The following is a 62,500-nucleotide window of genomic DNA, read 5'->3' on the forward strand; positions in this document are numbered from 1 at the left end:
GGGGTTGACTACAGTCAGGGCCTTGGTCGTGAATGGTATGGGGTTGACTACAGTCAGGGCCTTGGTGTGAATGGTATGGGGTTGACTACAGTCAGGGCCTTGGTGTGAATGGTATGGGGTTGACTACAGTCAGGGCCTTGGTGTGAATGGTATGGGGTTGACTACAGTCAGGGCCTTGGTGTGAATGGTATGGGGTTGACTACAGTCAGGGCCTTGGTGTGAATGGTATGGGGTTGACTACAGTCAGGGCCTTGGTGTGAATGGTATGGGGTTGACTACAGTCAGGGCCTTGGTGTGAATGGTATGGGGTTGACTACAGTCAGGGCCTTGGTGTGAATGGTATGGGGTTGACTACAGTCAGGGCCTTGGTGTGAATGGTATGGGGTTGACTACAGTCAGGGCCTTGGTGTGAATGGTATGGGGTTGACTACAGTCAGGGCCTTGGTGTGAATGGTATGGGGTTGACTACAGTCAGGGCCTTGGTGTGAATGGTATGGGGTTGACTACAGTCAGGGCCTTGGTGTGAATGGTATGGGGTTGACTACAGTCAGGGCCTTGGTGTGAATGGTATGGGGTTGACTACAGTCAGGGCCTTGGTGTGAATGGTATGGGGTTGACTACAGTCAGGGCCTTGGTGTGAATGGTATGGGGTTGACTACAGTCAGGGCCTTGGTGTGAATGGTATGGGGTTGACTACAGTCAGGGCCTTGGTGTGAATGGTATGGGGTTGACTACAGTCAGGGCCTTGGTGTGAATGGTATGGGGTTGACTACAGTCAGGGCCTTGGTGTGAATGGTATGGGGTTGACTACAGTCAGGGCCTTGGTGTGAATGGTATGGGGTTGACTACAGTCAGGGCCTTGGTGTGAATGGTATGGGGTTGACTACAGTCAGGGCCTTGGTGTGAATGGTATGGGGTTGACTACAGTCAGGGCCTTGGTGTGAATGGTATGGGGTTGACTACAGTCAGGGCCTTGGTGTGAATGGTATGGGGTTGACTACAGTCAGGGCCTTGGTGTGAATGGTATGGGGTTGACTACAGTCAGGGCCTTGGTGTGAATGGTATGGGGTTGACTACAGTCAGGGCCTTGGTGTGAATGGTATGGGGTTGACTACAGTCAGGGCCTTGGTGTGAGGGGTTGACTACAAGTCAGGGTTGGTGTGAATGGATATCCGGGGGTTGACTACGTCAGGGCCTTGGTGGTGAATGGTATGGGGTTGACTACAGTCAGGGCCTTGGTGTGAATGGTATGGGGTTGACTACAGTCAGGGCCTTGGTGTGAATGGTATGGGGTTGACTACAGTCAGGGCCTTGGTGTGAATGGTATGGGGTTGACTACAGTCAGGGCCTTGGTGTGAATGGTATGGGGTTGACTACAGTCAGGGCCTTGGTGTGAATGGTATGGGGTTGACTACAGTCAGGGCCTTGGTGTGAATGGTATGGGGTTGACTACAGTCAGGGCCTTGGTGTGAATGGTATGGGGTTGACTACAGTCAGGGCCTTGGTGTGAATGGTATGGGGTTGACTACAGTCAGGGCCTTGGTGTGAATGGTATGGGGTTGACTACAGTCAGGGCCTTGGTGTGAATGGTATGGGGTTGACTACAGTCAGGGCCTTGGTGTGAATGGTATGGGGTTGACTACAGTCAGGGCCTTGGTGTGAATGGTATGGGGTTGACTACAGTCAGGGCCTTGGTGTGAATGGTATGGGGTTGACTACAGTCAGGGCCTTGGTGTGAATGGTATGGGGTTGACTACAGTCAGGGCCTTGGTGTGAATGGTATGGGGTTGACTACAGTCAGGGCCTTGGTGTGAATGGTATGGGGTTGACTACAGTCAGGGCTTGGTGTGAATGGTATGGGGTTGACTACAGTCAGGGCCTTGGTGTGAATGGTATGGGGTTGACTACAGTCAGGGCCTTGGTGTGAATGGTATGGGGTTGACTACAGTCAGGGCTTGGTGTGAATGGTATGGGGTTGACTACAGTCAGGGCCTTGGTGTGAATGGTATGGGGTTGACTACAGTCAGGGTTTGGTGTGAATGGTATGGGGTTGACTACAGTCAGGGCCTTGGTGTGAATGGTATGGGGTTGACTACAGTCAGGGCCTTGGTGTGAATGGTATGGGGTTGACTACAGTCAGGGCCTTGGTGTGAATGGTATGGGGTTGACTACAGTCAGGGCCTTGGTGTGAATGGTATGGGGTTGACTACAGTCAGGGCCTTGGTGTGAATGGTATGGGGTTGACTACAGTCAGGGCCTTGGTGTGAATGGTATGGGGTTGACTACAGTCAGGGCCTTGGTGTGAATGGTATGGGGTTGACTACAGTCAGGGCCTTGGTGTGAATGGTATGGGGTTGACTACAGTCAGGGCTTTGGTGTGAATGGTATGGGGTTGACTACAGTCAGGGCCTTGGTGTGAATGGTATGGGGTTGACTACAGTCAGGGCCTTGGTGTGAATGGTATGGGGTTGACTACAGTCAGGGCCTTGGTGTGAATGGTATGGGGTTGACTACAGTCAGGGCTTTGGTGTGAATGGTATGGGGTTGACTACAGTCAGGGCCTTGGTGTGAATGGTATGGGGTTGACTACAGTCAGGGCCTTGGTGTGAATGGTATGGGGTTGACTACAGTCAGGGTTTGGTGTGAATGGTATGGGGTTGACTACAGTCAGGGTTTGGTGTGAATGGTATGGGGTTGACTACAGTCAGGGCCTTGGTGTGAATGGTATGGGGTTGACTACAGTCAGGGTTTGGTGTGAATGGTATGGGGTTGACTACAGTCAGGGTTTGGTGTGAATGGTATGGGGTTGACTACAGTCAGGGCCTTGGTGTGAATGGTATGGGGTTGACTACAGTCAGGGTTTGGTGTGAATGGTATGGGGTTGACTACAGTCAGGGCCTTGGTGTGAATGGTATGGGGTTGACTACAGTCAGGGCCTTGGTGTGAATGGTATGGGGTTGACTACAGTCAGGGCCTTGGTGTGAATGGTATGGGGTTGACTACAGTCAGGGCCTTGGTGTGAATGGTATGGGGTTGACTACAGTCAGGGCCTTGGTGTGAATGGTATGGGGTTGACTACAGTCAGGGCCTTGGTGTGAATGGTATGGGGTTGACTACAGTCAGGGCCTTGGTGTGAATGGTATGGGGTTGACTACAGTCAGGGCCTTGGTGTGAATGGTATGGGGTTGACTACAGTCAGGGCCTTGGTGTGAATGGTATGGGGTTGACTACAGTCAGGGCCTTGGTGTGAATGGTATGGGGTTGACTACAGTCAGGGCCTTGGTGTGAATGGTATGGGGTTGACTACAGTCAGGGCCTTGGTGTGAATGGTATGGGGTTGACTACAGTCAGGGCCTTGGTGTGAATGGTATGGGGTTGACTACAGTCAGGGCCTTGGGGTGAATGGTATGGGGTTGACTACAGTCAGGGCCTTGGTGTGAATGGTATGGGGTTGACTACAGTCAGGGTTTGGTGTGAATGGTATGGGGTTGACTACAGTCAGGGTTTGGTGTGAATGGTATGGGGTTGACTACAGTCAGGGTTTGGCTTTTGAGAATACAATACACGATGTAGCAGAGGAATCACAACACAAAAGTTGTCTGAGGACATTTCCAGCTAGTCTGACGGCTTGGTCTGTAGTTTGATCTGTAACGTTCTATTTAACAAAGCAAATGGCCTGCAAAAGGCAGGAAACACTCAGCAAAGCTTCCACACCACTTAGCGAGAACCCCAGTTTAAGAGACTCATTTTGAAACTAAATCAAAAGGTCTTCAGATAAGGAATCTAGTATCTGTCTAGGTTTTTTCTCATGACGCATTTCATTTTCTTCCACTACATTCTTGGCTTGTCTCCCAAATAGACCTCGTTTTACTCACTGGGCACACAACATCACGTGGTATCTGAGGGTTAATTGAGTTTTACAGTTGTGAGTGAGTGGACCTGCGCACAGCATCAGCGAAGAATGGTGTTGGGAGGGAAATTTACTTTTATAAAGCAGCCGAGGTTTCCGATATCTCAAAATGTTGAATCAATCTTATTGGTGACAACTTTTCGACCACTCAGGTCTTCATCACCTTTAATACCTCCACACAGAGATCTGTTTGATTCACACTTGATTCATGTTTGATTCACATATGATTCATCTGTCCTATCTCCACACAGGGACCTGGTGACGAGCCAGCATAACCCCGCCCTCACCACCACCCCTTCGAGGAACTTCTTCGCTACATTCCTGCCCCAGACCAGACGGGTACCTGGCAAGACGCCTCGAGGACTTCCTGGATCCTCACCAACACAGGCCTCTCTGGGATGCAAGGACCCCGCAGCCAATCAAGTGAGACCATATGTTCCTCCGGAAATTAGGACATTTCTGTTGAGACTGAGACGCTGGATTTATAGACCCTTAGGGATGTGTTTTAAGGGGGCTAGATAAAGTTTCAGTGGAAAATCCCTTCCACTCACTGTGTGTGCAGTACTGTGTTAGATACCTCCCGAGTGGCGCAGTGGTCTAAGGCACTGCATCGCAGTGCTAGCTGTGCCACTAGAGATCCTGGTTCGAATCCAGGCTCTGCTGTAGCCGGCTGCAACCGGGAGACCAATGGGGCGGCGCACAATTGGCCCAGCGTCGTCCAGGGTAGGGGAGGGAATGGCCGGCAGGGAGGTAGCTCAGTTGGTAGAGCATGGCGTTTGCAACGCCAGGGTTGTGGGTTCGTTTCCCACGGGGGGCCAGTATGAAAAAGAAAAAGAATAATGTATGCACTAACTGTAAGTCGCTCTGGATAAGAGCGTCTGCTAAATAATGTAAATGTAAATGTAGATAACTGTTACTCGAGTGGCTTTAAACTTATACCAGTATTTAGCAGTTTTCACCATTTATTTCATGATTAGCAGTAAGCATTTTTCTAGAAAACCTATTGACAACATAAGTATTTACAGTGGGTATCATACTGTAAGTATTCACCCCCCTTGGATTTTTTTCACATTGTGTTGCGTTACAAATTGGGATTGAAATATATTTAATTGTGATTTTTTTTTGTTGGGTCATTGATCTACACAAAATACAAATTAATAAGAAAATGTATAACTAAAATATAGTCGTTGCGTAAGTATTCAACCCCCTTTGTTTAGGCAAGACTAAATTAGTTCAGGAGTAACATTTGGCTTAACAAATCACATAATAAGTTACATGGACTCTGTATGAAATAATAGGGGTTTGCATGGTTGTTGAATCACTAACCCTTCCTCTATCCCCCATACATACATCTCTAAGGCCCCTTAGTCAAGTATTGAATTTCAAGCACAGATTCAACTACTAAGACCAGCGAGCTTTTCGAAAGCCTCATAAAGAAGGGCAGTGATTGGTAGATGGGTAACAATAACAAATCAGACATTGAATATCTTTTTAAGCATGTTCAAGTTAATAATGATGCTGTGGATTATATATTAAAGAACCCAGACACAACCCCCACCTGTGGACGTCGGGCCCTCATACCACCCTCATGGAGTCTGTTTCTGACCGTTTGAGCAGACACATGCACATTTGTGGCCTGCTGGAGGTCATTTTGCAGGGCTCTGGCAGTGCTCCTCCTGCTCCTCCTTGCACAAAGGCGGAGGTAGCGGTCCTGCTGCTGGGTTGTTGCCCTCCTACGGCCTCCTCCACGTCTCCTGATGTACTGGCCTGTCTCCTGGTAGCGCCTCCATGCTCTGGACACTACGCCTGACAGACACAGCAAACCTTCTTGCCATAGCTCGCATTGATGTGCCATCCTGGATGAGCTGCACTACCTGAGCCACTTGTGTGGGTTGTAGACTCTGTCTCATGCTACCACTAGAGTGAAAGCACCGCCAGCATTCAAAAGTGACCAAAACATCAGCCAGGAAGCATAGGAACTGAGAAGTGGTCTGTGGTCACCACCTGCAGAACCACTTCTTTATTGGGGGTGTCTTGCTAATTGCCTATAATTTCCACCTGTTGTCTATTCCATTTGCACAACAGCATGTGAAATGTATTGTCAATCAGTGTTGCTTCCTAAGTGGGCCAACTTTTTTTTTTTTTTTTCATACTTCCCACGGGAAACGAACCCACAACCCTGGCATTGCAAACGCCATGCTCTACCAACTGAGCTACATCCCTGCCGGCCATTACCTCCCCTACCCTGGACGAATTGTGCGCCGCCCCATGGGTCTCCCGGTCGCGACCGGCTACGACAGAGCCTGGATTCGAACCAGGATCTCTAGACCACTGTGCCACTCGGGAGTACTGCTTCAGTCTGCTTTCCACCAGACACTGGGAGAGGAATTCACCCTTCAGCAGGGCAATAACCTAAAACACAAGGCCAAATCTACACTGGAGTTACTTACCTAGAAGACAGTGAATGTTCCTGAGTGGCCGAGTTACAGTTTTGACTTAAATTGTCTTGAAAATCTATGGCAAGACTTGAAAATTGCTGTCTTGCCATGATCCCCATCACCTTGACAGAGCTTGAAGAGTAATGGGAAAATATTGGGACAATCAAGGTGTGAAAAGCTCTTAGAGACTTGCCCAAGAAGACTCACAGCTGTAATCACTGCCAAAGGCGCTTCTATGTATTGACTCAGGGGGGTGAATACATATATCATACTTATCTAATCAAGGTACAGTATACAGTATTAGTGTTTCTTTTTCATTAATCATTACAGAGTATTTTGTGTAGATCGTTGACCCAAAAAAAGCCATTTTAATCCCACTTTGTAACACAATAACATGTTTTGGAAAACAAACCGCTTTCATGTATCTTATTCTGTGAAGGCCAAGGACCCATTACCGGTCTCCAAGGAGCCCAGGCCGGTGAATAGCGCTGGGGGAACCAGCGAGCAGCAGGCCGGGCCCAACTCCCACCCCAGACAGAGACGACACCAGGACCACGAGAAGGAGAGGAAGGAGTTGTTCTCCAAGCCACAAATTCAGGTTTCAACTCCTGTATTACTAAGGAAAGGATGTTGCCTAGTGGGCATGTTTTGGATTTAATTAGCAAATTCCACTTTCTGTAACAAAGTTCCTGGCTTTACATTTACATGCATTCCCTCCTTGAATACCCCGTAGAAGTATAATGAAGTTCTATTTACATATTACATTCTAAAGAGATCAATTGGTAAAGAGATCAATCGACCAAAACAATGGAAATGCCATGGCAACGCCATTCAAGCATCAAGTTTTAATGTCACATTCACAGTACAGTGAAATGCCTTTCTTGCAAGCTCTAAACCCAACAGCAGTAATCAATAACAATGTATTACTAAAAATAACAAGGTAGAACAAAAACACAAGACAAATAAAAATAAGAAATAAGAACAGGAGAAAGTAGGTAAGCATACTATACTGAACAAAAATATGAACGCAACAGTTTCAAAGATTTTACTGAGTTACAGTTCATGTAAGGAAATCAATCAATTGAAATCAATTCATTAGGCTCTAGTCGATGGGATTTCAAATGACTGGGAATCAGAGCATGTGAGCGGAGTTGATCGGTTCGACATCCCGCTCATCGCTCTTGGAGAGGCTGTCCTTTCCTGCCGCTCTGCTAAAAGCTCACAAAAAAAATATATTTAAAAAATCATTAAAATCACAATTTAACCAACACCCATCTATTTTTGTGTATACGTTACCTGGACCTACCAATTGGTTTTAAGTATTGAAACCAAACCATATGGATTTGAATGAAAAGTATTTGAATAAACATGAAAAGGTGAATGTAAGAAGCGAACATCTGGAACTTGGACGTAGACGCAGGGAGTCAGGAAGCAGGTGCAGATGGTCAGTTTAATAATAACGAACATGGAGAGTTACAAAACAAGAGAAGCGTCTGGACGTGAAAACTGAACCAATACTGCCTGAGTACTGAGGCTACTGAGGGCTATATGAAGGGAGCGTAACCAGGGTGGTGATGGAGTCCAGGTGTGTTTAACGATGGGGAGCAGGTGTGCTTAATGGTGGTTGCCAGGTGTGCGTAATGATGGTTGCCAGGTGTGCGTAATGATGGTTGCCAGGTGTGCGTAATGATGGTTGCCAGGTGTGCGTAAGGATGGTTGCCAGGTGTGCGTAATGATGGTTGCCAGGTGTGCGTAATGATGGTTGCCAGGTGTGCGTAATGATGGTTGCCAGGTGTGCGTAATGATGGTTGCCAGGTGTGCGTAATGATGGTTGCCAGGTGTGCGTAATGATGGTTGCCAGGTGTGCGTAATGATGGTTGCCAGGTGTGCGTAATGATGGTTGCCAGGTGTGCGTAATGATGGTTGCCAGGTGTGCGTAATGATGGTTGCCAGGTGTGTGCAATGTGGGTTGCCAGGACCGGTGGTTAGTAGACCGGCGGCGTCGAGAGCCGGAGGGAGGGAGCAGGAGTAGTGTAGCGTGACACATTAAAATCACAATTGAACCAACGCCCATCTATTTTTGTGACTACCTGGACCTACCGTTCGGTTTTGAAGTATCTGAAAAGTATTTGAATAAACATGAAAAGGTGAATGTAAGAAGCGCTCATCATTTCAAATAGGCTACATGTCGTATTAAACAGCATATAAACACTCTAAATAGGTCAGGAGACAGACAGGGAGTCTAAGAAGGAAAGACAATTAATTATTTAGGCTATATTATTTATATTATTTCAAGGCTAAAGCCTACACAGAAATACATTGTGAAACATTAGCGAGTGCAACACAATAGGCTGGTAGGAACATAAAGCACTCAGTATTTAAACAACATTTTGTTGTATTAAATCATTATAGTCTATAAATTGCCCATATACACTACCGTTGTAGTTTTTTGGTCCATTAAAATAACATCAAATTGATCAGAAATACAGTGTAGACATTGTTAATGTTGCAAATGGCTATTGTAGCTGGAAACTGCTGATTTTTAATGGAATATCTACATAGGCGTACAGAGGCCCATTATCAGCAACCATCAGTCCTGTGTTCCAATGGCACGTTGTGTTTGCTAATCCAAGTTTATCATTTTAAAAGGCTAATTTATCATTAGAAAAGCCTTTTGCAATTATGTTAGCACAGCTGAAAACTGTTGTGCTGATTTAAAGAAGCAATAAAAGTATCTGGAGCATCAGCAATTGTGGGTTCGATTACAGGCTCAAAATGTCCAGAAACAAATAACCTTCTTCTGAAACTCGTCAGTCTATTCCTGTTCTGAGAAATGAAGGCTATTCCATGCGAGAAATTGCCAAGAAACTGAAGATCTCGTACAACGCTGTGTACTACTCCCTTCACAGAACAGCGCAAACTGGCTCTAACCAGAATAGAAAGAGGAGTGGGAGGCACCGGTGCACAACTGAGCAAGAGGACAAATACATTAGAGTGTCTAGTTTGAGAAACAGATGCCTCACAGTTCCTCAACTGGCAGCTTCATTTAATAGTACCCGCAAAACACCAGTCTCAACGTCAACAGTGAAGAGGCGACTCCGGGATGCTGACCTTCTAGGCAGAATTGCAAAGAAAAAGCCATATCTCAGACTGGCCAATAAAAATAAAAGATTAAGATGGGCAGGCAGTCTGAGATATGGCTTTTTCTTTGCAACTCTCAGATATGCTCTAGCCTTTGGGAATCTCTCTCCAGTCAAATTGGGCACGCTCCTTGCTCCAGCTCCGCTCACATACTATGCCGGGAATACAGATATGCATCTGGTCACAGATGCCTTAAAAAAGAGGTAGCGGCATGGGTCAGAAAACCAGTCATTGACCACCATTTTGCCTCATGCAGTGTGACACATATCCTTCACATAGAGTTGGTCAGGCTGTTGATTGCGGCCTGTGGAATGTTTTCCCACTCCTCTTCAATGGCTGTCTGTGCGAAGTTGCTGGATATTGGCGGGAACTGGAACACGCTGTCGTATACGTCAATCCAGAGCATCCCAAACATGCTTAATGGGTGACATGTCTGGTGAGTATGCAGACCATGGAAGAACTGGGACATTTTCAGCTTCCAGGAATTGTGTACAGATCCTTTTACATTTTAGTCATTTAGCAGACGCTCTTATCCAGAGCGACTTTACAGTTAGTGAGTGCATACATTATTAATTTCTTCATACTGGCCCCCCGTGGGAATCGAACACACAACCCTGGCGTTTCAAGCGCCAATTATCTACCAACTGAGCTACACGGGGCCATTATCATGCTGAAACACGAGGTGATGGTGGCAGATGAATGGCACGACAATGGGCCTCAGGATCTCATCACGGGATCTCTATGCATTCAAATTGCCATTGATAAAATGCAGTTGTGTTGGTTGTCTGTAGCTTATGCCTGCCCATACCAGAACCCCACCGCCACCAGGGGGCGCTCTGTTCACAACGTTGACATCAGCAAACCCACGTGATGCCATGCACGTGGTCTGCGGTTGTGAAGCCGGTTGGACGAACTGCCAAATTCTCTAAAACAACGTTGGAGGCGGCTTATGGTAGAGAAATGAACATTACATTCTCTGGCAACAGCTCTGGTGGACATTCCTGCAGTCAGCATGCCAATTGCACGCTCCCTCAAAACTTGAGACATCTGTGGCATTGTGTTGTTGTGACAAAACTGCACATTTTAGAGTGGTCTTTTATTGGCTTTAATCAGCTTCTTGATATGCCACACCTGTCAGGTGGATGGAATATCTCGGCAAATGAGAAATGCTCTTTAACAGACACATAAACACAATTGTGCACAACATTTGAGAGAAATAAGCTTTTTGTGCTTATGGAACATTTCTGGGATATTTTATTTCAGCTCATGAAACATCGGACCAACACTTTACATGTTGCTTCTATATTTTTGTTCAGTGTATATACAGGGTCAGTTCCAGTACCATATTTACAGTGTGCAGGGATACTGGAGTGATGGAGGTAGATATGAATAAAGGTGACTAGGCATCAGGATATATGATAAACAGAGTAGCAGCAGCGTATATGATGATTGTATGTGAATAGGTGTGTGTGTATTGTCAGGAATACAGTGCATTCGGAAAGTATTCAGACCCCTTCACTTATTCCGCATTTTGTTAAGTTACAGCCTTATTCTAAAATGTATTAAATAAAATGTTTCCCTCATCAATCTACACACAATACCCCATAATGACAAAGCGAAAACAGGTTTTTAGACATTTTAGAAAATGTATTACAAATATAAAACAGAAATACCTTATTTACATAAGTATTCAGACCCTTTGCTATGAAACTCGAAATTGAGCTCAGGTGCATCCTGTTTCCATTGATCACCCTTGAGAGGTTTCTACAACTTGATTGGAGTCCACCTGTGGTAAATTCAATTGATTGGACATGATTTGGAAAGGCACACACCTGTCTATATAAGGTCCCACAGTTGACAGTGCATGTCAGAGCAAAAACCAAGCGAGTTGAGGTCGAAGGAATTGTCCGTTGAGTTCCGAGACAGGATTGTGTCGAGGCATTTCTGCAGCATTGAAGGTCCCCAAGAACACAGTGGCCTCCATCATTCTTAAATGCAAGAAGTTTGGATCCACCAAGACTCTTCCTAGAGCTGGCCGCCCGGCCAAACTGATCAATCGGGGGAGAAGGGCCTTGGTCAGGGAGGTGACCAAGAACCCGATGGTCACTCTGACAGAGCTCCAGAGTTCCTCTGTGGAGATGGGAGAACCTTCCAGAAGGACAACCATCTCTGCAGCACTCCACCAATCAGGCTTTTATGGTAGAGTGGCCAGGCGGAAGCCACTCCTCAGTAAAAGGCACATGACAGAAAGCTTGGAGTTTGCCAAAAGGCACCTAAAGTGCTCTTAGACCATGAGAAACAAGATTCTCTGGTCTGATGAAACCAAGATTGAACTCTTTGGCCTGAATGCCAAGCGTCACATCTGGAGGAAACCTGGTACCATCCCTACGGTGAAGCATGGTGGTGGCAGCATCATGCTGTGGGGATGTTTTTCAGTGGCAGGGACTGGGAGACTAGTCAGGATCGAGGGAAAGATGAACGGAGCAGAGTACAGAGAGATCCTTAATGAAAACCTGCTCCAGAGCGCTCAGGACTTCAGACTGGGGAGAAAGTTCACCTTCCAACAGGACAATGACCCTAAGCACAATGCAGGAGTGGCTTCTGGACAAGTCTCTGAATGTCCTTGAGTGGCCCAGCCAGAACCTGGACTTGAACCCGATCTAACATCTCTGGAGAGACCTGAAAATAGCTGTGCAGCGACGCTCCCCATCCAACCTGACAGAGCTTGAGAAGATCTGCAGAGAAGAATGGGAGAAACTCCCCAAATACAGGTGTGCCAAGCTTGTAGCGTCATACCCAAGAAGAATCAAGGCTGTATTCGCTGCCAAAAGTGCTTCAACAAGGTACTGAGTAAAGGGTGTGAATACTTATTTAATTTGCTTACATTTCTAAAAACCTGTTTTTGTTTTGTCATTATGGGGTATTGTGTGTAGATTGATGAGGGGAAAAAAACTAATTTCATCAATTTTAGAATAAGGCTGTAACGTAACAGAAATGTGGAAAAAGTGGAGGGGTCTGAATACTTTCCCAATGAACTGTAATAAAACAATTGATCTAAAAAAACAGATTTTCCCTAACGAAAAATACCCCCTACATTTATTATAATCCACATAAGAATTCACACGAGACGCGCTGTAACCTGCACTTAGCCTGCATAGGCTATTTGAACTGACGCCCAGTGGACCTGCAGTCTAAGTTATTGTAGCCTACAGTCACCGCTTCCAGCTGCCCCCTGGCGCCGATTTCTAAATATTATATAGACATTCAAATCCGCCTGCTGCAGGATTAGTTTCCTCCTGTGACGAAATGGGTCATATTAAGATCTGACATCTGCATGGAGCATGATGGGCAGTATGGGGGAGGTATTATCAACGAGGCTAAATGAGGCTTGTCTCTTCTTTCAGATGCCTGAAAAGAGAGGGGAGAGTGGGGACCCAGAACCCCACCCTGAGGGGGGGACCACCAGCAGTGACCTGACAGACACTCCTCCCCCCAGCCAGACACTGGTCAGCGGGGAGGGACCGAGGGGCACAGGGGGGCTGGGGGAGGGACAACCCTTCATCAAGCTCAGTCAGGAAGAGTACGGCGAGCATCACTCGTCAATCATGCACTGCAGGTAGGACAGCGCCTTTTAACGTTACATTGAACACCTGTTACAGTCAGCATCTAGTGGAGTGGAACTCCTGATGAACACGGGTTTGTTATTGATCTGCTACAGTAGCTCTTAGGTAATCAGACATGCTAATCACCGTCACATACTGTATAAGCAGACACTTTCCAGTGTCTTATACCCTGGTGTCCTTACTGCTCTGACCTGGTGACGCGTCAACCATAGTAGCAGAGCTACCTACTGCCCTGACCGTGGAACCATGCTGGAAATAAAATATCCGAGCTGGAAGTGTGTGTTGGAGGGCCAGTAGGAGGCACTGCCCCAGCCAGGGCAGTTATTGGGGACATTGCCCTGTGTAGGGGGCGCCGTCTTTCGGATGGGACGGGTGTAAGCGGGTGTCCTGACTCTCTGTGGTCACTAAAGATCCCATGACACTTATCGTGAGAGTAGGGGTGTTAACCCCCGGTGCCCTGGCTAAAGTTCCCAATCTGGCCCTCATACCATCATGGCCACCTAATCATCCCCAGCTTCCAGTTGGCTCATTCATCCCTGTAACTGTTCCCCAGGTCGTTGCTGTAAATGAGAATGTGTTGTCAGTCAACTGACCTGGTCAAATAAAAGACACGACACAGTATGGTTCAATAGTGTGAAAGGGGTATTAATGAGGTCCAGGTCCGTCATGTATATTCACTGTCCCCCTGTTCAATAGTGTGAAAAGGGTATTAATGAGGTCCAGCTCCGTCATGTGTATTCACTGTGTCCCCCTGTTCAATAGTGTGAAAGGGGTATTAATGAGGTCCAGGTCCGTCATGTATATTCACTGTGTCCCCCTGTTCAATAGTGTGAAAAGTATATTAATGAGGTCCAGGTCCGTCATGTATATTCACTGTGTCCCCCTGTTCAATAGTGTGAAAAGGGTATTAATGAGGTCCAGGTCCGTCATGTGTCTTCACTGTGTCCCCCTGTCTCCGGTCCCAGGGTGGACTGCTCAGGGAGGAGAGTAGCCAGTTTGGACGTGGACGGGGTCATCAAGGTGTGGTCCTTCAACCCCATCATGCAGACCAAGGCCACCATCATGTCCAAGTCCCCTCTGCTGTCCCTGGAGTGGGCCACCAAGCCTGACAGACTGGTATGACCTTTGACCTCAACCAGGCCTGGAATTATGTGATTTTTAGGGGCAAGGCCACTTGGCCCTTCAAGAGGTGCCCAATCTGCCAGGGCACCAAGTCCATAACCAAAATAGCACATTAAATTGATTTGAAAACCAAAAACAGTTATTATGTAAAGAGAAACATAAGTGTATGTAAACGTACATAAATAATGACCCTACATGTTGAAGTGCAGGTGATAGCCAATGGTATTGGCTGTAGTCGGTCATGTCCAGACCGCTGCTGACAGGAGGGAGGCGCCAGAAAATATAGCCACACTTTAATGAGACTTTTTAATTACATGTATTTATAGGCTAAACGGCAGTCATGTTTAACAAAAATATAATGTAGGTCGGATAATATTAACGTCTTAAGGCTTGATTCTGTCATACTTGAGGTGTGCTGTTAGTTCATATAGGTGAGAAAGGCCAGTGCCTGTGATGCACTGCAACATTGCCATCTGAACGGAGGCAGTCAACATTTTGAAACTTTTTAACCAGAAACGTAATTGTTTAAAACCTGGATGTTTTATTTTTTTATTATGAGGAATATCGTACCGTCTTCCGAAAACATAGGAATATTAAGGGGATTCTTTTATAAACACTTCCTCATATGCCATTGAAACCAGTATTGCTCTCATGTTCTCAACTTTCTTTCGTTGTCCGGCTGCCAAAGACACACAATCTTAACAACCCATGCGGAGCGCTTTAGAGAACTGTGTTTTCCCGCATTTTGGAAGATTTGCGCTTATAATGTGAAGAAATAGCCTAATAGTTTATCAACACCTGTCCCAGAGTCTTTTTGGAATATTTATTTATCGCACAGAAAGACAAGGACTGGCGCCGTTGCATCCCCGATGTGTCTGTCTTCACCAGTAGCCTACTTCGGAGCCGCAATGCCTGTGAGAAGGACCCGATCACGTGACGGGCTATGGCTAATAAGAATTGAGATATCTGAGAAAGCCGTGTGAGTGAGAGGTGCTTCGGAGCAGGGCGATTGGCAGACGGGATAAAATAATGTATAATTACTATGTTCAGCCACTTTGGCCGCAAGGCACAGATATTTATAGGGGGCATTACGGCCGTACGTGGCCGTCGATGCCACCGGGGAATTCGAGCCATGACCTCAACACAGCTTCTCTAACCCTAAACCTCTGCTGTCTCTGGCGTGGGCCACCAAGCCTGACAGACTGGTATGACCTCTGACCTCTAACCTCAACACGGCACATCGGGGCTATGTTCATTAGGGTACATCATCATAGCAAAAACAAACGTTTCTTATTGGACAAGTCCCAGTTGTCCCCTACCCTGTTTCAGTCTGTTTTCTTCAGTTGTGTGCCCTAATGAACACTGTCCGGCCAGGTCTATATTTCCATGTGGTAGTAATGGCATCCTCAGTCCTCAGCACCCTGTTCTCTGCCTGTTTGCAGAGTGATGTGGGGAAGCGGAAACCCCATCAGTAATACTGTCTTTGCTCCTGCGTCCTTATAGCTGTTGCTGGGCAGTGGTGCGGGTACAGTGAGGCTGTACGACACTGACGCTAAGAAGAACCTGTACGAGATGGCCATAGATGACACTCATCCACGGTAAGCTGAGATGCCTCTTATTCAGAGTGATTTGACAAAGCGTCGTGGTTGGAATAATGGATATCTATAGCAAAAGTCTTCATGTCTCATTAGAGTGGGTTGGATTCCCAGACACAGATTTAAACCCTAGTCCTGGACAAAAACAACAATTCTATGGAGATTCACCATCTTCATCTGTATCTGGTAAACCACCCCCGAAGAGGTTTGATAACGGAAGGCACTACTCAGGTGATCTGTCTGGTGTCTCCTGTCCTGTTGCCGAGGAGGTTTGATAATGGAAGGCACTACTCAGTGATCTGTCTGGTGTCTCCTGTCCTGTTGCCGAAGAGGTTTGATAACGGAAGGCACTACTCAGTGATCTGTCTGGTGTCTCCTGTCCTGTTGCCGAAGAGGTTTGATAACGGAAGGCACTACTCAGTGATCTGTCTCCTGTCCTGTTGCCGAAGAGGTTTGATAATGGAAGGCACTACTCAGTGATCTGTCTGGTGTCTCCTGTCCTGTTGCCGAAGAGGTTTGATAACGGAAGGCACTACTCAGTGATCTGTCTCCTGTCCTGTTGCCGAAGAGGTTTGATAATGGAAGGCACTACTCAGTGATCTGTCTCCTGTCCTGTTGCCGAAGAGGTTTGATAATGGAAGGCACTACTCAGTGATCTGTCTGGTGTCTCCTGTCCTGTTCCTGAAGAGGTTTGATAACGGAAGGCACTACTCAGTGATCTGTCTGGTGTCTCCTGTCCTGTTGCTGAAGAGGTTTGATAATGGAAGGCACTACTCAGTGATCTGTCTGGTGTCTCCTGTCCTGTCCCCGAAGAGGTTTGATAACGGAAGGCACTACTCAGGTGATCTGTCTCCTGTCCTGTTGCCGAAGAGGTTTGATAATGGAAGGCACTACTCAGTGATCTGTCTCCTGTCCTGTTCACGAAGAGGTTTGATAATGGAAGGCACTACTCAGTGATCTGTCTGGTGTCTCCTGTCCTGTTGCTGAAGAGGTTTGATAATGGAAGGTACTACTCAGGTGATCTGTCTGGTGTCTCCTGTCCTGTTGCCGAAGAGGTTTGATAATGGAAGGCACTACTCAGGTGATCTGTCTGGTGTCTCCTGTCCTGTTGCCGAAGAGGTTTGATAACGGAAGGCACTACTCAGTGATCTGTCTGGTGTCTCCTGTCCTGTTGCTGAAGAGGTTTGATAACGGAAGGCACTACTCAGTGATCTGTCTCGTGTCTCCTGTCCTGTTGCTGTGTGGTGTTGTGTAGGATCCTGTCCCTGGCCTGTAGCCCCAGTGGGACGTCCTTTGTGTGTTCTGCAGCAGCCCACGCTGGACCCGGGCGCTCTGGCAGTGTAACAGAGACGGTACCACGCTGTCCCAATCCCCTCCCTGTCTCTGGACAGCTGCTGCTGTGGGACACCAAGACTGTCAAACAGCAGGTACTGCTGTAGGAAACACGTCACACAAACACGTGTACTGTGTCACCCAAACACGTGTACTGTGTCACCCTAACACCCAAGTCCTTGTAGAGGAGGGACACATCTATTTTTCTCATTTACCAGTGTTGCTTGCTGTTATAGTTTAAAGTTGAATGGGGCAACTTGCTGGTATTTCTTAGAACAGTAACTTCATTTTGCTAAAACATTGAGAAATGCATCACAGTTATATATGCGTAAATATCTAGACATTATAGATACAATTACAGATATGTACTAGATATATATATAAATATTTTACATGTATACCCTAGCCGTCTGAAGTTATAGCCCTGTAGCCTCATTCATGTCTTTCCAGTCACTGAACCATGTGACATCGCCATTTCCTGTTTCTGTCCTCAGCTTCAGTTCTCTCTGGAGCCAGGTCCTGTAGCCATCAACTGTACAGCCTTCAACCACAACGGAAACCTACTGGTGACTGGAGCTGCTGACGGAGTCATTCGACTGTTCGGTAAGTCACTTTATTCATTTACTCTCACTCATTTGTTGACTGTGCTTAACGAAGACCGGCACTATGATGTGAGATGAAATAGATGATTAGATGATATAGCCTCTTCATAATGCATTATAATGCTTGACACACTGTAGGCACTAATAACTAGATCTCGGAGTTGACATAGCTGACTGCAATGAGGTCTCTGAATGAAGAGGAGGCTGTGAACATAGAATAACTAGAATGAAAAAGGCCACTCATTGACTTCAATGGGGATTGCTGTTCTAATAATACTATTTATATGGCTGTTAACATGTGCCTCTATTTTCTCTCTATCCTCCAGACATGTAGAGCTATGGCCGTGCTATGAGCGGTTATAATGTCTGTATTTTCCAGACATGCAGCGTTATGACTGTGCTATGAGCTGTTATGTCTCTCTATTCTCCATAGACATGCAGCGTTATGACTGTGCTATGAGCTGGAGGGCCCATGACGGGGAGGTGTACAGTGTTGAGTTCAGCTATGATGAGAATACAGTGTTCAGTATCGGAGAGGACGGCAAGGTGAGTTAACTGAACTCAGGTAGTAAGACGGTACTAACATGGTAGTAACACGGTAGTAAGATGGTATAAACATGCTACTAACACGGTAGTAACACAGTAGTAACATGCTACTAACACGGTAGTAACACAGTAGTAACATGCTACTAACACGGTAGTAAGATGGTAGTAACATGCTACTAACACTGTAGTAACATGGTAGTAACATGCTACTAACACGGTAGTAAGACGGTACTAACACGGTAGTAACACAGTAGTAACATGCTACTAACACGGTAGTAACACAGTAGTAACATGCTACTAACACGGTAGTAACACAGTAGTAACATGCTACTAACACGGTAGTAAGATGGTAGTAACATGCTACTAACACAGTAGTAAGATGGTAGTAACATGCTACTAACACTGTAGTAACATGGTAGTAACATGCTACTAACACGGTAGTAACACAGTAGTAACATGCTACTAACACGGTAGTAAGATGGTAGTAACATGCTACTAACACAGTAGTAAGATGGTAGTAACATGCTACTAACACTGTAGTAACATGGTAGTAACATGCTACTAACACGGTAGTAAGACGGTACTAACACGTAGGACCACAGTAGTAACATGCTACTAACACGGTAGTAACACAGTAGTAACATGCTACTAACACGGTAGTAAGATGGTAGTAACATGCTACTAACACTGTAGTAACATGGTAGTAACATGCTACTAACACGGTAGTAAGACGGTACTAACACGGTAGTAACACAGTAGTAACATGCTACTAACACGGTAGTAAGATGGTAGTAACATGCTACTAACACGGTAGTAAGATGGTAGTAACATGCTACTAACATGGTAGTAACATGGTAGTAACACTAGTAAGTAACATGATGGGGAGGTGTACAGTGTTGAGTTCAGCTATGATGAGAATACAGTGTTCAGTATTGGAGAGGACGGCAAGGTGAGTTAACTGAACTCAGGTAGTAACATGGTAACATGCTACTAACTAAGGTGAGTTACCTCAACTCCATATCAGGTGAGTTTAGTCTCTGTTTATCAAAAAGCAAATTATAATTTGTGACAATAGTAACATGTTAGTAACATGGTAGTGAGACTGTAGTAACATGTTAGTGAGACTGTAGTAACATGTTAGTGATACTGTAGTAACATGTTAGTGAGACTGTAGTAACATGTTAGTAACATGGTAGTGAGACTGTAGTAACATGTTAGTGAGACTGTAGTAACATGGTAGTGATACTGTAGTAACATGATAGTAACATGGTAGTGAGACTGTAGTAACATGGTAGTAACATGTTAGTGATACTGTAGTAACATGTTAGTAACATGGTAGTGAGACTGTAGTAACATGGTAGTAACATGGTAGTGAGACTGTAGTAACATGTTAGTGAGACTGTAGTAACATGTTAGTAACATGGTAGTGAGACTGTAGTAACATGTTAGTGATACTGTAGTAACATGTTAGTGATACTGTAGTAACATGTTAGTGATACTGTAGTAACATGATAGTAACATGGTAGTGAGACTGTAGTAACATGGTAGTGAGACTGTAGTAACATGTTAGTGATACTGTAGTAACATGTTAGTGATACTGTAGTAACATGATAGTAACATGGTAGTGAGACTGTAGTAACATGGTAGTAACATGGTAGTGAGACTGTAGTAACATGTTAGTGAGACTGTAGTAACATGTTAGTAACATGGTAGTGAGACTGTAGTAACATGTTAGTGATACTGTAGTAACATGTTAGTGAGACTGTAGTAACATGTTAGTGAGACTGTAGTAACATGGTAGTAACATGGTAGTGAGACTAGTAACATGTTAGTGAGACTAGTAACATGGTAGTAACATGGTAGTGAGACTGTAGTAACATGGTAGTAACATGGTAGTGAGACTGTAGTAACATGGTAGTAACATGTTAGTGAGACTGTAGTAACATGTTAGTGAGACTGTAGTAACATGTTAGTGATACTGTAGTAACATGGTAGTAACATGGTAGTGAGACTGTAGTAACATGGTAGGGAGACTGTAGTAACATGTTAGTAACATGGTAGTGAGACTGTAGTAACATGTTAGTGAGACTGTAGTAACATGTTAGTAACATGGTAGTGAGACTGTAGTAACATGTTAGTGATACTGTAGTAACATGATAGTAACATGGTAGTGAGACTGTAGTAACATGGTAGTAACATGTTAGTGATACTGTAGTAACATGATAGTAACATGGTAGTGAGACTGTAGTAACATGGTAGTAACATGGTAGTGAGACTGTAGTAACATGTTAGTGAGACTGTAGTAACATGTTAGTGATACTGTAGTAACATGATAGTAACATGGTAGTGAGACTGTAGTAACATGGTAGTAACATGTTAGTGATACTGTAGTAACATGTTAGTAACATGGTAGTGAGACTGTAGTAACATGGTAGTAACATGGTAGTGAGACTGTAGTAACATGTTAGTAACATGGTAGTGAGACTGTAGTAACATGTTAGTGAGACTGTAGTAACATGTTAGTAACATGGTAGTGAGACTGTAGTAACATGTTAGTGATACTGTAGTAACATGGTAGTAACATGGTAGTGAGACTGTAGTAACATGTTAGTGAGACTGTAGTAACATGTTAGTAACATGGTAGTGAGACTGTAGTAACATGGTAGTAACATGGTAGTGAGACTGTAGTAACATGTTAGTAACATGGTAGTGAGACTGTAGTAACATGGTAGTAACATGGTAGTGAGACTGTAGTAACATGGTAGTAACATGGTAGTGAGACTAGTAACATGTTAGTGAGACTAGTAACATGGTAGTAACATGGTAGTGAGACTGTAGTAACATGGTAGTAACATGGTAGTGAGACTGTAGTAACATGGTAGTAACATGTTAGTGAGACTGTAGTAACATGTTAGTGAGACTGTAGTAACATGTTAGTGATACTGTAGTAACATGGTAGTAACATGGTAGTGAGACTGTAGTAACATGGTAGGGAGACTGTAGTAACATGTTAGTAACATGGTAGTGAGACTGTAGTAACATGTTAGTGAGACTGTAGTAACATGTTAGTAACATGTTAGTGAGACTGTAGTAACATGTTAGTGATACTGTAGTAACATGGTAGTAACATGGTAGTGAGACTGTAGTAACATGTTAGTGATACTGTAGTAACATGTTAGTGAGACTGTAGTAACATGGTAGTGAGACTGTAGTAACATGGTAGTGAGACTGTAGTAACATGGTAGTGAGACTGTAGTAACATGGTAGTGAGACTGTAGTAACATGGTAGTGAGACTGTAGTAACATGGTAGTGAGACTGTAGTAACATGGTAGTGAGACTGTAGTAACATGGTAGTGAGACTGTAGTAACATGTTAGTGAGACTGTAGTAACATGGTAGTAACATGGTATTGAGACTGTAGTAACATGGTAGTGAGACTGTAGTAACATGGTAGTGAGACTGTAGTAACATGGTAGTAACATGGTAGTGAGACTGTAGTAACATGGTAGTGTCACACTAGTAACCAAGTTGTAACATAATAGTGTCTGATTGGCTCTAGATTAGATAAGTGTCTGCTAAATGACTAAAATGTCAACGTTACAGTCACTTACTGACCTGGTAGCCAAATAGTAACACAGACAGAAAGAGAAAGGGGGATACCAAGTCAGTTGTACAACTGAATGCATTCAACTGAAATGTGTCTTCTGCATTTAACCCAACCCCTCTGAATCAGTAACATAGTAGTTAAATGGTAATTACACGGTAATAACCATCTGTAATTGTGTGTTTTCCAGTTTATCCAGTGGAACATCCACCGATGTGGGGAGAAGCAGTTCGAGCACTCCCTGCCCCAGGATGCCACGGGGCCCTTTGTGCTGTCTGGGTACAGTGGTTACAAGCAGGTCCAGGTGCCACGCGGACGGCTCTTCGCCTTCGACTCGGAGGGACAACACGTCCTCACCTGCTCCAACAACGGAGGAATCATCTACAGGGTAAGGCTGCTTAATAGTTTTTTTTTTTTTGATTAACCATTTCCTATTTTTTTGGTTGTGTCCCAAATGGCACCCTATTTCCTTTATGGAGCACTACTTTTGACCAGGGCCCATAGGGGTAGTAGTGTACTATATGTAGGGAATAGGGTGTCATTTGGGACGCACACTAAAATACGAACGGTTCAATAAAACCTAAGGTAGTAAGGCTGCTCAGAGCAGTGGCTCTCGAACCTCTCCTCAAGGACCCCCCCCAGATGTTTCACGATTTGTGTTGTAGCCCTGAGCTATTTCACCTGATTCAAGGAGTCAAGGGCTTGATGATGAGTTGACCAGTTGAATCAGGTGTGCCAGCTATGGAGTAGATCAAACACGTGGAACGGCTGAGGGTCCCCAAGGAAAGGTTTGAGAACCACTGGCTTAAAGTTTTTTTTGAAACCTTTTCGTATTTTTTATGTAGATACAAAAACAGAGAGGGAGATGTGGAGGAGAGAAGGTGCTTTACAAGGGTGGACCCTGCTCTCATGTGGTGTATTCACTAGGAACCAGTCTAGTCCCCCAGTCTAGTCCCGTGTAGCTCAGTTGGTAGAGCATGGCGTTTGCAACGCCAGGGTTGTGGGTTCGTTTCCCACGGGGGACCAGTATGAAACAATTTTTTTTTTTAAATATGTATGCACTCACTAACTTTAAGTCGCTCTGGATAAGAGCGTCTGCTAAATGACTAAAATGTTAAAAATTAACCAAACGGAAGCAAACGGGGAGGAAACGTTTTCCGTAGCAAAAAACTAATGAATACACCCCTTGGCAGTAGCGTAGAGCCAGGAGTGTCCCCACTCGCTTGACCATGACTCAGTACTACAGTTTTAGTAATGCCAGCCTGTGTGTGTGGCTCAATCCCAATAGCCCTCCCCTCAGTAGGGGAGTGTCCCTCAGTGGGGGAGTGTCCCTCAGTGGGGGAGTGTCCCTCAGTGGGGGAGTGTCCCTCAGTGGGGGAGTGTCTCTCAGTAGGGGAGTGTCCCTCAGTAGGGGAGTGTCCCTCAGTAGGGGAGTGTCCCTCAGTAGGGGAGTGTCCATCAGTGGGGGAGTGTCCCTCAGTAGGGGAGTGTCCCTCAGTGGGGGAGTGTCCCTCAGTGGGGGAGTATCCCTCAGTAGGGGAGTGTCTCTCAGTGGGGGAGTGTCCCTCAGTGGGGGAGTGTCCCTCAGTAGGGGAGTGTCCCTCAGTGGGGGAGTGTCCCTCAGTGGGGGAGTGGCACTGGAAAACGGAGCAACTATTGGTAGGGAGAGATAAATAACCCTCGGGAATGGGACATCATTACATCACCCTAGGGTATGGGACATCACTACATCACCCTAGGGAATGGGACATCACTACATCACTCTAGGGAATGGGACATCACTACATCACCCTAGGGAATGGAACATCACTACATCACCCTAGGGTATGGGACATCACTACATCACTCGCGCATATCAGAAGTCGCCAATGGATAGCCTACCACGCAATTCATTGAGGACGAGCCTTGTGTTTTTCACAATGCCTGTACTTATATTTCTCATGCAACAAATACACTACTGGTAAAACGTTTTAGAACACCTACTCATTCAAGGGTTTTTCTTTATTTTTACTATTTTCTACGTTGTAGAATAATAGTGAAGACATCAAAACTATGAAATAACACATATGGAATCATGTAGTAACCAAAAAAGTGTTAAACAAATCAAAATATATTTTATATTTGAGATTATTCAAATAGCCACCCTTTGCCTTGATGACAGCTTTGCACACTCTTGGCATTCTCTCAAACAGCTTCATGAGGTAGTCACCTGGAATGCATTTCAATTAACAGGTGTGCCTTCTTAAAAGTTAGTTTGTGGAATTTATTTCCTTCTTAATGCGTTTGAGCGATGGGATTAATGGAATGCTTGTAATTATACTTCAGTATACCATAGTAAAATCTGACAAAAATATCTAAAAACACTGAAGCAGCAAACTTTGTGAAACTTTTGACCACGACTGTATGTGTGTATGTGCCTGTGTTTGTGTTTCTTCCCGATCCCCGCTGTTCCATAAGGTGTATTTGTATCAGTTTTTTAAATCTGATTCTACTGCTTGCATCAGTTACCTGATGTGGAATAGAGTTCCATGTAGTCATGGCTCTATGTAATACTGTGCACCTCCCATAGTCTGTTCTTGACTTGGGGATTGTGAAGAGACTGGTGGCATGTCTTGTGGGGTATGCATCGGTGTCCAAGCTTTGTGCTAGTAGTTTAAACAGACACCTTGGTCCATTCAGCATGTCAACACTTCTTACAAAAACAACTTTGAGCCCAGAGAGATTGACATACATATCATTCATGTTAGCTCTCCTTGTACATTTAAGGGCCAGCCGTGCTGCCCTTTTCTGAGCCAATTGTAATTTTCCGAGGTCCCTCTTTGTGGCACCTGGCCACACGACTGAACAGTAGTCCAGGTGCGACAAAACTAGAGCCTGTAGGACCTGCCTTGTTGATAGTGCTGTTAAGAAGGCAGAGCAGCGCTTTATTATGGACAGACTTCTCCCCATCTGAGCTACTGTTGTATCAACATGTTTTGACCATGAGTCTACAATCCAGGGTTACTCCAAGCAGTTTAGTCTCCTCAACTTTCTCAATTTCCACAGTTATGTAATACAATATTTAGTTGAGGTTTAGTGAATGATTTGTCCCAAATACAATGCTTTTATTTTTAGAAATATTTAGGACTAACTTATTCCTTGCCACCAACTCTAAAACTAACTGCAACTCTTTGTTAAGTGTTGCAGTGATTTCACTCGCTGTAGTAGCTGATGTGTATAGTGTTGAGTCATCCACATACATAGACACACTGGCTTTACTCAAGGCCAGTGGCATGTCATTAGTAAAGATTGAAAAAAGTAAGGGGCCTAGATAGCTGCCCTGGGGAATTCCTGATTCTACCTGGATTATGTTGGAGAGACTTCCATTAAAGAACACCCTCTGTGTTCTGTTAGACAGGTAACTCTTTATCCACAATATAGCAGGGGGTGTAAAGCCATAACACATACGTTTTTTCAGCAGCAGACTATGATCGATAATGTCAAAAGCCGCATTGAAGTCTAATAAAACAGCTCCCACAATCTTTTCATCATCAATTTCTCTCAGCCAATCATCAGTCATGTGTGTCAGTGTGCTGAAAGTCTGTTGTCAATTTGCTTACAGTAAAATAGCATTGTATCTGGTCAATTATTTCCAAATGTTTACTAAGGATTGGTAACAGGCTGATTGGTAAGCTATTTGAGACAGTAAAGGGGGCTTTACTATTTTTTTACTTTTGCTTCCCTCCAGGCCTGAGGCCACACACTTTCTAGTAGGCTTAGATTGAAGATATGGCAAATAGGAGTGGCAATATTGTCCGCTATTATCCTCAGTAATTTTCCATCCAAGTTGTCAGACCCCGGTGGCTTGTCATTGTTGATTGACAACAATAGAAAAAAATAACTTTACGGAATTCAAAAATTGCTTGTCTTTCATAATTTGATCAGTTATACTTGGATGTGTAGTGGCAGCGTTTATATAAGTTTGCTAATCTTGCCAATGAAAAAATCATTAAAGTATTTTGCCATATCAGTGGGTTTTGTGATGAATGAGCCATCTGATTCAATGAATGATGGAGCTGAGTTTGCCTTTTTGCCCAAAATTTCATTTAAGGTGCTCCACAGATTTTTACTATCATTCTTTAGACGCAGGACTTCTCAATTTGCAGTACGTTTGCCAATCGGTTGTGCAGCCAGACCATATTTGCCATTATTTTTGCCTCATCCCTCTAAACATAACATTTTTCAATTCCTCATTAACCCACAGGGATTTAACAGTTTCTACATTCATTTTCTTAATGGGTGCATGCTTATTAGTAACTGGAATAAGCCATTTCATAAATGTGTCAAGTGTAGCTTCTGGTTACACACCACAGACCAACAAATATTCTTTACATCAACAACATAGGAATCACTACAAAACCTCTTGTAGGACCTCATACACTATATTAGGCCCAGCCTTTGGAACTTTGGTTTTCCTAGATATGGCTTCTATATTGTGATCACTACATCCAATGGATTTGGATACTGCTTTAAAGCACATTTCAGCAGCATTAGTAAAGATGTGATCAATACATGTTGATGATTTTATTCCTGTGCTGTTTGTAACTACCCTGGTAGGTTGACTGATAACCTGAACCAGGTTGCAGGCACCAGTTACAGTTTGAAGCATTTTCATCAGCTTGATGAATGCCAGTCAATATTTAAATTACCCAGAAAATACACCTCTCTGTTGATATCACATACATTATCAAGCATTTCACACGTTATTCAGATACTGACAGTTAGCACTTGGTGGTTTATAGCAGCTTCCCACAAGAATGGGCTTTAGGTGAGGCAGATGAACCTGTAGCCATATTACTTCAACAGTATTTAACATGAGATCCTCTCTAAGCTTTACAGGAATGTGGTTCTGAATTTAAACAGCAACACCTCCACCATTGGCATTTCTATATTTTCTTTAAATGAAGCTCTGCGACCTGTTGACATCACCAGGTGGTAAATTAGTTCATAGACCAATAAGAAAGAGAGTTCCAAACCTCTCTGCCAATAACAGCTAGTTTTCAGTTTCCCCCTCCCCACTCAGACCCCTCCTAAACGGTCCTAGCAAATTTCTTGCTTGAGAAATTGCTCTTTGATAAGAAGCATTTTTTAAACCATTTTAATTGACAGTAAGGTACTTAATTGTTCCCTAGAAATGATCTGATATTGAGATAAAAGCGTCTGCAATTGGACGTTTAAAGATTGCAGGCGAGCTTACCGTTACTCTTTAACATCCAAGGACCTTATATGTTATTGTTTAGAGGGAGACTGGCTCTGGCAGCCAAAACAGCCAGATACTCCATCTAAACGTGAAGCGATACGGTTCTAGAAACATAAAGGCCTTTACTTCCATATCACATCAAAATAATTTCACAAATGCAAAATATACACTGTACACTGTTTTAACCAGGTTTATTTTTCTGTTACATTTTTCTAGCGTCCTTCCTTATGTTACACACAGGAGTTCGGAACATGCTAGATCAGTGGTATACAATTTTCTAGCCTTGGGTCGCAGAGCTTCATGGGAATTTTGAGTACCACTCAGTAGGAAGCCAGCAACTCGATTCGCTTAGTTTGGAATCACTAGGCCCAACTAGAGGGCTGAAAAGGCACTACACCTCGCTCAAAGTTGAATTAGGACAACACTCCCACTTCAAACGGCTCGCAGGATCGCTCAAAACAGAGGCTAAGGGGGCTATTGGGAGTGTGTGTGTGTGTGTGTGTGTGTGTGTGTCTGTTTGTCTGTGTGTCTGTGTCTGTGTCTGTGTCTGTGTGTGTGTGTGTGTGTGTGTGTCTGTGTGTGTGTGTGTCTGTGTGTCTGTCTGTGTGTGTCTGTGTGTGTGTGTGTCTGTGTCTGGGTGTGTGTCTGTGTCTGTGTCTGTGTGTGTGTGTGTGTCTGTGTGTCTGTGTGTCTGTGTGTGTCTGTGTGTGTGTGTCTGTGTCTGGGTGTGTGTCTGTGTCTGTGTGTGTGTGTGTGTGTCTGTGTGTGGCTAGGAGGCTCCGTTTGAACAGCACTAATACAAAACCTCCTGCATGAGAGTGAAACCTATTATTTGTCGACTACCACATTAATTTAATACCAATGGATCTGTACATCAGCTGCTGCTGCTGCCCCGCTGCCTGTGAACCGTTATATATTATACAGTCTCTGCTGTGAAGTGAACAGATCTCTTTAAGACTGGATGTCATGCAGGAGATGTGTATTAGTGATGGGGCCAGTGGAGCCTCTCCCAGCTACAATAAGCAGACTATCGGTGTGTAGTAGTAAGTACGGCACCAACATTACATTTTCATTTGTCATTTAGCAGACACTCTTATCCAGAGCGACTTACAGTTAGTCCATCTTTAAAGCTGGAATCCGTAGCGGTGAAACTGCCACGTCTGTTTGCGAGATTACAACAACAAAGACGATACTTCAAACAAAAACAAAAAAATTCCCCTCTCTGACATCATTGCACATCATTGTATGCGGGATACAACAGCAGAGTATGTACTACACGTTTTGTTTTACGTAGATGCTCCTCCTCCTTTCATAAACAAAACAATAACAAATGTCCCTGGGTGTTATCAGTGGCTTCGCTTAATGGGCATTCCATCTTTAAGGCATAGCCATAGGAAGTCAATTCTTCCCTCGATAGAAGTAGCTATTGGCAAAATCAGTGTTGACAAGAAAAGACAAGTGTGAGAGTTAGTGCGAACAAGGCAAGGGTGTTTTTTTGTTTGTTGCCCTGACTGTCTGTGTGTGTCTCCTCTTCTCCTTTCCAGCTGAACAGCTCCAGTGAGAGTGGTCTGGAGAGGGTTCTGCCCCTGGGGGGCCACAAGGCCCCCGTGGTCACAGTGGACTGGTGCTCTGCCATGGACTGTGGCACCTGCCTCACCGCATCCATGGACGGAAAGATCAAACTCAGCACGCTACTGGCACAGAAGTCCTGATTGGTTGATCGATTTTAAAGTCGTGAGGGAGGGGGCCTCATTGGAGCGGAGCATTTTATTGGAGCGTCACACTTTTGAAGCCGATGTATTGTACAGTAGCACACGTCTTATAAAATGTAATACTTTGTACTGACCTAAGGCAGTCCTATACAGTAGCTCTGGACGGTCCACAACATATCATGGATGAAATGGGGCATTAGAAAGTCATTAATTAGAGCAACATCAACTCATTCCTTACCTGCAAGTGGTGTTCAGTCCATGTGAGAGACAATGTTATATTTGATGCAGTACAGAAGTTGTGCCTACAAATCTGAACTGGTTATGAGATGCCATGCACCGGTCCTAGGCTGCACTGTGCACCGGTCCTAGGCTGCACCGTGCACCGGTCCTAGGCTGCACCGTGCACCGGTCCTAGGCTGCACCGTGCACCGGTCCTAGGCTGCACCGTGCACCGGTCCTAGGCTGCACCAGGCACCGGTCCTAGGCTGCACCAGGCACCGGTCCTAGGCTGCACCGTGCACCGGTCCTAGGCTGCACCGTGCACCGGTCCTAGGCTGCACCATGCACCGGTCCTAGGCTGCACCGTGCAGACGTGGGACCATTTCTTGCTTCTCTGTTTGACGCAGTACTCCTGATCAGGGGTTGTTTGTTTCATCAATAAACATTTGTAGATAGCCCTGTATTAGCAAGTGTTTTTTTTTTCTTCTTTTTTTCTGTCGTTATGGACCCTTTTGGTGTCGGGGGGGGGGGGGGGGGGGTGGAAAGCATCTGGATTCAAATACAACAACCAATGGAATTATGGTTATATGATGATATATTATAATGGTTATACTTCACTAGACCCAAATATGGGTATTATATTATATCTCAGAACATTGGAATCATCCAAACGGAAACAGAAGGAACAGAAGTGAGAGACGTTAGCTATATACAGTGAGGGGGAAAAAAGTATTTGATCCCCTGCTGATTTTGTACGTTTGCCCACTGACAAAGAAATGATCAGTCTAAATTTTTAATGGTAGGTTTATTTGAACAGTGAGAGACAGAATAACAACAAAAAAATCCAGAAAAACGCATGTAAAAAATGTTATAAATTGATTTGCATTTTAATGAGGGAAATAAGTATTTGACCCCCCTCTCAATCAGAAAGACTTCTGGCTCCCAGGTGTCTTTTATACAGGTAACGAGCTGAGATTAGGAGCACACTCTTAAAGGGAGTGCTCCTAATCTCAGTTTGTTACCTGTATAAAAGACACCTGTCCACAGAAGCAATCAATCAATCAGATTCCAAACTCTCCACCATGGCCAAGACCAAAGAGCTCTCCAAGGATGTCAGGGACAAGATTGTAGACCTACACAAGGCTGGAATGGGCTACAAGACCATCGCCAAGCAGCTTGGTGAGAAGGTGACAACAGTTAGTGCGATTATTCGCAAATGGAAGAAACACAAAATAACTGTCAATCTCCCTCGGCCTGGGGCTCCATGCAAGATCTCACCTCGTGGAGTGTTTTTTTTTTTTTGGGGGGGGGGTAGATCAGCTTAATATTGCAGATTGTAACTTCCATCAATGTAATTGTCTGCATCACTTCCAATCCCCCATGTTTTTATATATATATACAGTGGGGAAAAAAAGTATTTAGTCAGCCACCAATTGTGCAAGTTCTCCCACTTAAAAAGATGAGAGAGGCCTGTAATTTTCATCATAGGTACACGTCAACTTTGACAGACAAAATGAGTGAAAAGAAATTCCAGAAAATCACATTGTAGGATTTTTAATGAATTTATTTGCAAATTATGGTGTAAAATAAGTATTTGGTCAATAACAAAAGTTTCTCAATACTTTATTTATTTATTTTTTTTTAATTTTTTTTGGGGGGGGATGGATCAGCTTAATATTGCAGATAGATTGTATCTTCTATCAATGTAATTGTCTGCATCACTTCCAATCCCCCATGTTTTTTTTATTTTTTATATATATATTCCCCTTTATTACTTTTCAACCCCACCATCCTTTCCCTACTTGGAGTAAATTAGTGAACAACAACGCCCAGGCCTCTACTTCCGGTCTATACTTACTATCTACACCTTATGGACAGAGTTAATTTTACAATAATTCTATATCCATATATATATATATTTATTTATTTATTTTTTTGCTCCTGAACTTCTTCTACTCTCAACCTCTCCGATCATTTTCATGATGTCCATCCGGTTTGCTTCTAAATGCCATATATTTCTAACTGTGCTCTTTCCCAAAAGCTCCCAACATACAACCTATATACTTATTATGGACACAGTATGCTTACATTATTAGTTATCTTGTTATTGTTTGTTGTTAGTTGTTATTAGTCCCATCCTTCAATTCCATTCAACACCTCCCATCTATCTTTTAACACCATCCATATAGGATTTCTATTTGCCATATATATTTCAACTGTACTGTGATGTCTTACAAAAGTTCTGAACCTTTCTATTCTCATTGTTTCTACAGATTGTGAATTGAAAATAAACATTTTTGCTAATAGTATTATTATGTTATTGATCGATTGACTATGACTTTTCAGATCACCCAGTAATGCTATCTGCAGGGTTAGCTACAGGTAAATATTGCAATCCTTCAGCCATTCCTGGACCTGTGTCCAAAAACAAGCTACAAATGGACAGTACCAAAACAAATGATCTAATGATTCTGTCTCTTCGCAGCAAAATCTGCAGAGCTGAGAAGATTGTATCCCCCATATAAATAACATTCTATTGGTAGCAAGAATTTTATATAATAATTTAAGTTGAAAGATTCTAAGTTTTGAATCTGGTGTCATTTTGCGTATCAGTTCATAAACACTATACAGACATTTCCATATGTTTTTGTTAGCTGCATGTGCGACATAACTCCACCAGTCCTACCGATGATATCATTTACAAAGATTAAACCTTTTTGAAACATTTTGTCAAAAAAAAAAGTTTTTGGGTCAATTAGTATATTTGAGTTTAACCACAATATTTGTTGCATTATTTGTTCTGTCGTTTCTGGAGGATTACATTGAAATTGCAACCAACTTTCTATGGCTTGTTTTAGAAATAGTGATATCTGGGAGATGATTTCCTTTTCAAATAACTGAAAGTGAGTGGTTGTAATCTGAATAAAGGGAAAAAGGCCATTCTTGAACATTGGGTGAGACAATCTTACTAATTTGCAAGAGAACCAGTTTGGATTTAAGTATAACTTTTGTATGACTGAAGCTTTTAGTGATAGGTCTAATGCTTTAATATTTAATAATTTCTGTCCTCCGAATTCATATTCATTATATAAATAGGCCCGTTTAATTTGGTCAGGCTTGCCGTTCCAAATAAAATTGAATATTTTTTTCTCATATAATTTTTAAAACGGTTCATTTTTTACATGCGTTTTTCTGGATTTTTTTGTTGTTATTCTGTCTCTCACTGTTCAAATAAACCTACCATTAAAATTATAGACTGATAATTACTTTGTCAGTGGGCAAACGTACAAAATCAGCAGGGGATCAAATACTTTTTTCCCCCCACTGTAGGTAAAGCAAAAAACAGCCCCGTCTGTGGCAGCCTGGGATGAGTAACGACGTGTCATAATGACATGTCAGAGTATCCTGGTGTGATCTTAATGCACTTCCTTAGCCACTGGAAAAGTCTGAACAGTGTCCACAAAGCCTCTACGAGTAGGAGTGCTAATCTATAATCATAATTAATAAGATGATATGGAAAGGTTGGGACCTGATCCTAAAATCAGCAATTTTACTCCGATGTTTTGTGGGTACTGGCCCTGATCCTTAACTTACTTTAATGAGTTACCTGGACATCAAGTCTGGCAAACGCAATGCATTGCAAATAATGTTCTCCTCTACATGAAACTTGTTTGTCTTTAGAACTAACTTCACTCAATGCAAATGAACGGCTCATCGACTTACAATCAGTTTCCTACCATTGGATTCTCTGAAATTCACTATATAAAAACAGACAACAAAAAAAAAGGATGGCATTGTGACGTACAATTTATTAAAACCAGGTTCTGTGAGATCTTCCTGTTTATAAAGGCACAAGGCTTTACTGAATATTGAATTTACTAGATGTTATGTGCACTTGAGATATCATAAAATAGAAACTTATAAACAAACAATACAAACCGGCTATTAGTGTAGTTACTGTGGACTAGTTTTGTTCTTTAATACTCGAGGCACTGAAATTCCCCTGTCAATGAGATTTACTTGTTTGACCCTCATGTTCAATGTCCAAGTCAAGACCTAGACATTATGCTTTTTCAGACCATTTTCACATAACCAACCCTATCCAATAAAGATATGGCTGTTCTTCTACAACTCGGTCCCTTTCTGAGATTTGGCCTTTCCACCAGGTGAGTCTTCAACAAGCCTCTTCAATCTCCCAAGGTGATGCAGGGCCCTAAAACAAAAGATAAGATAGTTATTTAACAATTTTATGTGACAGAGAATCAGGGTCTTTAGAAAAAAGGACATATCTGAAATAAGACAGTAGACTAAATGTATCTATTTGTATAAGTACTGTACCTCTGTAATGATTGTCCACCGAGCGCAGTGTCATAGTCATCTGACATCTGTAATTCAGACAACGGTATCACTGCTCAGGTTCACATCAGTTATGTCATCTAGTTATGTGTCAGGCAAAATAGATTCATAACTAGAAACCAGATAACTTGAAGTCTACACGTCAACCATCTCATTTTCAGTACCTTTATCATCAGTGGTTTTGTGCCGTTCTCCAACGTTGGCGTTTGGTACGGTGTTGAAGGATTCTCCAAGGTGACTTCCTTTTGTGTTGAGTCATTCTCCAGACTGACCTGTTGCTCCACGGCCTGCAGGCTAAACAGCATCTGTTTGAGGGCCTCCACCGGACCAGGGTGTTTCCTGCTGCTGTAGCCCGACGAACATGAGCCCGAGGCAGCCTGCACAGGCACGCCACAACATGGAAGATGGGGGGGGGGGGGGTTGAGTTAGGATTCAAGTACATGGCTCTGGGCTACAATAAACCCAACTCTCAATCAGAATTCTTAGTTAAAACTTTACATGGACTAAAGGAATCATCTTATCAAGAAACATTTTGTACAGACCTCGTCTTTCCTGTCTCTCAGAGGCTCTGTGGTGATGAGTGTGTCTTCTGCTCCCCCTACTGGCACTGGTGATTTACTGCAGGGAGAGAAGCAAAACGTTTAGCAAAGCCTTCTGTGAAATTATAGCTCAATAATAGTTGAGTTTACTAAGTAGATTCTGCAAAACATATCCTACTTAATATTGGTAATGTATCATGCTCGTTTGTATTTTGAGAGTATTAATACATGTTGCATCCTGAGATGCTGGGTTCTTTCACTGATGACTCTGAAGCATACTTATAATAACCAGAACTGATTTATTTCATGTTCACCTTAACACATTCCAATCAACTACTACAGTGTCTTCAGCCCAACTCTCCTTTACGTCATTTAACTTTTTCACCGCCCTTGCATCTCGTAATCCAAATCACTTCAATGCAAGAACGGAAACCCCATTGTCATTTGTTAATTCAAATAACTCAACTCCTGCACACAAATCCCATTGGCTATTTGCAACCATTTTAAATCTAAACATTCTCATTAACACATAATACATTTCTCAATACACCACAGTACATGTCACCACTTTGACACTAGGAGGATCATGGACTAGCACTCACAATGTGATGGCAGGGTTGTCCCAAGAGCGATCAGCCTCTAGGGCATCCTCTGAGCCCCCAGGGCTCTGTCCCATGTCCTTCTGCAGCTGGCTGGTCGGGCCTAGCGAAGGAGAGTTCTGCAGCTGGCGGTTAGCGTTTAGGCCTAGCGAAGGAGAGTTAAGGGCCTCTGCCTTCAAGATCAAACTCTCCATCTTATCATCTGTGGAGAAACACGGTGGACAGCTCTTAATGCAAGTTTTACAATACACGAAAGTAGCAGTGTACTGCACTGTAAACGGAGGACTAAGTCTGGACAAGTGGTGTTGTTTAGACATGCAGAATGTTTTGTTATACCGCTGAAGAGCTCGTCGAAACCAGCGCTCCGTTCTCCCTCTGCAGCTAAAGCTAGCCGCTCTGCAAACTGTCGTCTCAACTCCCTCAGTGTCCTGTGATCAGCCTCTCCTCTGAGAAGTTGTTGCCCGTCATCATCAGAACCAGAGACGCCCTCAAGATGGCCGCCGTTACCGTCCTCCTTGTTTCCTTTTAGCTCCTCGTAGGAAGCCTCCAGCTCACCCAGCCAGGAGGGAGGTCTAGGGGAGGGGGGCAAGGTCTGGGTCGGGCCCCAATGCTGCGTCTTCTGATGAGACTCTGAGAGGTCTACGGTAGTGGTGGGAAAGTCTTTGGGAACATTGTCACACTCCTGGAGCCAGGCAGGGTACTTCAGGTCAGGAATGCTGGTGACCCCAGAGAAATCCATCTCAGACTTTTGGCTGGTCAGCCAGCGAGGGTAGTCATGGTGGGGGGAGAAAGGGCCATGGGAGTCTGGGGGTGGTAGGTCCCTCTGGTTCACCTCTGGACCTGGGGTCTGGTGGTAGAGACCATGATGGGGCTGGGGCGGCAGGCTCCCCTTCACTCTGGGGCCTGAGGATCTAAGGCCTGTGAAGGGCTCTGTCTTTTGCGTTTTCCCTGCTCGAGTTCCCACTCTGGACTGGTACAGCTTGTGAGGAGTGTTGTGAGGGGCAGAGTAGTGCAGGCAGCGTTTAATATGAGAGCTGCTGTTAGGCCTAGGCCTCCCAGAGGACCAGGAGTTAGAGTGGGAGCTCTGCCCCAGAGGGTAGTCCCCAGACTGGGTGAGGAAGGCAGAGGTGCGGGTCACGGGTAGGGAGCCATCACAGGGGAGCACCAGCAGGTCGTCGGTGGTCAGGCTGATGCAGTCTGAGTCTCCACGGCGACCAGAACCCACAGGAAGATTCAGGAAGTCCAGCTCCCTGTCCGTTAGTCTTTCTCTAAGAACTGGGAACCAAGGACATGATACACCATTACAGTACACAATCAAGGTGGCTAATTATTGTACATTAATTAAGTTCCAAGCACCACTAGATAAAACATAATACTTTTATATCCATCTTCAAACAACTTGGACAGATAAAAGTTAAGCATTTCATTATTGAAAACAAAAACCTAAATCTTCACCATCTTTATTCCTGAACTCAGTTCTGGGCAGAGTAGAACTGATCTGGAGTTTCTGGAGCTGCAGTCTCCCGGTAGAAGTTTCAGAAGTGTGCAGGCTTCTGTCAAAGTCTGCGATGTAGGCTTCCAGGGCCTCAGTAGCCGATTCGTAGTCCCGATCCCGGTATCTGATGCCGGTGAGAGACAGGTCGGGGTCATTTAGGCTTTGGGTGCCTCTCAGGTGTCCGGAACTAGCCAACAAGGAGGTGACGGTTGACTCCGGAGAAAAGATAACGTCACCTTGGCCGGAAGTCATACTGTCAAACAAACTGACATGTTGTAAAGTTAGATAGTTTCTTATTTAAGCTTGTCATATATATCCAAGTTACCATAAACTGATGGTAAAGAAAGCATGCGTTTATCTGGCTAGTAGCAAGCTGAATATCTGGGGGTGGGTAGCTCCAGCTGACTTGTAACGGATAAATAAAAAAACCACCCGCCAAAAGTTTGTGCTTGCTGACTGTAAAACAAAACGTTAACTTAAACGTCAGCTTTTGTCGTACTCTTGCGGGTTTTACCTGCTTGTAACCTATTAAGCAAAAGCATTTAAACGATGGGAAACGTGTTATAAACTTACCGGTAAACATTAGTAAGCTAGCTCCTATAGTTGAGTTGGTTCGTAGCAAACAAGCGCCAGCACAGTCGCTACCACAGCCACAAAGTCATAACCCCCGCCTATTTATTCAATTTCTCATCTTAAAATGGGATTTTAAACCTAATCATTTCTTAAATCACACTGCTAATGATATGCCTAACCCTAACATTAAATAAGAAATAAATAAAAATTACGATACAGACATTTGACTTTGTGGCTATAGTAACTAGTGGAAACTCTCCAGCACAGCAAACGTGTTGGCCAACAGGAAATATTCCATGCGTTCTTACGTCACAGCGGCTACAAGCGCTGAGGTATAAAACAAGGCGACAAGACCCTGCAGTCTTCCACTGTGATGATGAAGTTGTTCATCCACGTCATCATGGATACAAGATAGCCTACCCCTCCTCTACACTGTTCAATCAAATGGAATGAATGTTCAAAATTACAGCGGTACAGTTTGGAATATATTGCAATGAATTGCCAATACAATTTGATATAATGGTGATCATCATTAGGTTATTTATCACAATGATTGAATTTTCCATTGATTGATTGATTTTATTTGCCAGTTAAAAAAACACATATACACACAGTATATACATTTCAAAAGAGACTTATTTCCATTGTGGTCCCTAAATTCCATGGTGCAAAAACATTACAAAATGACATAGATACAGATACATTACATAAATACAGACATGCAAAAGTGTTATATTGCTTGATCATTAGCTTTATCAAATTATTTTTACATGAAGTTATGGTCGGTATGGCTTTGAGTTGCTGTGGTAGTTTGTTCCACTCAACAGCGGCAGTATGTAAAAAGTGTTCTTACCAGATACATTCTTAAATTTAAAACAGACAATATCAGAGTCTCTGGCTCTGGTGTTGTATTGGTGGACATCTCTAATATAAGTACAAGAATGTGATTATTACCTGGTGGCTGAGTCAGAAATAATTATGTGGACCAGCCCAGGTTGAATTAATATTACCCAGAAAGTCTGCCTAGCTGATTAAAATGCTTGGCCCCCCAGATGAGTACGAGGGGGTAGTTTAAGTACAATTCCAACCAGCTTGTTTTTGGCTGGTCTGTAGCTTATTCTGTAGATGTTTGGGGCTGCCGGTGAACCAATAATCAAAGTGATACTGAACTAGCGCACCGGACAGAGTCTTTAGTGTGACACTATCAAGATATTTTGAGGTCCGGACATTTATGTTTTGCTTTATCTTAGTTAAAACCTTCAGGGTCATAGTGTCACCGGTCAGGTATCTATCCAATTCACACCCAAGGACTGAGGTGTTTGGTGTGACCTCTGAGTTGACCACTTTGACACTAAAACCAGGGGTCCTTGCAAGCTTTACTCTGGAACCAAATAAGATGGATTCTGTTTTTCCAAGACGCTTGGATCTACTGATATCGGATAACTCTGCACTAAGGATCTATTCTACTGAGGCTTTGTTCTTATGGGAGACCAGTAGAGCAGAGTCATTCGCGTACAAAACAATTCACGAGAGCAGGCTGATTTCATATCATGAATGTACAGTAGGAAGTGACTTGGGCCAAGGATGCTCCCCTGCGGGACCCCACAGCTAATTGTCTTTGCACTAGAAAGTGTTCCATTAACATCCACCATTTGGTATCATCCTGTTAAATAGGATTTAACCCAGTCAATGACCCTGCTGTTAAAACCAAGGGCTTATCTTGTAGAGCATAATATCATGATCAACAGTCAAATGCCTTCTGCAGATCAAGCATTACTATTCCACAGAACTTTCCCAAGTCACCTTCTTTCCTGATAAAGTCAGTTAAAAACAACAGATGTGTCAGTGGAGTGGGATTTTCTAAATCCAGATTGTAGGTCATAAAAAATATTTTTCATGCTAGCATATTCCTCTATCTGTTCGTAAATTACTTTAGACCACACACTCAAAATATATATACAGTTGAAGTCAGATGTTTACATACACCTTAGCCAAATACATTTTGGAGCTCCCGAGTGGCGCAGCGGTCTATGGCACAGCATTTCAGTGCTAGAGGCGTCAATACGGACCCTGGTTCGATTCCTGGCTGTATCACAATCCAGCCATGATTGGGAGTCCCAAAGGGCGGCACATCATTTGCCGGGGTAGGTTGTCATTGTAAATAAGAATTTGTTCTTAACAGACTTGCCTAGTTAAATAAAAATAAATAAAATAAACATTTAAACTAAGTTTTTCACAATTCCTGACATTTAATCCTAGTAAAAATTCCCTGTCTTAGGTTAGTTAGGATCACCACTTTATTTTAAGAATGTGAAATGTCAGAATAATAGTAGAGAGAATGATTTATTTCAGCTTTTATTTATTTCATCACATTCCCAGTGGGTCAGAAGTTTACATATACTCAATTAGTATTAGGTAGCATTGCCTTTAAATTGTTTAACTTGGGTCAAACTTTTTGGGTAGCCTTCCACAAGCTTCTCACAATAAGTTGGGTGAATTTTGGCCCATTCCTCCTGACAGAGATGGTGTAACTGAGTCAGGTTTGTAGGCCTCCTTGCTCGCACACGCTTTTTCAGTTCTGTCCACACATTTTCTATAGGATTGAGGTCAGGGCTTTGTGATGACCACTCCAATACCTAGACTTTGTTGTCCTTAAGCTATTTTGCCACAACTTTGGAAGTATGCTTGGGGTCATTGTCCATTTGAAAGACCCATTTGCGACCAAGCTTTAACTTCCTGACTGATGTCTTGAGATGTTGCTTCAATATATCCACATAATTTCCTTCCTCATGAAGCCATCTATTTTGTGAAGTGCACCAGTCCCTCCTGCAGCAAAGCACCCCCACAGCATGATGCTGTCACCCCCGTGCTTCACGGTTGAGATGGTGTTCTTCGGCATGCAAGCCTACCCCTTTTTCCTCCAAACATAACGATGGTCATTATGACCAAACAGTACTATTTTTGTTTCATCAGACCAGAGGACATTTCTCCAAAAAGTAAGATCTTTGTCCCCATGTGCAGTTGCAAACCTTAGTCTGGCTTTTTTTATGGCGGTTTTGGAGCAGTGGCTTCTTCCTTGCTGAGCGGCCTTTCAGGTTATGTCGATATAGGACTTGTTTTACTGTGGATATAGATACTTTTGTACCTGTTTCCTCCAGCATCTTCACAAGGTCCTTTGCTGTTGTTCTGGGATTGATTTGCACTTTTCGCACCAAAGTACATTCATCTCTAGGAGACAAAACGTGTCTCCTTCCTGAGCGGTATGACGGATGCGTGGTCCCATGGTGTTTATACTTGCGTACTATTGTTTGTACAGATGAACGTGGTACCTTCAGGCATTTGGAAATTGCTCCGAAGGATGAACCAGACTTGTGGAGGTCTACAATTTTTTTTCTGAGGTCTTGGCTGATTTCTTTTGATTTTCCCATGATGTCAAGCAAAGAGGCACTGAGTTTGAAGGTAGGCCTTGAAATACATCCACAGGTACACCTCCAATTGTCTCAAATGATGTCAATTAGCCTATCAGAAGCTTCTAAAGCCATGACATCATTTTCTTGAATTTTCCAAGCTGTTTAAAGGCACAGTCAACTTAGTGTATGTAAACTTCTGACCCACTGGAATTGTGATACAGTGAATTATAAATGAATAATCTGTCTGTAAACAATTGTTGGAAAAATTGCTTGTGTCATGCACAAAGTAGATGTCCTAACCGACTTTCCAAAACTATAGTTTGTTAACAAGAAATTTGTGGAGTGGTTGAAAAACGAGTTTTAATGACTCCAACCTAAGTGTATGTAAACTTCCGACTTCAGTTGCCCTTGTCTGTCTTGCGGAGAGGGATCCCTCTAGCATGTTTCGTATCTGTGGGAACTATTTCCCTACTCAACAGAGATGTTGATTAAATGGGTGACACAGGGGACAATAAGTTCAGCACCATCTCTTAAAAACCTGGCAGGACCTGTGGCTTTAGAGCAGTTAAGTTCAGACAGTCTCTTGACAACTTCAGCCCGAAAACACTGCAGTAAAAGAAAAGGCTTGGAGCACACCCAGCTTGGAGCACACCCAGCTTGGAGCACACCCAGCTTGGAGCACACCCAGCTTGGAGCACACATTTTCAAACACGGTGAGAAACTTGAAATACTAGTGCTTCACTCTGACACATTAATGCTTCACTATTATGAAGATAGATGAATGATTTTAGGCTTCCACAAGTAGAATATGGGCTAGGGATAGGCTACTAAAAGATGTCCGATAAAAAAATGATCAGGGGGTCCAGAGAGTGTTCTGCCTGGTTCTGTGGTGTTTTATTCCCTCAGCAGGATGAACAGTGCAGGGCGAGGGGGCTCCCTGTTGTCTCTTCGCTAGGCTGAACCCAGCCATTGTCAGGCCTTTTCATGTGGCTGCTCAGAATAAAGCAACGGTCATTTGGGCTGCCCTTGCTCGTATGAAGGGCTGGAAGGGAGGGGAAGACAGGGGGCTATGAGGATGTCTACTGATTATGTTACATTCATTTAGACAGCATTTAAAAAAAAAAAATTTGAACACAACGAATATGGTTTATTCTGTAGATTTTGTTTACATCAGAATAACTTCATATCAACTACCATCACACATCTCCTCTTGTTAGTCAGACTCAGACAGAGACAGTCCAGACTGGCCCGACATCATGCTCTACATTGGGGTTTAACGAAACCACAAGGGCCTTCAGGGATCAGGGGTGGGTGTGTGAGAGAGAGAGAGAGAGAGAGAGAGAGAGAGAGAGAGAGAGAGAGAGAGAGAGAGAGAGAGAGAGAGAGAGAGAGAGAGAGAGAGAGAGAGAGAGAGAGAGAGAGAGAGAGAGAGAGAGAGAGAGAGAGAGAGAGAGAGAGAGAGAGAGAGAGAGAGAGAGAGAGAAAGACCTCGCTAACAGTGGCTCTGAATATGATGAATCATATAATATCTCTACACTCTTAGAAAAAAAAGGTGCTATCTAGAACCTAAAAGCTATTTAAAGACAAGATGGTGACATGATCTGAAAATGCAGAAACAGTACAGTTAAAAATATATGGCAAATAGAAATCAAACTGGATGGAAATAGATGGAAGAGGTTGAGGGTAGACGAAGGACAGGACTAAAAACAAACAAATTGTAACTATTGTATTTTATATAACTACTATATATCAAATAGATTGTGTCCGTAAAATGTATATAGGATGTATAAGCTGGAAGTAGAAGCCTAAGTTTTGTTATCAATTAGTTTACTCCAATTAGGGGAGGGGTGGTAGGGTTAGGGGAAAATAATAAAGGAAAATATATTTTTAAAAGATGTGTATATATACACTACCGTTCCAAAGTTTGGGGTCACTTAGAAATATCCTTGTTTTCGAAAGAAAAGCAAATTTGATCAGAAATACAGTGTAGACATTGTTAATGTTGTAAATGGCTATTGTAGCTGGAAACGGCTGATTTTTAATGGAATATCTACATAGTCGTACAGAGGCCCATTATCAGCAACCGTCAGTCCTGTGTTCCAATGGCACGTTGTGTTTGCTAATCCAAGTTTATCATTTTAAAAGGCTAATTGATCATTAGAAAACCCTTTTGCAATTATGTTAGCACAGCTGAAAACTGTTGTGCTGATTAAAGAAGCAATAAAACTGGCCTTCTTGAGACTAGTTGAGTATCTGGAGCATCAGCTGTCACGGTTCAGACAGACGACCAGAGGACCACAATTGCGTCACACCAGAAAGTTTATTAAACTTAAGGGAAAAGGGAAGTAGGGAGTGAATGAAGGCTCCAGGGGTAACAGGGATCCCGTCCAATGCGCTGGGTCTGTGCCCCCCCCAGTGGCAGCGATGCGTCCTATGAAGCCGGTGGTGGGTGGTCCAGAAGTCCGGGATTGAAGAGTAGTCAGGAGTCGTAATGGCAGAAGCAGGTCTGGATCTCCTGAGGCAGAAGAGTATCCAAAAAACAGGCAGGTCCGGGGTCACAAAACCAGGGTGAGCCAGAAGCGCGAGCAAACAGGTTCCGGGTGTGAGCTTTGCAGACGATCTGACACCGGAGAGCTGAAAGACAGGGCCTTAAATACTGGGAGAGGTAGTGGGTAATGCAGCGCAGCTGGCAGAGTAATTAGAGCAGAGCAGAGCAGGGACAGGTGGAGCTAGTTAGGCTGAGTAGAGAGAGTGGTGAGCAGAGTGGAAGAAAATTAAGGTGGTAACCCGGTGGAGTGAGAGGCCCATGACAGAACCCCCCCCCCAAGGGACGGCCCCAGAAGTCCCAAGAGCAACACCACGCCGGGCGGGAGGAGGGGAGCCGGAGGAGGGCTAGAACTCCTCCGAACGGTCCGAGTGAACGTCCTCATCCTCGGAGGAAGCCGGAGGGCCGTGGTCGGGAGATGGGACAGGTCCCGAGACAGGATCAGGCACAGGACAGGAAGCCGAGCGGGCCGGACGGTTAGGGACCCCTCTGGGGCGGCCCCTACGGATTGCAGGTTGATCAGGATGCCGTTGGTGGAAAGCGGTGATGAGAGTCCTATCCACAATCCGACTAGCTGGCACCCAGGTCCTTTCCTCAGGTCCATAGCCCTCCCAGTCAATGAGGTACTGGAGACCCCTACCCCTCCGTCTGGACCGAAGCAGGCGGCGGACGGTGTAAACCAGACCACCATCGACGAGCCGTGGAGGAGGAGGACCAGGCGCAGCAGGGACCAGCGGACTCTCATGGATGGGCTTAATCTTAGACACATGGAAAGTGGGGTGCACCCTCAGGGAATTAGGCAGTTGGAGCCGGACAGCAGTTGGGCTAATCACTCTTATGATAGGGAATGGGCCAATGAACCGAGGTGCCAGCTTCTGCGACTCCACCCTGAGTGGCAGGTTCTTCGATGACAACCACACCCTTTGACCAACATGGTAGGTGGGAGCAGGAATTCTCCGACGGTTGGCCCCGGTAGTGTAGCTGGCAACGGATCTGAGGAGTGTGGCTCGGGCTTGTGACCAGGTGCGGCGACATCGACGGGCAAAAGCAAGTGCAGATGGGCAAGTAACCTCCTCTTCCTGGCTGGCAAATAGAGGAGGCTGGTATCCATAAACACATTGGAAAGGGGACATACCGATGGCAGAGCAGGTCAGAGAATTGTGTGCGTACTCCACCCATGTCAATTGCTGCGACCAGGAGTGGGGGTTGCGTGAAGTCATGCATCGCAGTGCCTTCTCGAGCTCCTGATTAGCCCGCTCTGACTGCCCATTGGATTGGGGATGGAATCCGGAAGTCAGACTGACTGTGGCTCCCAGCAGGTGACAGAACTCCTTCCAAAAAGCGGAGGAGAATTGTGGACCACGGTCAGAAACTACATCCTTTGGCAGTCCGTGGATCCGGAAGACGTGTTCCAGGACCACCTGGGCGGTCTCCTTGGCGGTTGGGAGCTTGGGGAGGGGAATGAAGTGTGCCATCTTGCTGAAACGGTCAACGATGGTGAGAATGACGGTCATGCCACTTGAAGGGGGCAGCCCCGTGACAAAGTCAAGGGCGATGTGAGACCAGGGACGTCTGGGCACAGGCAGGGGCTGCAGCAATCCGGCTGGGGGCTGGCAGGACGACTTGTGTTGGTTGCAGATGGGGCAGGCTTGGACGAATTCCCGTACATCCTTCCTCAGAGAGGGCCACCAGAACCTCTGGGCGAGCAGGTTGTAAGTGCGGGTGGAGCCAGGGTGACAAGCTAGGCGGGAGTCATGTCCCCACTGAACGACCTGGGACCTCAGGTCTTCGGGGACAAAAAGGCGGTCAGCTGGGCAAGTGCTGGGACCTGGCTGGTTACGGAGAGCCTCCAGCACCTGTTCCTCAACAGCCCAGGTCAGAGCTGCAACGATGCAGGGACTTGGCAGAATCGACACAGGGTCCTTGGAGGGGGTGTCATCCTTCTGGAATTGACGGGAGAGGGCGTCTGGCTTGGTGTTGCGTGATCCAGGCCGGTATGACAGAGTGAAATTAAACCTGGTGAAGAACAGGGCCCAGCGGGACTGCCTGGAGTTCAACCGTTTGGCCGTGCGGATGTACTCCAAGTTCTTATGATCGGTCCAAACGAGAAATGGAATGGTGGACCCCTCCAGCCAGTGACGCCACTCCTCCAAGGCAAGCTTCACAGCCAGCAGCTCACGGTTCCCTATGTCGTAATTGCACTCAGAGGGGGACAACCGACGTGAGAAAAAGGCACAGGGATGGAGCTTCCTATCCTCCGCAGCCCACTGAGAAATCACAGCACCAACTCCCACATCCGAGGCGTCCACCTCCACAATGAATTGCCGGTCCACATCAGGCATCTGGAGGATGGGAGCGGAGGTGAACCTCACCTTGAGGGTACTGAAGGCTTTGTCGGCTGCTGGGGTCCAGGTGAAGGGTTGCTTGGTGCTGGTTAGAGCAGTGAGAGGGGCAGCAACGGTACTGTAGTTCCGGATAAACTTCCTATAGAAGTTAGCAAACCCCAGAAACTGTTGCAGCTTCTTTCTGTTCTCCGGAACTGGCCATGAAGTGACTGCTGATACTTTGGCAGGATCCATTTGGATACTTCCCTCTGCCACTATGTACCCCAGGAAGGCCACTGTCTTGACGTGAAACTCACATTTCTCTGCCTTGGCGTAGAGGGAATTCTCCAGAAGACGATGAAGGACTTGCTGGACATGGCGGGTGTGTTCAGACAGGTTTCTGGAGTAGATTAAGATGTCATCCAGGTAAACGAAGACAAACTTGTTTAACATGTCCCGCAGTACATCATTCACTAGAGCCTGGAACACAGCAGGAGCATTGGTGAGGCCAAAAGGCATAACCAGATACTCGTAGTGGCCTGTTGGTGTATTGAATGCGGTCTTCCATTCATCTCCCTCCCGGATCCGCACTAGGTGGTAAGCGTTTCTGAGATCCAACTTGGTAAAAATAGTGGCTCCCTGGAGCAACTCAAAAGCAGAGGTGAGCAGAGGCAGAGGGTAACGGTTCTTCACTGTGATGTCGTTGAGTCCCCTGTAGTCGATGCAGGGGCGAAGAGATCCGTCCTTCTTCCCCACAAAGAAGAAGCCAGCACCAGCAGGAGATGAAGATGAACGGATTAATCCTGCGGACAGAGAGCCATTGATGTAGTCCTCCATGGACTTTCTTTCAGGAGCAGACAACGAATAAAGACGACCCTTTGGAGGAGCTGTTCCAGGGAGGAGGTCGATGGCACAGTCGTACGGTCGGTGAGGGGGCAGAGATGTGGCTCTTGCTTTGTTAAACACCTCTCTGAGACCATGGTAGCATTCTGGGACATTGGAGAGGTCAGGAGCGGAGTTAGTAGGTACTGGCCGAGGGGGTAGTGCGGCAGCAAGCAGGCAGGTTCGGTGGCAGTCCTCTCCCCACTCCCTGATCACCCCGGTCACCCAGTCGAGCTGAGGGTTGTGCCGGCGGAGCCATGGGTAACCCAGGATGAGGGGTTGGCCTGGAGAGGGGAGCAGGTGAAACTGGATAGTTTCTTGATGGTTTCCGGACAGACCCATCGAGACCGGGGCCGTGACATGAGTGACCGATCCGAGTAAGTGTCCGTCCAGTGCCCGGGCAGGAATAGGAGGTGTCAAACGGAGGTTCTCCAGTCCCAGTTGGCGTGCCAGCTTGATGTCCATTATGTTGGCTTCGGCGCCAGAATCCACCAGAGCAGCCAGGGTGTGAGTTGAGTCAGAGAGGCGGAGGTGAACTTGCAGCAGGGGTTTGCGGTCGGAGGACTGGATGGTCATTGAACTCAACCGGACTCCCCCTATGCCCGGTGAGCTTCGGCCCTTTAAAGGGCAGGTTACCACACGATGTCCATCACCTCCACAATAGAGGCAGAGGTTTGAGGTGAAGCGGCGCTGGCGCTCTGCAGGAGTGAGGGAGGCTCGCCCAATCTCCATAGGCTCAGACTGATCAAGCTGACCTGGGTGAGTGGCAGTAGATGACAGGAGCCCAGTCGGATCTCTCCGAATGCCGGTAGTAGGTGGACCTTGGCGCCCCCTCTCACGACGACGGGTCTGTATCCTTCTGTCGATCCTGACAGTCAGTGCGATGGCTTCATCAAGAGTGGAAGGCAGTTCATGGGAGACCAACTCGTCCTTGATATAGTCAGCCAAACTATGGAAGAACGCGTCCACCAACGATGGTGTGTTCCAAGAACTTCGTCTAGCCAGGGTTCGGAAGTCGATGGAATGGTCTGCGACTGTACGTCTGCCTTGTCGAATACTGAACAGTTCACGAGACGCCTCTGCGGTGGGTGAATCCAGGTCAAACACCTTCAGCATCTCCTCAGCAAACAGGTCGAAGGTTGCACATGCGGGGGTTTGACGTTCGAACTCTGCTGTTCCCCAGAGTCGAGCTCGGCCCGTCAGGTGAGTGATGGCATACCCAACTTTAGCCCCCTCCGTGGCGAAGGTCCTTGGCTGCAAGGAGAACTGAAGTCGGCAGCTAGTCAGGAATGGCCGGACCTGGGTTGAATCGCCGTTGAACCGCTCGGGGTTTCCAATCTTGGGTTCCGGAGCAGCGGCTGCAATGACCGGGGCAGGTAACTCGGGAGCTGGGCTGGTGGGCAGACTGGCTGGGGTAAGGTTGGTGAGGAGTTGAATGATCATGGCGAGTTGTTGTTGCTGCTGCTGGAACTGCTGCTCATGCTCATCGGTTTCCATGTCGGGGAAAGTGTGCGCTGAGTCCATAATGGTCAGATCGTACTGTCACGGTTCAGACAGACGACCAGAGGACCACAATTGCGTCACACCAGAAAGTTTATTAAACTTAAGGGAAAAGGGAAGTAGGGAGTGAATGAAGGCTCCAGGGGTAACAGGGATCCCGTCCAATGCGCTGGGTCTGTGCCCCCCCCAGTGGCAGCGATGCGTCCTATGAAGCCGGTGGTGGGTGGTCCAGAAGTCCGGGATTGAAGAGTAGTCAGGAGTCGTAATGGCAGAAGCAGGTCTGGATCTCCTGAGGCAGAAGAGTATCCAAAAAACAGGCAGGTCCGGGGTCACAAAACCAGGGTGAGCCAGAAGCGCGAGCAAACAGGTTCCGGGTGTGAGCTTTGCAGACGATCTGACACCGGAGAGCTGAAAGACAGGGCCTTAAATACTGGGAGAGGTAGTGGGTAATGCAGCGCAGCTGGCAGAGTAATTAGAGCAGAGCAGAGCAGGGACAGGTGGAGCTAGTTAGGCTGAGTAGAGAGAGTGGTGAGCAGAGTGGAAGAAAATTAAGGTGGTAACCCGGTGGAGTGAGAGGCCCATGACATCAGCAATTGTGGGATCGATTACAGACTCAAAATGGCCAGAAACAAATAACTTTCTTCTGAAACTCGTCAGTCTATTCTTGTTCTGAGAAATGAAGGCTATTACATGCGAGAAATTGCCAAGCAACTGAAGATCTCGTACAACGCTGTGTACTACTCCCTTCACAGAACAGCGCAAACTGTCTCTAACCAGAATAGAAAGAGGAGTGGGAGGCCCCGGTGCACAACTGAGCAAGAGGACAAATACATTAGAGTGTCTAATTTGAGAAAAAGACGCCTCACAGTTCCGCAACTGGCAGCTTCATTAAATAGTACCTGCAAAACACCAGTCACAATGTCAACAGTGAAGAGGCGACTCCGGGATGCTGACCTTCTAGGCAGAGTTGCAAAGAAAAAGCCATATCTCAGACTGGCCAATAAAAAGAAAAAGGCAAAAGAACACAGACACTGGACAGAGGAAGATTGGAAAAAAGTGTTATGGACAGACAAATCGAAGTTTGAGGTGTTCGGATCACAAAGAAGAACATTTGTGAGACGCAGACCAAATAAAAAGAGGCTGGAGGAGTGCTTGATGCCATCTGTCAAGCATGGTGGAGGCAATGTGATGGTCTGGGGGTGCTTTGGTGGTGGTAAAGTGGGAGATTTGTACAGGGTAAAAGGAATCTTGAAGAAGGAAGGCTATCACTCCATTTTGCAACGCCATGCCATACCTTGTGGACGACGCTTAAATGGAGCCAATTTCCTCCTACAACAGGATAATGACCCAAAGCACAGCTCCAAACTCTGCAATAACTATTTAGGGAAGAAGCAGTCAGCTGGTATTCTGTCTATAATGGAGTGGCCAGCACAGTCACCGGATCTCAACCCTATTGAGCTGTTGTGGGAGCAGCTTGACCGTATGGTACGTAAGAAGTGCCCATCAAGCCAATCCAACTTGTGGGAGGTGCTTCAGGAAGCATGGTGTGAAATCTCTTCAGATTACCTCAACAAATTGACAACTAGAATGCCAAAGGTCTGCAAGGCTGTAATTGCTGCAAATGGAGGATTCTTTGATGAAAGCAAAGTTTGAAGGACACAATTATTATTTCAATTAAAAATCATTATTTCTAACCTTGTCAATGACTACATTTCCTATTCATTTTGCTATATTTCCTATTCAAACTCATTTCATGTATGTTTTCATGGAAAACAAGGAAATGTCTAAGTGACCCCAAACTTTTGAATGGTAGTATATATATATATATATATATACAGTACCAGTGAAGACATCAAAACTATGAAATAACACATATGGAATCATGTAGTAACCAAAAAAGTGTTAAACAAATCAAAATATATTTTATATTTGAGATTCTTCAAAGTAGCCACCCTTTGCCTTGATGACAACTTTGCACACTCTTGGCATTCTCTCAACCAGCTTCACCTGGAATGCTTTTCCAACAGTCTTGAAGGAGTTCCCACATATGCTGAGCACTTGTTGGCTGCTTTTCCTTCACTCTGCGGTCCAAATCATCCCAAACCATCTCAATTGGGTTGAGGTTGGGTGATTGTGGAGACCAGGCCATCTGATGCAGCACTCCATCACTCTCCTTCTTGGTCAAATAGCCCTTACACAGCCTGGAGGTGTGTTGGGTCAATGTCCTGTTGAAAAACAAATGATAGTTCCACTAAGCCCAAACCAGATGGGATGGCGTATCGCTGCAGAATGCTGTGGTAGCCATGCTGGTTAAGTGTGCCTTGAATTCTAAATAAATAACAGACAGTGTCACTAGCAAAGCACCCCCACACCATCACACATCCTCCTCCATGCTTCACGGTAGGAACCACACATGCAGAAATCATCCATTCACATACTATTACGTCTCACAAAGACACGGCGGTTGGTCATTACTACAGTATTACTACAGGTCAAATTTGGACTCATCAGACCAAAGGACAGATTTCCACCGGTCTTATGTCCATTACTCGTGTTTCTTGGCCCAAGCAAGTCTCTTCTTATTATTGGTGTCCTTTAGTAGTGGTTTCTTTTCAGCAATTCGACCATGAAGTCCTGATTCACGCAGTCTCCTCTGAACAGTTGATGTTGAGATGTGTCTGTTACTTGAACCCTGTGAAGCATTTATTTGGGCTGCAATTTCTGAGGCTGGTAACTCTAATTAACTTATCCTCTGCATCAGAGGTAACTCTGGGTCTTCCTTTCCTATGGCGGTCCTCATGAGAGCCAGTTTCATCATAGTGCTTGATGGTTTTTGTGACTGCACTTGAAGAAACTTTCAAAGTTCTTGAAATGTTCCATATTGACTGACCTTCATGTCTTAAATAATGATGGACTGTCATTTCTCTTTGCTTATTTGAGCTGTTCTTGCCATAATATGGACTTGGTCTTTTACCAAATAGGGCTATCTTCTGTATACCCCCCCTACCTTGTCACAACACAACTGATTGTCTCAAACGCATTAAGACACAAATTAACTTTTAAGAAGGCACACCTGTTAATTTAAATGCATTCCAGGTGACTACCTCATGAAGCTGGTTGGGAGAATGGCAAGAGTGTGCAAAGATGTCATCAAGGAACACTTTTTTGGTTACTACATGATTCCATATGTGTTATTTCATAGTTTTAATGTCTTCACTATTATTCTACAATGTAGTAAATAGTAAAAATAAAGAAAAACCCTTGAATGAGTAGGTGTGTCCAAACTTTTGAATGGCACTGTATATATTTACAAAACAATATATGGGCGATTGGAAATGATGCAGACAATTACATTGATGAAAGCTACAATCTATCTGCAATATTAAAGCTGATCTACCCCCTAAAAAACAAAACAAACAAAAAACACTCAGGGGTTGTTTTTTTTAATACAAAAGTGTTTTGCGACGGTGTGCACTAATGAATACTACCCAGGTGGCCATGCAGGCAGGCTTCACAAACTGGGGGCTTTAGAAAAGTAAAACACTATCAAAGTCTACTACTACTCCTGCCTCCCATAGTATCTCTTTCACCACAACTCGGCCAGACGGTTGGGTTTCAGTTAGAAATTGTTTTGAGTGTGTGCGAGAGCAAAGCTATTTAGAGACAAGATGGTAACATGATCTGAAAATTTAAAATAAGTTGAATAGGAGAAATAGACTGGCCATTTTGAAGACTGCGTAAGACTATGCTATCAATGGAGTTAGAATTCAGTATGAATAACTATACAGAAGCTTGCTTCGTTGCGCCACATTGGCAAATCTGACTACACAACTACACCTTTCAGACAATATTTTGATAGGAACTTTTCTCTATTGTTCTCAGAAAAAAAAGAAAAAAGTACAGCATTCAAGTAAAATGATGGTGCACATTCATAATCAGGAGGAGTTTAAAGAGGAAATGCTTATTTAGAGCGTTGACGCCGCTGCACTCAGTACCCCTACTTCACGCGGCTATGTACAAGCCAATGTTAATACTTGCAGAAACATTCAAATTGAAAAATGACAAAATAAAGGGTTCACTAGATAACTTTTTTTTTAGGTTCATATTTTACGAATGAGATGGTATTTTATCTGTTAAATGGTGCATCACCGCCTAGGTAGGGAGGAACCCATATAGAATTAGGAATTAGAAATAGGATCTCAATGGGGAAGCGAGAAGTGACGGGACGTTCCAAAGAGGCGGGGCGTTGCTGTTTCGAGCAGTGCAGTTGCCAAGCGCTGGGTCAGCACCGAGATAACAGCACCGAGATACCACTGCCGTTACTCACGGTTGGATAGTTGAAGATCAAAGAGGGAAACTGTCCAACCAACGATATAGCTATCTATCTATCTATCTACCGAAAGTCCCGATACAATCGCGGAAATAACAAGTTCAAAGTTTCGCTCCCGTTTAGTAGTTAGCAGTTGAAACGGCTTCAGGAGCTTCACGTTAGATCGCCTGGTCAGCTGTATTTATTAACACATTGTTGTATTCTTTTAGCTATTTTTGTCGGACTTGAATAACGATTGGGGTGATTCCCAATCATAAAGTATTGCTGGATGATTATGGAGAAGAAGAGGATGGATTGCCCCTCTCTGCCACCGGGTTGGAAGAAAGAAGAAGTGATCCGGAAGTCAGGGCTCAGTGCTGGCAAGTGTGATGTGTATTACTACAGGTAATGATCGAACATGAAGTTAGATAACAGTAACTTTGGCTACCTTGATACGTGCACAAGTTATGATAGTTAACTGGTTGTCTGATTAGCTACAATAACTATTTTCCAAGGAGAAAAGTATGGGCTAAAGCTAACTAGCTAGCAAAACCTTAAGCTTGGGCACCCACTCACACTGTGTCATGCTAGTTAATGCCATCAGTGTGAACATTGTATCACACTTTGTATCGCCAGCGGAAGTTCAAATGTAACTTAGTTTAGACTTCATTTGGTCACTTGCCTTCTTGACCATATCTCATCATGTGATTGATATGATATGCGTGATGATCTTGATAAATGGCACCTCTGAAACTGAAACTATGTTTACAATCTAGGCTAAACCATTGGAACTCAGCCCTCTGTCTAAAGTACATTATCTGTGCGGCTAATTCCTTGGCAATTTACAACATGGTCCTTCATAAATGGTCTATAAGCCATAATTGTTGTCTATGCTTTGGACTCTTCAACGCTAAATGACAGTTCATCTTTTCATTTAGCTGCTTTGCTGTAGGCCTTCACCTTCCCCAGTAACTCATCGATTGGTGACCCAATGCAGGCCCCTCCAGTTTGTGGCCTCAAGAAAGGTGTCCAGCTTGTTGCTGACTATATGTGTGCCTGTGTTTGTGTATGTTTGGGGGGAGTCTATTTAAATAATCAATACTATGAAAGTTCTGAACATTTGTGTGTGTTGTGATCATGTGCGTTCCTTCCACCTGGGAAAATCTGACTGAAATGCAGCACGAGCAATAATTTTTTCCCTCCCTTTTTATTTATTTTTATTTTACCTTTATTTAACTAGGCAAGTCAGTTAAGAACAAATTCTTATTTACACCGGCCAAACCCAGACGACACTGTGCCAATTGTGCGCCGCCCTATGGGACTCCCAATCACGGCCGGTTGTGATACAGCCTGGAATCGAACCAGGGGGTGTGTAGTGACGCCTCAAGCACTGAGATGCAGTGCCTTAGACCGCTGCGCCACTCGGGAGCCCAATTATTCAATTATCTATCAGATTGAGACGCATTGATAACATTTGTCTTCCAGGTAAGCCTAACATCAGGGGGGTATACTACAAAGCAGGATCAATCAGTTAAAATGCTAACTAGATGTTTTGGTTTGTTAAGAAAGCTAAACTCAGATATGTGTTTTTGGTTGTTGAGTCAAAGAGACCATGGCCATTTCAAGCTTATCTTTCTAAAAAAAATACAAAGGAAATTTGGCAAGTTAGCTGGCTAAGTCATTGATACTGCTTTGTAGTATACCCCTGTGTAGTGATCAGTATGAAAAACAACATAGGAGGCCTTGCATGCTCTCCCCACCCCCCTCCTCAGCTCAGTGTTTGAAGGCAAAGCCCTCGGGCTGGCCTAGTGCCTCTGGAGTGTGACTCCGGCTGCATCCTGGGCCAATGAGCCTGCCTGCCAGTCTACTCTACACCCCAACCCCCCTCCCTCCTCCCTCCCTCCCTCCCTCCCTCCCCTGGTGAAAAACATGCCTCTCATTCTTATTCAAATGGTGTGATCCCAGCAGCGTGTGAGAAAGTGTTTGCTGTGTGGGGGGTGTGTAGGCCTGTGTGATAGTGGAAAGCTGCGTAGCGTAGCGCCGTGTGATAGTGTGAAAGTCTTGTTCGATGGGTGTGTAGACCTGTGATCGTGAGTGTGTGGTTTGTAGGTCTGTGTGATATTATTATTTATTTTTTTACATTTGAGTCATTTAGCAGACGCTCTTATCCAGAGCGACTTACAGTTAAGTTAGTGAGTGCATACATTTTCATATTAGCGAGCGAGGGCCGCGGACAGTCTCGGGTGTGGCCTTGTGGGGGTGTGTTTTGGTAGTTTTGACATCCTGTACTGGCCCGCTCTGTTTGTCCCTTCTCATGGTGAGAGAGAGAGAGCGCTGCCAAAAACAGGGTCCCTGGACACACGCTGAGGAAGAGCAGACTATTCTACGCCACGCAGCAGCTCAACACGATCCACTCTGATTGGTTGCTAAGCGGAAGCTTTTGATCCCAGTCTTACCTCTTTTCTCCACACGTGGTGACGCTCCAAATTAAAACTCCTGTCTCAACAGCAAGGACCAGATTTCTAGAATAGCTGCAGCACTGAGGTTGTGTAGATTAGATTGTCGGCCGGGTTTTCCCCTTGTAAAATATATATTCTTTACATTTTAATTTGAAAACACAATTCACCTGCATTGAAGCTGCTCGACTATCCAAGACCCACCCCACAGTCCCCCCCCGACAACCTCCCCCTCCATCCCCTTGTTCACAAAGCATGTTCTCTGCATGTCATTGGTGCGTGGGATGTTGGGGGAGGGGTGTTGGGTGGGTTTGTTTTAAGGTGCTGTCTGTGGCTGTGGCTGTGTCGGGGAGGGAAGGGTTGTAAAAACGACCCACGCTGTCGGTTGGTGCTCGTGTTAATGTGTTAACCCCCCCCCCACCCCCCACCCCCCGCTCACTCACTTGCAACAAGCTAGGTTAACATTTGTAAATAATGTTGGGCAGCAACTGTACTCGTTCCTCAGCCATATGCTCCATGGCTTCTCTTCACACCTGGGATCAAATGAAGAGGTCAAGCCCACTTCCTGCCCTCATTTTTCACTCTCAAACTGATCTTAGATCACATAGACTGACGCTCGTCCTTTTCATATCAAGCTGGGTCAGCTTGGGTAGCCTATCAGGTGATATCAAGTCCTAGGGGTAGGCTACGTGTGGCTCACGGTCCGCCACCTCCCTCTCTCTGTTTATTGTTCTGCCCCTACCTTCATGTCTCCTCCATGTTGTTTTGTACACACTACTGAATGAACCAGAAGTCTGTGGAATGAACCAATACAGTACACAGTACTGAATGAACCAGAAGTCTGTGGAATGAACCAATACAGTACACAGTACTGAATGAACCAGAAGTCTGTGGAATGAACCAATACAGTACACAGTACTGAATGAACCAGAAGTCTGAGGAATGAACCAATAATACTGTCAACATTTCTGAGATCCATGAGACCGATTGTGTTTGTACCAAGTCCTTATTCTATTATGAGACTACGAGCCTAATGTTTTGTTGACCAGTTGACTTCCAGAAAGAGAAAAATCTATTCTTAGAATTAGGCTAGTTCAGTATTCCCGTAAACTGTGTTGTTGTGTAACGGAGTCCTGTCCTCAGCCTCAGGAGAGGAGAGGGTTTCTGGAGGATACTGCCCAGGATATTTCCTGGAATTAGTCCATGGAATGACCGAGCAGAGCAGGGGGAGTGGCTGTGTGGGAATTTCGTCTGCAATCCCTGAAGTATATATTTCCGCTTCTCTTCAGCCTGTAGTCTTGATAGTGATGTTGTTAAGACTCGGTCATCAGCTGTGTCCTAAATCACACCCTATTCCCTACACAGTGCACTACTTTTGACCAGAAGCATATGGACCCTCATCAAAAGTAGTGCACTATATAGATAATAGGGTACCATTTAGGTACACAACCCCTCATAGTGATGTTGTTGTTATGACTCAGTCAGGGTTAGAGTCATTCGGATCCTTTCTTCTTCAGTCAGCCCCAGAGATGGAGTTCCTTTCTTCTTCAGTCAGCCCCAGAGATGGAGTTCCTTTCTTCTTCAGTCAGCCCCAGAGATGGAGTTCCTTTCTTCTTCAGTCAGCCCCAGAGATGGAGTTCCTTTCTTCTTCAGTCAGCCCCAGAGATGGAGTTCCTTTCTTCTTCAGTCAGTCCCAGAGATGGAGTTCCTTTCTTCTTCAGTCAGCCCCAGAGATGGAGTTCCTTTCTTCTTCAGTCAGCCCCAGAGATGGAGTTCCTTTCTTCTTCAGTCAGTCCCAGAGATGGAGTTCCTTTCTTCTTCAGTCAGTCCCAGAGATGGAGTTCCTTTCTTCTTCAGTCAGCCCCAGAGATGGAGTTCCTTTCTTCTTCAGTCAGCCCCAGAGATGGAGTTCCTTTCTTCTTCAGTCAGCCCCAGAGATGGAGTTCCTTTCTTCTTCAGTCAGCCCCAGAGATGGAGTTCCTTTCTTCTTCAGTCAGCCCCAGAGATGGAGTTCCTTTCTTCTTCAGTCAGCCCCAGAGATGGAGTTCCTTTCTTCTTCAGTCAGCCCCAGAGATGGAGATCCTTTCTTCTTCAGTCAGCCCCAGAGATGGAGTTCCTTTCTTCTTCAGTCAGCCCCAGAGATGTTCCTTTCTTCTTCAGTCAGCCCCAGAGATGGAGTTCCTATATTCTTCCCACTTCATCTCAGTTTTCCCCAGAGATGGAGTTCCTATCTTCTTCCCACATCACCTCAGTCAGCCCCAGAGATGGAGTTCCTATATTCTTCCCACATCACCTCAGTCAGCCCCAGAGATGGAGTTCCTATATTCTTCCCACATCACCTCAGTCAGCCCCAGAGATGGAGTTCAGTTCACTGCTTGTGCTCTCTTGCCAGAGTTAGTTCTGGTTTGACAGAATGATTGAAGTGAACCCCCTCTTGGCATCCTAGCCACTTTGAGGTTTCAGGAGCGGCATGCATTCACAACAATCCCTGGCTGTGGGAAGGTAGGCAGGGCTGAATACAGAGTAGGCTGTTGTGAGACTGGGCTCTGTGCATACAGTTTGTGACAAATAAGCCGTCCTACATTTCATTTCAGTCATTTAGCAGACGCTCTTATCCAGAGCGACTTACAGGAGCAATTAGGGTTAAGTGCCTTGCTCAAGGGCACATCGACAGATTTTTCACCTAGTCATTTTTACATTTACATTTTAGTCATTTAGCAGACGCTCTTATCCAGAGCGACTTACAGTTAGTGCATACATTATTTTATATTTATCATACTGGCCCCCCGTGGGAATTGAACCCACAACCCTGGCGTTGCAAACGCCATGCTCTACCAACTGAGCTACATCCCTGCCGGCCATTCCCTCCCCTACCCTGGACGACGCTGGGCCAATTATGCGCCGCCCCGTGGGTCTCCCGGTCGCGGCCGGCTATGACAGAGCCTGGATTCGAACCAGGATCTCTAGTGGCACAGCTAACACTGCGATGCAGTGCCTTAGACCACTGCGCCACTCGTTGGGTTCACTCTCACTCTGAAGAGAATCAATTCACCTCAAGAGTCTAGTAGGGTTCACTCTCACTCTGAAGAGAATCAATTCACCTCAAGAGTCTAGGGGATTAGAACCAGCGACCTTTCGGTTACTGGCACAACGCTCTTAACCACTAAGCTACCTGCCGCCCCGTCCTCTAAGTGAAGTGGGCCTTCTCGGCATTGTTGACACGTCGCACCGAATGTGGATCTAGGACCTCCCGCCGTAGATTCTACATGTGAAATTGAGGATCTAAGTACTCTCAGCCAGCAAACACTACTGGTGTGACTGAGACCTTCAGAGTGAGAGTGAACCCCACTAGACTCTTGAGGTGAATTGATTCTCTTCAGAGTGAGAGTGAACCCCACTAGACTCTTGAGGTGAATTGATTCTCTTCAGAGTGAGAGTGAACCCCACTAGACTCTTGAGGTGAATTGATTCTCCTCAGAGTGAGAGTGAACCCAACTAGACTCTTGAGGTGAATTGATTCTCTTCAGAGTGAGAGTGAACCCCACTAGACTCTTGAGGTGAATTGATTCTCTTCAGAGTGAGAGTGAACCCCACTAGACTCTTTGCCCTCAGAGAGCTGGGTTCGTAGTACTGTAACTGAGGTCAGTAGTAAAATATCAAAGGTCAGAGGTTATGGGGTTACTACTACTCAGTGCTTGTCCTTATAGGGTACACACACACACGGACACATACTGACTCACTCTGCCTGACTGTGAAGCTGAAAGAGATGCTACAGAACAGAACAACACTGAATGACATGTGAACATGCTTACCAGGCTATAGAATGAAGCCATGTGACCAGGGGGTTTGTATAGGCTACTGCTCACTGGTTTGGTAACTGGCAACTGCTTGGCATCCGACTGCAAGGCACTACACTAGGGTAGTGCGTACGGCCCAGTACATCACTGGGGCCGAGCTCCCTGCTATCCAGGACCTCTATACCAGGCGGTGTCAGAGGAAGGCCCTAAAAATGGTCAAAGACTCCAGCCACCCTAGTCATAGACTGTTCTCTCTGCTACCGCGTGGCAAGCGGTACCGATGCACCAAGTCTGGAACCAACAGGACCCTGAACAACTTCTACCCCCAAGCCATAAGAATGCTAAATAGTTAACCAAATAGCTACCCGGACTGTCTGCATTGACCCTCTTTGCACTAACTCTTTTGACTCACCACAGACACTGCTGCTACCGTTTATTATCTATCCTGTTGCCTGTTGTTTACCCCTAACTTAAATCTATATTTACATATCTACCTCAATTACCTGGTATCCCTGCACATGGACTTGGTACTGGTACCCCCTGTATATAGCCATGTTATTACCTGGTACCCCGTGTATATAGCCATGTTATTACCTGGTACCCCGTGTATATAGCCATGTTATTACCTGGTACTTACTGTATATAGCCATGTTATTACCTGGTACTCCCTGTATATAGCCATGTTATTACCTGGTACTTCCTGTATATAGCCATGTTATTACCTGGTACTTCCTGTATATAGCCATGTTATTACCTGGTACTCCCTGTATATAGCCATGTTATTACCTGGTACCCCATGTATATAGCCATGTTATCACCTGGTACTTCCTGTATATAGCCATGTTATCACCTGGTACTTCCTGTATATAGCCATGTTATTACCTGGTACCCCGTGTATATAGCCATGTTATTACCTGGTACCCCGTGTATATAGCCATGTTATTACCTGGTATCCCGTGTATATAGCCATGTTATTACCTGGTACCCTGTGTATATAGGCATGTTATTACCTGGTACTTACTGTATATAGCCATGTTATTACCTGGTACTTACTGTATATAGCCATGTTATTACCTGGTACTTCCTGTATATAGCCATGTTATTACCTGGTACCCCGTGTATATAGCCATGTTATTACCTGGTACCCCGTGTATATAGCCATGTTATTACCTGGTACCCCGTGTATATAGCCAAGTTATTACCTGGTACCCCGTGTATATAGCCAAGTTATTACCTGGTACCCCGTGTATATAGCCAAGTTATTACCTGGTACCCCGTGTATATAGCCATGTTATTACCTGGTACCCCGTGTATATAGCCAAGTTATTACCTGGTACCCCGTGTATATAGCCAAGTTATTACCTGGTACCCCGTGTATATAGCCAAGTTATTACCTGGTACCCCGTGTATATAGCCAAGTTATTACCTGGTACCCCGTGTATATAGCCAAGTTATTACCTGGTACCCCGTGTATATAGCCAAGTTATTACCTGGTACCCCGTGTATATAGCCAAGTTATTACCTGGTACCCCATGTATATAGCCAAGTTATTACCTGGTACCCCGTGTATATAGCCAAGTTATTACCTGGTACCCCGTGTATATAGCCAAGTTATTACCTGGTACCCCATGTATATAGCCAAGTTATTACCTGGTACCCCATGTATATAGCCAAGTTATTACCTGGTACCCCTGCACATCGACTTGGTACTGGTACTCCCTGTATATAGTTAGGAAAGCAAAGGCTAGCTTTTTCAAACAGAAATTTGCATCCTGTAGCACTAACTCCAAAAAGTTTTGGGACACTGTAAAGTCCATGGAGAATAAGAGCACCTCCTCCCAGCTGCCCACTGCACTGAGGCTAGGAAACACTATCACCACCGATAAATCTACGATAATCGAGAATTTCAACAAGCATTTTGCTACGGCTGGCCATGCTTTCCACCTGGCTACCACTACCCCGGCCACCAGCTCTGCACCCTCCGCTGCAACTTGCCCATGCCCCCCCCCGCTTCTCCTTCACCCAAATTCAGATAGCTGATGTTCTGAAAGAGCTGCAAAATCTGGACCCCCACAAATCAGCTGGGCTATACAATCTGGACCCTTTCTTTCTAAAATTAGCCGCCGAAATTGTAGCAACCCATGTTACTAGCCTGTTCAACCTCTCGTTCATAACGTCTGAGATCCCCAGAGATTGGAAAGCTGCCGCGGTCATCCCCCTCTTCAATGGGGGTGACACTCTAGATCCAAACTGATACAGACCTATATCCATCCTTCCCTGCCTTTCGAAAGTATTTGAAAGCCAAGTTAACAAACAGATCACCGACCATTTCGAATCCCACCGTACCTTCTCCGCTATGCAATCTGGTTTCCGAGCTGGTCATGGGTGCACCTCAGCCACGCTCAAGGTCGATATTATAACCGCGATCGATAAAAGACAGTACTGTGCAGCCGTCTTCATCGACCTGGCCAAGGCTTTCGACTCTGTCAACCACTGCATTCTTATTGACAGACTAAATAGCCTTGGTTTCTCAAATGACTGCCTCGCCTGGTTCACCAACTACTTCTCAGAGTTCAATGTGTCAAATCGGAGGGCCTGTTGTCTGGACCTCTGGCAGTCTCTATGGGGGTGCCACAGGGTTCAATTCTCAGGCCGACTCTATTCTCTGTGTATATCAATGATGTCGCTCTTGCTGCTGGTGACTCTCAGATCCACCTCTACGCAGACGACACCATTTTGTATACATCTGGCCCTTCATTGGACACTGTGTTAACAAACCTCCAAACGAGCTTCAATGCCATACAACACTCCTTCCGTAGCCTCCAACTGCTCTTAAACACTAGTAAAACTAAATTCATGCTCTTCAATCGAACGCTGCTTACGCCCGCCCGACTAGAATCACTACTCTCGACGGGTCTGACCTAGAGTATGTGGACAACTACAAATACCTAGGTGTCTGGTTAGACTGTAAACTCTCCTTCCAGACTCACATCAAGCATCTCCAATCCAAAGTTAAATCTAGAATCGGCTTCCTATTTCGCAACAAAGCCTCCTTCACTCATGCTGCCAAACATGCCCTCGTAAAACTGACTATCCTCCCGATCCTTGACTTCGGCGATGTCATTTACAAAATAGCCTTCAACACTCTACTCAGAAAATTGGATGTAGTCTATCACAGTGCCATCCGTTTTGTCACCAAAGCCCCATATACTACCCACCATTGTGACCTGTACACTCTCGTTGGCTGGCCCTCACTACATATTCATCGCCAATCCCACTGGCTCCAGGTCATCTATAAATCTCTGCTTGGCAAATCCCCGCCTTATCTTAGCTCATTGGTCACCATAGCAACACCCACCCGTAGTATGCGCTCCAGCAGGTATATCTCACTGGTCATCCCCAAAGCCAACACCTCCTTTGGCCGCCATTCCTTCCAGTTCTCTGCTGCAAATGGCTGGAACTAACTGCAAAAATCTCTGAAGCTGGAGACTCATATCTCCCTCACTAACTTTAAGCATCAGTTGTCAGAGCAGCTTACCGATCACTGCACCTGTACACAGCCCATCTGAAATTAGCCCACCCAACTACCTCATCCCCATATTGTTATTTATTTTGCTCATTTGCACCCCAGTATCTCTATTTGCACATCAACTTCTGCACATCTATCACTCCAGTGTTAATACTATTGTAACTATTTTGCACTATGGCCTATTTATTGCCTTACCTCCATAACTTACTACCTTTGCACACACTGTATATATATTTTCTATTGTGTTATTGACTGTACGTTTTGTTTACCCCATATGTAACTCTGTGTTGTTGTTGTTTTTATCGCACTGCTTTGCTTTATCTTGGTCAGGTCGCAGTTGTAAATGAGAACTTGTTCTCAACTGGCTTACCTGGTTAAATAAAGGTGTTATATATATATATATATATAGCCAAGTTATCGTTACTCATTGTGTATTTGTTCCTCATGTTATTATCTTTCTGTAATTTTTCAATTTTTCTCTCTGCATTGTTGGGAAACGTCTGTAAGTAAGCATTTCACTGTTAGTCTACAGCAGTGGAGGCCCCTCAGAGGAGGAAGGGGAGGCCCCTCAGAGGAGGAAGGGGAGGCCCCTCAGAGGAGAAAGGGGAGGCCCCTCAGAGGAGGAAGGGGAGGCCCCTCAGAGGAGAAAGGGGAGGCTCCTCAGAGGAGGAAGGGGAGGCTCCTCAGAGGAGGACGGGGAGGCCCCTCAGAGGAGAAAGGGGAGGCTCCTCAGAGGAGGAAGGGGAGGCTCCTCAGAGGAGGAAGGGGAGGCCCCTCAGAGGAGGAAGGGGAGGCCCCTCAGAGGAGGAAGGGGAGGCCCCTCAGAGGAGAAAGGGGAGGCCCATCCTACTCAGTGAATTTCAGAAAAAAAGAAGATGGTGAGACATTAAAGTGAGCCTTTTTAGATAAAACTATACAGAATGTATTCACATCCTCCGGCTACATCATGTTTTGCAAAGAAGGTCTACAGTAGCCTCAACAGCACTCTGTAGGGTAGCACCATGGTGTAGCCGGAGGACAGCTAGCTTCCGTCCTCCTCTGGGTAAATTCAATACAAAACCTAGGAGGCTCATGGTTCTCATCTCCTTCCATAGACTTACACA

The 62,500-nt window shown here is 45.1% G+C and overlaps 2 protein-coding genes across 2 annotated transcripts; one reads left to right on the forward strand and one right to left on the reverse strand.

Annotated features, from left to right (window-relative positions):
- Nucleotides 1–4,161: 4,161 nt before the first annotated feature.
- On the forward strand, nucleotides 4,162–29,545 carry LOC311124343 (WD repeat-containing protein 91-like; the record flags this gene model as incomplete). The annotated part of the gene is made up of 10 exons (XM_084198505.1): nucleotides 4,162–4,333; nucleotides 6,788–6,946; nucleotides 12,894–13,105; nucleotides 14,078–14,228; nucleotides 15,738–15,832; nucleotides 17,085–17,256; nucleotides 17,656–17,764; nucleotides 18,197–18,309; nucleotides 22,104–22,301; nucleotides 28,697–29,545. Coding segments are annotated over 10 exons (1,549 nt in total), but the record flags the coding sequence as incomplete, so codon positions are not given.
- A 3,322-nt stretch (nucleotides 29,546–32,867) lies between these two features.
- Nucleotides 32,868–36,727, reverse strand: LOC311124342 (lung adenoma susceptibility protein 2-like). Its single transcript, XM_084198504.1, has 8 exons — nucleotides 36,646–36,727; nucleotides 36,033–36,337; nucleotides 34,914–35,852; nucleotides 34,581–34,779; nucleotides 33,982–34,057; nucleotides 33,604–33,816; nucleotides 33,422–33,468; nucleotides 32,868–33,296 (listed from the first exon to the last, which is right to left on the reverse strand). The coding sequence occupies exons 2-8, from the start codon at nucleotides 36,322–36,324 to the stop codon at nucleotides 33,209–33,211; spliced, it is 1,854 nt and encodes a 617-aa protein (XP_084054630.1). The 5' UTR covers nucleotides 36,325–36,337; nucleotides 36,646–36,727; the 3' UTR covers nucleotides 32,868–33,208.
- Between the last annotated feature and the right edge of the window lie 25,773 nt (nucleotides 36,728–62,500).

Source organism: Coregonus lavaretus, assembly GCF_964263955.1.
Source record: "Coregonus lavaretus genome assembly, contig: HAP1_SCAFFOLD_3239, whole genome shotgun sequence".
Taxonomy (NCBI): Eukaryota; Metazoa; Chordata; class Actinopteri; order Salmoniformes; family Salmonidae; genus Coregonus; species Coregonus lavaretus.

Excerpts from the sequence above, each read along its gene's own strand:
- LOC311124342 (XM_084198504.1), bottom strand. The coding sequence starts at position 36,324 with ATGACTTCCGGCCAAGGTGACGTTATCTTTTCTCCGGAGTCAACCGTC. Across the intron at positions 34,058-34,580 it reads GACAACCCTGCCATCACATT|TAAATCACCAGTGCCAGTAG; the intron begins GTGAGTGCTAGT and ends CTCTCCCTGCAG. Across the intron at positions 33,297-33,421 it reads GGTGGACAATCATTACAGAG|GGCCCTGCATCACCTTGGGA; the intron begins GTACAGTACTTA and ends CTTTTGTTTTAG.